Source organism: Hippocampus bargibanti, linkage group LG01 (genome assembly GCF_051943395.1).
Source record: "Hippocampus bargibanti isolate YZ-2025 linkage group LG01, ASM5194339v1, whole genome shotgun sequence".
In the NCBI taxonomy this organism is placed as follows: domain Eukaryota; kingdom Metazoa; phylum Chordata; class Actinopteri; order Syngnathiformes; family Syngnathidae; genus Hippocampus; species Hippocampus bargibanti.
In genome coordinates this window covers 618,588-690,676 of record NC_142734.1, presented here as the reverse complement: position 1 = coordinate 690,676, position 72,089 = coordinate 618,588, and the positions used below count along the sequence as shown (strand labels likewise).

Below are 72,089 nucleotides of genomic sequence, written 5' to 3'. Positions count from 1 at the left end.
TGTCCTTTTTTTATTTTGTTTGCAAACGGTACATATATGTCCAGTCAGTTATTCAAGCGGCCCAAAAACATTTTCGACAATCCTTCCCATGTGCTACACTCCCAATTCAATCTCCTAAAATCAGGACGGAGGTATCGGACTCTTCTCCGTAAATTAAACCGAGATAAAAACTCATTCAAACCGCAGTCAATCGGCTTAATTAACAAACGATTCTTGGGTTGGAAACAGATAAGCAAGAGGATAAGGACAGTGTGGAGTGTACATATGCCTGGAATGTACAGACGCTCCCCTATTTACGAACATTCGAGTTACGAACAATGGTACAGATGAACATTTTTGTAGTTAATATCTGTAGTATTCTGTCCAGTTGTACTTGCACATATCTTTATAGAGCATATATTTTATTAAATGCTTATATTTCAGTACAAACCACTTAGACAAGCCTTAAACATAAACCTTAAACTGACTTATTTACTTACTATAAGCCTTCAACATACGAAATGTAATGGTTAAATGCTTAAATACAAAAACACACACCTGGAAGCAGCACAACAGAGGAAAAGCAATAAAAGGAAGCTGAAAGACGATTTGGAATTATTTAATAAGAATATATGGACAGAATATAATTAATAAGTCTGTGATTCCGATATTTTTAGGCCTGCAGGGAAGGCTTTCCATGCCCTTACGGCGTGCACTGGTTCACAGTTAGATTGGGTATAGCATATAAATACAGTAAAGTCTCGTTATATCGATATCGGATATATCGATAGTCCCGGTTATATCGACACTATTTCTATGCACGCACGGAGAAAATTACATGCAAACAGGGTCGGATATATCGATAGTCCCGGTTATATCGATATTTTTTCGGACTCCCTTGAATATCGATATAACGAGACTTTACTGTATATGTAAATATATATAAATATTATAAATATATTGAAACGTTCACTTTCATGTTTATTTCATTGTTCGATCAGCAGGCTACGTGTCTGCTATCAAGTTAAAGTCCACATTACTCTTTTTGAAGAGAAATGACACATTGATCAAGGGTCAATGTTTATTGGGAGACCAGTGAGAATCAACAAATCTGATAATCGTCAAGGCGACCGTAAGAATAATCAAATTAACTGATGTTGTTTTATGATTGTACGCCTCTGTTAATGATAATCCAATGTGAACTGATTTTTGTCTAAATAAAAGGCCACCATACGGGGATGACAGCTGGCAATCAACTCGCAACACCACAATGTTGTGTTTTGCATTGCAGCTGATGACCCCGTACGTACGTAAAACTGGTGGACGCATGAACTGTCATTTACTGGCGCAAGTGAATCAATCCGTGTTGAGATCACAATCTCTTCCTCCTCACGCTGTCTTTAAGAGATTGCATACTGTTTTGTGTTCAAATTCATTGACCCATATCAGAGGTTGCATCATTATGACATCAATATACTGTTCGGTCCTTATCTCAGAATGTCTAAATGTGTCCGTCTGTAAGACCCTGAGCCCAATTGATGCCATTGATATTCATGGTGATGTTGAGCCCGGAAAAGGCAATTTATGCAGGAAACGCAGAGGGAGACAAATTTGTCAGACGAGAAAGCCTCTGAAACCAGAGGACGCCCTTGCCCTGTCCATTTTAGTGGACTTGTGCACGTTGCCAAGAGCGTGCACAGGCTCACTTCGAGGGGGCAATTTGTCATAGTCTCAATCCGTCTCTATGCTGATGAAGCCCCCGAAAGACCAAAAATATCAGTGGCTGCTCATGACTTTGTTACTGTGAATTGGAGAGACACATACAGGATCATTTTCTTTTCCAACCATGGACAGTACATTTGAGAAAAAAAAATCTGATTTGAGACACAAGGGACATGTCAAATACCGATATTGTCAATCATCTGTTTTTTTTTTTACTCCCAGTCAACGTTTGAAGCAGGTCAGATGTGACTTGCCATGTCGCATTTGCATTTGGTTCTTTGACACATGTACTTCACTCTGCAGCAAATGGAACCAATCCCATTCTTCTTAAAGCACAACCGACACCATTTTTTTGTTTCCTAACTGACATCAGAAAAACGTTTTATAGCATTTAAAATAACCAAAACACGCAGGCTGATTTTTTTAGTCAAATGCAGAACACCAATAAAAATGACTTAAATTATCACAAAACTGCCACAAAATGAGCTCGGAACTAGGGGTTATCCAAAAGTCCCGCCCCGTTGTTAGTGACATCATGCCAGGATACTCCTTCACAAACTGCCTTGCTCCAGAATCAAAACAATGGCTTCAGAGAGTCCAGATTCTGCACACGATGGCGCACAAGGTCCATTGGAAATGGGCTGATTTGTCCGCTGGGAATTTGTCAACTTACACCTTCTTTATGCGTATTACCGCAATTGGCTGTGACACACAACGATTCACCATCACGTTATTTATGTAATTTTCCGTCTAATTTCGGCATCAACACGGTGTTTTCAGACGGAACAAAAGTACCCAAAATGCATTGTGTGTCGCTTTCTCGGTCAGGGGGCGTTCCCTCCTTGACGTCACTTAGGGCAACGTCATCACCTCAAAAACAAGACTTCCTGAATATTCAGCGCAAGTCTTAAAAGGTAAAATATAGCTATATGGGGTGGAATTTTTGTCAAATACGCTCCGTAGAAGTCATTTTAAAAATTATGGACACAACTTGTCCGTAGGTGTCGGATGTCCTTTAAAGGAGACTGTGTATCTGGGTCACACAAAGCAGCCTACTGGTGGGCCATCATTACCTGACTTGTATCACACAGCGCTCTCACTTCTCACCTTTCTCTGTGCAAATTGTTTTTACAAGGCTTTGATTTGGAAGGATGAGGTGCAAAGAGCAAAGCAGTGAAGCAAGAGGCAAGCTCTGACTTCATCCGGGGATCGTTTTTGTCCACATCTATCACATTGTTTGATGTGAAGTGCTTTGAAAGAACTCTGAACAGAGGTCGTGGGGGTAGACGGCAGACTATGTCTGTTATCCGAGAGATCGCGGTATGAATGGCAGCACAGTTTGCACAGGAAATACCACACTGGGGCAGATGGAGAGCTGTGACTGATCACTTATGTATCGCTTGGCACGTCGCAGATCTCGGCAATGGTCATGAAGCGAGTGACTGGCAAGGGGAAGCCCCGCGTTGCAGAATGAATAAGTGACGACAACAAAAATCTAATGTTCGACTCATACATTCGCTTGACAATGTATTTGGTGCGGCCGAATCGAATGAAAGATGTCATAAGGAACACAACGGTAGCATATTTTCCGGGTTATAAGGCGCACTCCCAATGAATGGTGTATTTTCAAACTTTTTCCAAATATAAGGCGCACCGGAGTAAGGCGTAATGAATGAAAAAAAAGTTTCCAAATATAATGTATTATTATTATTAATATTATTATTATTATTATTAGAGAGACCGAGAGATAGGGGGGGGGGGGGAGTGGGGGCGAGAAGGACTTAGGGTTTGAGGGACTGAGGGACTGAGAGACAGACAGACCAAGAGACCGAGATACTGAGAGGGAGGGGGGGAGTTCGGAGAGAGAGGGAGAGAGAGGGACTGAGGGATTGAGAAACAGAGAGACCGAGATACCGAGAGGGGGGGAAAGAGACGGACTGAGAGTCTGAGGGACTGAGAAACAGAGGGACAGAGAGACAGAGAGATCGAGATATCTAGATATCTAGAGACCGAGACAGACCGGAAGAGAGACAGAGAGACCGCGAGACAGAGACCGAGAGGGATGAGAGGGAGAGAGACAGAGTGAGAGAGAGGGGAGGCAGGGAGGACAGAGAAGGTGTAATATTGCATTGAATAACATTTTATTCATGGCCATGAAGCCATATGAATCTGTGCAGTAGATTAATATGCCAAAGTAGACCATCATGATACTTAACACTAACGTCTTCCCAATGCCAGAATTATGATCAGCACGAGAAGAGCCCAGACTGTTCCCAAGGCCTGCCTGAACGCTTGGAAAACTGCCTTTGCGCTCACGTTTGTTTGTGCATCTGTTTATTTGCTGCCAAGCAGGTTCATGAGTATGACAAATAGACACGAGTGTCATGTTGATTGTGGGCCTTAAACACTTCCATTTAGACTCTCATTGAAAAAAAACAAACCACGTGAACATCTCTTTCCACGATTCTTTTAATGTACGTTGACCTTTTCTAGCGTCATACATTTTGTTAGCTTCTTTTGAATCTTTCTTCTGGGGCTTAGACGCTCGGGAAAGTCCGGAAGCACGAATGCAGGCTTCTGATTGGCTGCCGAGTATGCAAATTGCCAAACCAACCGAAGATTTCAAAATCGGAATAAAGTAAACCATAAAAAAATATTTTATTTATTATTATGTTTTTTTTTTTTTTTTAAGTTGTCAGCCACCCGAGCAGAGACGTTTTGTAAGTCGCACGGCGACATCAAAGTTCCACTGTTATTTCAGACACTGACTATCTGGCTGGCTATATATTAGCTGTCTAGCTTTCTATGTATTTGAGTTAGTTCTGGGTTGAGTGAACGCTGGCGCGTGTGGCTGCCGCTGCTCACCCACAGAATACATTTCATTTCTAAGCGCCTTTCAAAACTCTCAAGGTCACTTTTCAGTCACAAGTTTTTTCTAGTTCTGCAGTAGTCATGGTTTAAACCCATCTCTAAATTAAAAAAATGACTTTATTTGGATTAGAAGCAAGAGGCCACGGCTCGTCATGGTTTTTGTCGTGCGTTAAAACGACAGTTGTTTACACTTTTGCTGCACCGCCATCTCTCCACGAGGCAGTCGGATCTGTTTCCAGTCAGACCTCTCACCCGTATTTCTCTTTGAATGTGTGACGGATGGTTGTTGGTTTATGATCCGACAGCTTGACTGAAAAAGTTCACCTCACACCTGCCACGTGGTGTCTTTTTACTGCATCGTGGGGGGAGAATAAAACCCAGGTGCAGCCTTGACGGAGGTTGTTTTGTCACATTCGCACGTTTAACCATTTCCCCTTTGTTAGGAAACAGATTAACAAATGACGGAACCGTTTTGTTCACCCTTAAAGGACAACCGACATCACTTTTTTGTTTCCTGACATCAGAAAAACGTTTTATAGCATCTAAAATACCCAAAACACGCAGTATGATATCTTTAGTCAAATGCAAAACACCAATAAAAATGACTGCAAGTGTCCAAAATCGGCCAAAAAATGAAACTGGAAGTGGCCAGTTTCAGAAGGTCCCGCCCCCTTGTTCGTGGTGTCACCCCAAGACGTCTTGCCTTGCTGGAGAATCAAAACAATGGCTTCAGATTCAGAGAATATGCCTTCTTGTTACTCATCCAGTTATGAATATGATTCAAATAGTTCTGAAGAGGAAAGCATACATGTTTGCAATCTATAAAAGAAGTCCTTCCGTGTCATTTTGAGGCATCTGGACTGCAATGTAGCGTCCCAGAAAAGAGGCAGAAAATGGCGACAAAGCTCCGTGTAAGGAATCAATCAGCCTGATTGATTCCTTACACGGAGCTTTGTCGCCATTTTCTGCCTCTTTTTGGTGCTACACGAAGTTATCCGACCAAACAATGTGCAGCAAAATGCATTGACGTGATGGAAGGACTGCTACAATGTGTCCTTTTTTCAGTCAGGGGTGTTCCTTCAGTGACGCAACGTGAGGACTCGTTACCAACACAAAAACAAGACTTCCGGAATATTCAGCGCAAGTCTTAAAAGGTAAAATCTAGCTATATGCGGTGGAATCTTTGTCAAATACGTTCAGTAGAAGTCATTTGAAGCCACTTTACAAATTATGGACACAACTTGTCCGGCGACGTCGGTTGTCCTTTAACAATCTTCCAATAAAAACACAAAGATGAGAATCCACCGTTCACTAATTTTATGGAAGTCTTTCTTTTAAAACTGCATTCAAACAGAAAAACAATACGAAAGTTGTACAGCATCCAAGTCTACATATAAAATGACATTAATGTAACATGGCTATTCTCTAGCAGCTCATTCAACAATTCGATGGTAAGCATTTGAAATGCTTAACTGATGAAATATTGATGTAGGCTTACAAATAACTTGCACAACAAACAGTAAAACGTATCATGGTGTAAAGGTACTTACAGATTGTGGCTGAACAAGTCAAAAGAAAGAGGATGGATGTGGATGTGATTTCACCTCTCCACTGTTAGATTTCAAAATGGCTACTCCACAACTTTTGGAGTGGTTTTAACTCTTTCCACCACTAGGGGCACTGTGCTGCATTGTAATGCTGCAATTGAAACCCACCTATTTAAAATGGCATCTTCTGTGTAGCTTTATCTCTTGTTTCCATTTATAATTGTAGTTTAATTATTATTGTATCTGTTTTTTTCTGTAGTGGAAAGCATCCTTGAGAGCTTTGAAAGGGACTTGAAAATAAAATGTATTATTATTATTATTAGCTATCTTTTCTCTCTATTTGAGTTATTCCGGGTTGTTGGCTTGCTATTAGCTATCTAAGAGCTGGCTAGCTAGCTTTCTGTCTATTGACTTCCGGGTTGAGTGAACGCTGGCGTGAGTGGCTGCCGCTGCTCACCCACAGAAAAACTTCACCCTGACTGTAAAGTGGCGCTTCAAGAATGAAATGCATTATTATTATTACTTTGAATTTTAACTTGTTTTATTCAGAAAGAACAAAAAAGTACCAGAAAATGCAAAATGACGTAAATAAAATGTTGGTGTGACTTCATCATATTTTGACACCAATGTAAATACTCACAAACACAAATAAAGATCTCGCTCAATATAACAGATTTAGAAGAGTGTTACTGAAAAAAAAACAGAAACATGAGCGTTTGTGGGAATAGTCAGTAAAGATTTCTTCGACGGAGTTCTTTCCAGGAATAACAAAAAGTGGGTCATGGGATTATTTGCAAGTATTTATCCAACCGTCGCATTCTTAATCTGGAAAACCTTGCAGGATTAGATAGAAAATAGACTCACACGCAAAAAAACATGGAAAGAAGTTTAAAAAAAAAAGCTACAATCAGCCGCAAAAGATGATGAGAAGCACATTTTTCTAAGCTGTTTAGGTTGCGCCTCTCTCTTTCGGCACCTTTCTCAACTCAAAGGGTCGTGAGCTCATATGTCACACTTGGACAGCGCCGCTCTCTTGTTTCAGCAACAAGATCCACTGACTGGGGTCCTCAATGGTCATCCCACAGATTCGCAGGGCAACCAGCCTCGAGACAAAAACAATCAACTTGTCATAAGAAAGAAAAGGACAACTCCATGAAAAACATTGAAGGAATGACTGCTACCTTATTGATACAGTACAATACACATTGATTTACATAGCGCTTTAAAGGACAACCGACACCATTTTTGTGTTTCCTAATTGACATCAGAAAAACGTTTTATAGCATCTAAAATACCCAAAACACGCAGGCTGTTATTTTTAGTCAAATGTAAAACACCAATAAAAAGGACTTCAAGTGTCCCAAAACTGCCACAAAATGAGCTTGGAACTGGCGAGATTCAGAAAGTCCCGCCCCCCTTTTCGTGACGTCAATATTGGTCACACGCTGCCTTGCTCAAGAATCAAAACAATGGCTTCAGAGAGTTAAGATTCGGAAAAAGATCCTTTCTTGTGACTCATCCAGTTATGAATATGATTCAAATAGTTCTGAAGAGGAAAGCACAAATGTTTGCAATCGATGAAAGAAGTCCTTCCGTATCAATTCGAGCCATCTGGACTCCAGTGTAGAGTCCCAGAAAATGCACAAGATGGCGCCAGAGCTCCGTTGGAAATGGGCTCATTTGTCTGCTGGGAATTTGTGTCAACTAGTATCAAATAGTAGTCTTGGTGCAACACACAACGATTCACCATGGCGTTATTGATGTGTTTTCCTTCTAATTTCACCATCAACACAATGTTTTCAGATGAAAAAAGTACCCAAAATGCTTTGTGTGTCGCTTTCTCCATCAGGAGCGATCCTGACGTGACGTCAGGAATCGTCACCAACTCAAAAACAAGACTTCCTGAATATTCAACGTGAGTCTTAAAACGTAAAGTGTAGCTATATGCGGTAGAATCTTTGTCAAATACACTCAGTAGAAGTGATTTGAAGTGATTTTACAAATTATGGACGCAACTTGTCCGGAGGCGTCGGTTGTCCTTTAAGAAGGGATATCATTGACGCAGAGACCACACACCCCTCATGCGCATCGGTGTTTATCCTCTGGACACAAACAGTTACCTCAGTCTGACGTTTATTCTCTTTGCGGCTGTTCAATTGTGACAGGTCTACCTGGGCTATCCGGGCCATGGAAAAACCTTGGTGAGGCACTGTTTACTCCGCTGGCTCCTCGAATCATCACAATGAGAAGTGGTTGAGCCTTGCACCTTTTTGCTCGGAGCCGATTATGCATGTGGAGTCACACTTGGTTTCATCTCTGATGTTGTTTGTCGGATCGCTGTGTGAGAACACACAGAATGACGAGAAGCATTCGGGACAGGTTTATCTGGTAAACCTGTTTCCTGAGGCTCAGTCTGTGTTTGGATGAAACACAGTCCATGTGGTTTGATTTTCATTCTGGACAAACACGCATATGAACGCGCGATGAAGGGTCTCGAAGAACCCATCAACAAGAGACAACTTTCGATATGCTGTGAGTGGAACCCTACTATTATTTTAAATGTCCTTTGTTTATCCTTTGTTTACCTCCGGACAAGTTGTGTCCATAATTTGTAAAATGACTTCAAATGACTTCTACTGAGCGTATTTTACAAAGATTGCAACGCATATAGCTAGATTTTACCTTTTGAAGATTTGCGCTGAATATTCAGGAAGTCTTGTTTTCCAGTTGGTGACGATTCCTGACCGAGAAACTCCTTTGACTGAGAAAGCCACACACAATGCATTGTGGGTACTTTGTTTGGTTTGAAAACTTCGTGTTGATCCGTGTTGATGACGAAATTAGAAGGAAAAAACATAAATAACGCGATGGTGAATCATTGTGTGTTGCACCAAGACGACTATTTGATACTAGTTGACACAAATTCCCAGCGGGCAAATCAGCCCATTTCCAATGGAGCTTGTGCGCCATCTTGTGCATTTTCTGGGCGCTACATTGGAGTCCAGACGCCTCAAAATGATACGGAAGGACTTCTTTAATTGATTCCAAACAATCATGCTTTCCTCTTCAGAACTATTTGAATCCTATTCATAACTGGATGAGGAACAAGAAAGGATATTTTTTTCCGAATCTGAAGCCATTGTTTTGATTCTGGAGCAAGGCAGTTTGTGAAGGAGTATCCTGGCGTGACGTCTCCAACAAGGGGGCGGGACTTTCTCAATCTCGCCAGTTCCGAGCTCATTTGGTGGCAGTTTTGGGACACTTTCAGTCATTCTTTAAGTCATGACACATCTTGAGCACTTTGATTCAAATCAAGGGACGCTTGTGAAATCTGTCACAGTTAGCCCTGCAACTGAAGAAGAATAACAATGGCAGCTCACTACAGAATATGACACACAAGCAGCATTTTTAGATGGCTAAAAATAATACTGACGAGTGATATTCTATTTCTCAAAGGCACTCTGGGCCTGAAATAACTAAAGTTTGTATATACTTGCATCCTCAAGCTGGTCTGCAGGCATTGTCGCACATTGTCATGAGGGAATGCAAAGATAGTGTCGCAGGCTTCAAACGGCCCACTTGGTCGTGACAGGATGCTCAGCGTGAGCCTGAATTGGCAAAGAAAACGAGGTGGCAGTCAGCAACTAAAACTTTATTTATGTACATGCAGCCGGTCAAACGAAATGGAGAGATTTGCTTTAGTGGAAAGTTTTTTTTTCCTTATGGAACTCAGTCAAATAGCTGTTTGCGGTGCATCCAGTGGGATGACATGCGGTAACAGTTGACTTAAGTTCTGTAAACGCTGTTGATACATTTGTCTATAACTGCTATCCCATAGTTGACCAGCAAATGAACTTCCGCCTCCACCACAGCGTGTCAGAGATATTCGGTCGGACACCTTGAACAAAGGCTCGAACACAGGAAGAGTGTCTTACTGCCAGCAGGGGACGCAGCCATTCATGACCGACGCCAAACTTCTGCAGCCCTCTGCCAAGCTATTTATTGAGAGTATATGCTAATTTCAGTGATACTGTGGCGGGCACTCACCCAGCAGGTGAATCACGTCAGGGTCACCAGTGTAGCACACACAACTGGTTGAAGACACGTGTTTATTCCAAAAGCAGGAAAATATCCTTATCATAAACACGCCCCCTGCTGTACACCTGCTGGGTGAGATACATGGTGCTAGTGCCCGCCACAATACATTAGTAAAACATAGTCTTCTTGATTTGAATACCGCGTCCCTGGAGGTCCTGAGCACCAACAACGATAAACAACAGAACGTAGACATTTTAATTAGTTGTCTTTCCCTGAACCGATAGATTTGTAACCTGGCTAATGACCTCTCGATGTGAAGGAGTTGACCAAGTACTACATCAGTTCAAGGCCGGATCTCTGACATGAAGATGACAGGTTAACAGGCTGTGTCTGTTCACCTCAGATTGACCCCAGGTTTCTCTGTGCTTCCATTGTGGGCTTTGTGTTCGGCGGCTAACTAACCTTGAAACGTTTAAAGGATAACCGACACCCCGACAAGTTGCGTCACATGTGTGTGAGTGTGTGTGTTCTTATTTACCGAACAGAACAGCTAGATGAACTTGTGAGGTTTACATCTCCCGCACTGCAGGACCAACATCTGCTACACCGCATCGTGTACATCAACAAAATGGGAATAAACAATCTGTTCTTTCCCAGATGGTGGCCGCTAACACTTGCTTGCACTTCTTTCTCCTCCTTCTCTGCCTCTTTTTCCTCTCCTTTTTGCTTCGATTATTGTTGTGCTTCAAATTAACACATTCAAATGCAGTTAGGTGCAAATTAGAGTGTATCTACAGGTAACATCCGACTTACGACCGGTGCGACTTACGACCATCCGTACAGGCGTAGGCGCAACGAGAATGCCGCGTTGGACTCACGGCCGTCGCCACCGCCTCTTTGAGACAGTTCGTTCTTCTTCGGACCGAGGTGGCGGATCGGGCGCAACCGGTGGAACACTGCCGCCCCAGACCCACGCCCACCAAACTGCTCAATTTGCATCAACTCGATGAGAACGACCCCACGTCCCCAATAAGCTTTAACCCCCAGCTAGTGATCCACCAGTTATCTGCATCACATTCCAGCGCGTCATATCAATATGACACAAGGCATAAACATGTTTAAAGGGAGGGTACACACATTGTGAGAGGGTGTCCGGACAAGTGCTACTTAGCCATTGGCTCGCTAGTCCTTCCGGGTCAGCACCCAAAAAAATAAAACAAATGTCACAAACTTTCTGTCTACATCATGGAGTCAGTGAAAGACAGTGATGACCATTACTCGAACCATCTATGACAGCCACAAAATAGCACAAGGGCAATATCGCCAAAATGCAGCTGTAATTATTGCTTGCTGTACAGTGTAGTAGCAGTAATGAGTTGTTTTTCATGCGCATTTTTTTTCACATTATCTGCCTTGTCGTCCAGCCAGAAAATATTCCCTCATGAATGCTTAAAGGACAACCGACACCATTTTTTTGTTTGCCGAGACCAAAAAAACGTTTTATAGCATCTAAAATACCCCAAACACACAATTAAAAATGACTTCAAAATGACTATAAATGACTTAAAACTGCCACAAAATGAGGTTGGAACTGGGCAGATTCAGAAAGTCCCCCCCCTTGTTCGTGACGTCATGCCAGGATACTGCTTCACAAACTGCCTTGCTCCAGAATCAAAACGAGAGTTCAGATTGGGAGAAGATCCTTTCTTGTGACTCATCCAGTTATGAATATGATTCAAATAGTTCTGAAGAGGAAAGTATAAATGTTTGCAATTGATTAAAGGAGTCCTCCCATATCAATTTGAGCCATCTAGGACAGCATGTAGTGTCCCAGGAAATGCACAAGATGTCGCCCAAGCTCCATTGGAAATGGGTTGATTTGTCCGCTGGAAATTTGGTGCAACACACCTTTTCCTTCTAATTTCGCCATCAACACGGTGTTTTCAGATGAAAAAAGTACCCAAAATGCATTGTGGGTCGCTTTCTCGGTCAGGGGCGTTCCAGACGTGACGTCACGTCAGGCATCATCATCAACTGGAAAACAAGACTTCCTGAATATTCAGCGAGAGTCTTAAAACGTAAACTATAGCTTTATGCGGTGGAATCTTTGTAAAATACGCTCAGTAGAAGTCATTTTACAAATTCTGGACACAACTTGTCCGAGGGCGTCGGTTGTCCTTTAAAGGCTTTCTGACTCTGATTCACATTGGTCATACAAAAATGAATTCATGAAATGATCCGGAATCTTTTGGGAACATGATTAAGATTTGGTGGTCTGACACAGCTAGGGGGGGGGGGGGTATGTTTATACTCTACTATACTGTTTATACTTTCTTGCTGTTTGATTACCTTCGTCTGTAATACAATAGCTTTATTATGTATGGTATAAAAAGGCAGAATGAACTCCGGTTGCTCACATTGCTCTCATGACCACCTTAGGGGGCATCGACTCGTGGTCTCGGTGCTGTGAAAAAAGCATTCAGAAAATAAAGCTCTCATGTTGCGCAATGTGAGCCATCCCGGCAGGACGTTTTGAGGATGAGGTCTGCACCAGAAGATCCATCGTTTCACAGAGATTTGATCTGTCAAGATTTTAGTCACGTCTTTGAAAATTCTCAGGGTGATGCATGACTCATAATAGGTTCCCAATAAAGTTGGAGGAGTCTCAGGCTCATTTCGCAAAGTCATGGCTAAAACTAGCTTGGAGTTGGGCGGGGGGGAATGGAAGATGCTCCCGCTAAAAGTGCCTCGCATGCCACGTGGTCCAAAGTGCGGAGGCTTCCAGTTATCGATCCATTGACTGTAAACATACAGTGTGATTATCACCTCGCCCTGACAGCAAAGCATCTGCTCAGATGAGGCGCAGGTGATTCACCGCAATTGTGTGCAAATGGGGGCACGTGGGAAGATTTCAGCAGCATCAAATGAGTCGAGTATTGCCTTGAGATGTGGTGGGTGTTCTTGAAACATCCCATGCTGGCCTTTGTGAGGGAGTGGCATGCACTAACGCAGAGATCAGAAACTGATAAGAGTACAGAAGTCTTCAGGGTGTTACTTGTCTGCCATCATTCCTAAACAGGCCACGGCTTGCTTGCTAGCTTGCATGTGTGCTGTAAATCGTGCATGGAGTTTCAAGCCAACAAAAAACATTTTTTCCCCATAAAGGTGCCATCCTCCACCAGCCAATGAATCCCCTTTGGAGGGGCGAAAATGAGTAGGAAGTAAACAGAGTGTGTGTGCGCTTGTGCGACAAACCATCCGAAAGCAAACAAACGTGTGCTTGTACTTAATGCGCTGCTTGAGCTCACCAGCTGACATGCGTTTGATGGTGTTTTTCTTCACAGACCAAATGACTGTGTGAATAAGAAACAAATAAATACTTTCAAAAATGTCCGGCGCCACCAGGTCTGGACATTAGGGATATATAAATGGGGCCGATACGACCAGTCAGACTTTAGTTCGCTGACGAAGCCTCTTGGATAGGAGGCGAAACGTCCGAAACCTTCACTTTTGTACAGATGACGGCTGAAGAAACCTTCTCATCGATGGACCACTCCTGTACGACTGAGAGCTTACACAGACGTACTTTCATAAATACATAAATAAATAAATATACAAATAAATAAATAAGTAAATACATATACATGAAAAATAAAAATAAATCATTAAATAAATACATACATAAATAAATAAATATCAATAAAGATAAATACATACATATAAATACAAATAAAAAATAAACACATAACAAGAAATCATTAAATAAATAAATACCTACATGAAGAAAAAATACATATATACAGACTTACATAAATACAGTACGAAAACAAATACATAAATACATACACACATAAACAAATAAATAAATACAATGCAGAAATAAATACATAAATACAAATGCATAAATACATACATACAGACAGACAGACATACATACAGAATTTTGAAAGGCGCTTAGAAATGAAATGTATTATTATTATTATTATTATTAATGAATCCAGACCGCCCTTTATTTTTCATTGATTCCCTAACCCCCCCCCCCCTCTACATTTAAATCTGTTTTTCCTTTTTCAACGGAGAGCAATCCGCTTGAGCATAATCCTTTAGATTAAGCACTGGCTATAATTCCATTTAAGCGACTTCAGAATTAAGTGAATCCGCCAAGGGAGCCCCCTAAATCCCAAAACCCACGCTGTGAGTGGGTCTCTAAGACTGACAGTGCTTCAGATATGTGGGACGTGACCTGTGAGTGGCATCGGTTCAGTCACATTCAAACCTGGATTGAATTGTGGAAACATCATTTGGCCGTTTGCCGCAAGGAAATGCTCACGATATCAGAATCCGTTAAAGGACAGCCGACACCTCCGGGAAAGTTGCGTCCAAATCACTAAAATCACTTCAAATGACTTCTACTGAGCCTGTTTTACAAAGATTAGCTATTTACATATAGCTAGGTAGCTAGCTATATAGCTAATAGATAGCAAGCTAGATAGCTAATAGATAGCAAGCTAGATAGATAGCTGGCTAATAGATAGCTAATCTTTGTAAATAGATTACAAAAACCTTTTAAGACTCGCTCTGAATATTCATGAAGTCTTGTTTTGGAGTCGATGACGATGCCCTAAGTGACATCACGGAGGGAACGCTGCTGACCAAGAAAGCGACACATAATGCATTTTGGTTACTTTTTTTCACGCCTGAAAACACCGTGTTGATGGCGAAATTAGAAGGAAAACTACATCAGTAACGCAATGGTAGTAACAGACATAAAGAAGGTGTAAATTGACACACATTCCCAGAGGACAAATCAGCCCATTTTTAGCTCGCTATCTATTAGCTATCCAGCTATCTATCTATCTATTAACTAGCTATTAGCTAGCTAGCTCGCTTTCTATCTATTTGAGTTATCCCGGGTTGAGTGAACGCTGGCGCGTGTGGCTACCGCTGCTCACCCGCAGAAAAACGTATGTTTTGAAAGGTGCTTATAAATGAAATGGATTATTATGATTTCCTGTCTCTGATCTCAACTTTGAAGCAAATATCTTGGAATAATTGCGCTGCCCCCCCCCCCAAAAAAAAAATATACATCGGAAAGGGTTTCTATAAATATTACAAGACCGTTTTAGTTAGCCGCCATTGGACCATCTTGAATGGGCTTTGATGGTTTTTGAAATGACACAAATCAGCGTTGTGAGTCACTAACTCATTGCGAGGCGGAAATATTGTTACCATTCCAAAAATGTTTCATCCTGTGCCAACATGAGTTCCACAGCTGGGCTGCTTCTCTGCTTCTGTGTCAGTTTCATGCGAACACACAAAGCTAGCCTGTTTCCGTTCATACGTCTTCTCCCAAACTCTAAGTTTGTCTTCTACTTTGCGCAGTCAAGCCAAAAATCGAATCGAGTGCTCGTAGATTTTGTCGTAAACGAAAGATGTCCCACACTTTTAAACTGTAAAGCCTTACCTCACTACATTTTTTTGTATTGTCTGTCAGATGTCATTCTATTGCAAAGAAAGCAATAGAATGAAAAATAACAAACCAAGGAGAAAGTGAATTGCAATAGTCAATCCGGGAGGTGACAAGACTATGAACGAGGATAGCAGTGGTGTGAGGAGTGAGAGACGCAGATCGGGTTAAGTTATTTCTATTGGAGTGGAAAGATAGTGTGCTGTCAACGATGACATCTAAGCTTTTGACCTGATGGGAGGGAGAAACGGTCCAATTGTCAATAGTGAGGGAGTAACTAGCAGTTAGCTTAGCTCAAGGTGAATTTGGTGCCAACCAGGAGAGTTTCAGAAGTTTGAAGAAGTTATGGCTAAACCAGGATTAAATTTCAGAGAGGCAGAGTGAAAGGGAAGAAGGTGGAAGAGAGGCGTCGGGTTTGCTGGAGAGACATTGTAGAGCAAATTTACAGAGAATATGGCCAAGGGGAAGAAGGTAGGTTGATAAAGAGGAGAGGTCCTAAGACAGTGCCTTGGGGCACACCAGAAGATACAGGAGAGGACTGTGAAGCTAACCCCAAACCCTAATCCACTGACCTAAACCCTACGCCCTATCCTAATTTGTTAAATCACTTCAAATGACTTCTACTGAGCGTATTTTACAAAGATTCCAGCGCATATAGCTAGATTTTACCCTTTAAGACTCACTCTGAATATTCAGGAAGTCTTGTTTTTGAGTTGGTGATGAGTCCGTACGTGACGTCACTGAAGGAACGCCTCTGACCGAGAAAGCGATACACAATGCATTTTGCGGTACTCTGTTTGCTCTGAAAACTTTGTGTTGATGGTAAAATTAGAAGAAAACACATACATGACACAATGGTGAATGGTTGTGTGTTGCACCAAGACTACGATTTGAGTCTAGTTGACACAAATTCCCAGCAGACAAATCAGCCCATTTCCAATGGAGCTTGGGCGCCATCTTGTGCATTTTCTGGGACACTACATTTAAGTCGAGATGCCATTGATGGCTCGAATTGATCTGGGAGGACTCCTTTAATCGATTGCAAACATTGATGCTTTCCTCTTCAGAACTATTTGAATCATATTCATAACTGCATGAATAACAAGAAAGCATCTTCTCCGAATCTGAAGCCATTGTTTTGATTCTCGAGCAAGGCAAGACGTCTTGGCGTGACGTCACGAATAAGGGGGCAGGGCCTTCAGAAACTGGCCATTTCCGGTTTCATTTTCAAGTCGTTTTTGGACACTTTAAGTCATGATTTTTGGTGTTTTGCATTTGACGAAAAAAATCAGCCTGCGTGTTTTGGCTATTTTAGATGCTATCAAACGTTTTTCTGATGTCACTTAGGAAACAAAAAAATGCTGTTGGTAGGTAGTATGCGCGACTCTCTCAAAGAGCTTTTTGCAGCATCAATTGTTGCAGAAAATGTGTTGGCTCGCGACTACCCCCCCCCCCCCCACAGCCATTGTTGTGTGATTAAGGACTAGATTTGAGCCATTGGCGCAGAAAGCTGGGCCACAACAGCAGGGATATAACCAAATTATTGTTTGTGCACCAGTATCAGCCTGGATTGTAGGAAGCTGACTGGGGGTGGGGGGTAGGGAGGAAGAAGGATCAGGAAGGAAAAGACAGAAATGTCCATTACCGACGCTTCAACTAGCATGAAAACATCCCTTTTTTAATCAATGAAAAGGTTTCTTCAGCCGTCATCGGTACTTCTTTGAAGGTATCAGACGTTTCGCTTCTTATCCAAGATGCGCGAACTAAAGTCTTACTGGTAGTTTCGGCCCCTATATATTTATCCCTACTGTCCAGATATATAAGGCCGAAACTACCAGTAAGACTTTAGTTTCTTCTTCTTTAGTTTCCTCTTGGATAAGAAGCGAAACGTCCGACACCTTCAAAGAAGTACAGATGATAGCCGAAGAAACCTTTTCATCGATGGACCACTCCTGTACGACTGAGAGCTTACACAGATGTATCGCCTTTTTTATGTTGTATTCTTTATTTTCTCTTTTCATGAATTACAACTTCATTTTATGGTCTGTACAGCACTGAAGGCACATAAAACCAAAAAATATAGAATGCGACATGACTATTTACAAGACGTACAGAATAAATAATTCAATCAAGTAAGTGCTTACATGGGAACCTAAATCATATCCAGGTTTGAAAATCATTTCAGAAAGTCTTGAAAAATAGTCCCAAAATGGAAATGCATCCTATCGAAACCTGTCAAACTGTCCAGTTTGCTGAACGTATGTTCCGATCGGACAAATTGAGACTGAAGGAAAAGCAATTGAGCAGGAGTCCATTGATTGTCATGCACTTTCTTGTGGCATCTGATTTGTGCAATGCGTTTGGCCAGTCAATAGCACTGTTATAGCGGATTCTACCGCTAAGCGCTCTATTTGTTCATTTTAGACAAATAAAGCCTCGTCTATGTGACCTATCGCACATCGGTATAAAAATAAATAATTGTTCTGTGAGACGTGGTCAGTGTATGGGACAGGAAAGGTGAAGAGCAACAAACAAAACCTCATAAGCAGGCTTCAGTGTTTTAGATGTACAGTTGGTTCAATCGCCGACCCAAACGTCCAATCGACCCCCCCCCCATCCCCCACCCCGGCCTGCAGCACAATGAACATGCCGGTTCAAGCAATCCAGCTGGCTTATGTTGACAGAGGGTGGAATCAGGTCAGACCCGAAGTGAGGATAGACTGATTAAACAGCAATTCTGGGTCAAGTGGTGATTCAAATTTGCTGTTTTCTAACATCTGCTTTCTCCTGACCGAATAGTTGTGTGTGTGTGTGTGTGTGGAGGAGGGGGAGGGGGTTTGGGACATGGAGGGGGTTGAGTGCGGACTCCTTTCTGATCAATTCATCTGTAAATGGATCGACAAAATGAGCACCCATTGGCGAGAGAAAGAAATGTATGAACAAAATCCACTGGTCTCCTGGACAGGCTACATCACACGGCTGTCAATTCGCAAAATATATGCGCAGTTACATTCTGTGCTACAGTTTGACATAAAGTGACGTGCCCGTTACAGATATTTCACACCGTGCTAAGTGGACGAGGGCAAAGAGGGAAAGGCACTTGCTTGAAAACGTCACACTGGGTTTGAACCGGCGGTTCTTAATCTTGTTGGAGGCACCAAACCCAACCAGTTTCATATACAGTGATACCTCGGTTTATGAACCCCTTGGACTTATGAACTTTTCGGTTTACGAACGTTAAATTTATGAAAATGTTACCTTAGCATACGAGCTATTTGTCGAGATACACACGGAGAGCCACAATGTGTCATGTGTTGTTCTCCTAACAAGAAAATGGCAGCCGACTCATTTTTGTCCTATATTTCCCGCCTCCAGTCTTCGGTTAAAGCCACGTGATTGGTCAGGAAGGCAGCAGTGGGGCATTAAACATTAAAGAGACAGGCAGACGACAGAGAGAGTGAGAAAATGGAGAGAAAACAGTGAAATTTTGACTCGTTTCAACATCAAAGGCAGTGTAGACTGCAAGGTTTAAATATCCCATCAATCAGGCTCCACAAATAACCCGCACAAGCCATCTGTACACTTGATGCAAAAAGCTATCAACCCAGCTAAACAGAACACAATTGATGAGGAACAAGGTAAAATTATGGCAGAGAAAGCACCTCTAAGGGATCATTCCTCAAGATGGTGAAACAAGGTTACGTTCCTTATCAAGTGTTTAATGCTGATGAAAGCGGCCGGCCATTCCATTCCATCAAGCCATCAACGACCATCACAAAGGTAAATAAAATGACTTTATTATACAGTACAGTTTATTTATTTAATTATAATACCATAGCACATTTATTATGCATGAAATAAGTTATATTCTGTGTCGTTTTAAGTCTTGGAAAATTAGAAAGTAGAAAATTATGTTTTATGGGGACCGGAGAACGGATTATTTTCATTTTAATGGTTTCCTATGGGAAATTAATTTTTGGGATACACACTTTTCGCCTTACACACTCTGTCTGGGAACCAATTAAGTTTGTAAGCCAAGGTATCACTGTACTCATTCACCGAAGCCGTCTTTCAACGACTGTAACCACTAACTGCAGACTAGACTGAGGGGTGGACCTCTGCGGCGGAGGATCCACCGAACTCACCGAACCCCTTGGGTTCGATCGAACGAGGTTTAAGAACCACTGGTTTGAGGTGTATTTGTGACGCAGCTCAGTTATATGCCGGTGGATGCTCGACGATCTCCAAGTAGTCTGGCTCCGTATGTAAATTGGCCTTGAGTTCAAAGTACTCGTTCTTAGTTTGCTCCAGCATGACCTTGCGTGGTCGCGAGTACATAATTGTCTCCATTAGCTTTAACTCCTCCTGGTGCCCTGGACTCTGCATTTCGACAGCAGGCTGAAGATGAGCCATGTTTTTTCGGAGGTACTCCGTTATTCCGAGCTGCTGCAACTCTTTCTCCCGTTCCAGGATATTCCGATACAAAGAGTTAGGGTCTCCGAGCGAAACAAACTCAGGCGGACATTCCCCTGCCTTTGGCTTGAACTTGGAACTTGGGTTTCCTGTAAGTGGGGAGGTGTTCTCTTTCTCCATGATGCTCCGGCAGCTGTGATCCTTGGAGCTGGATTGGCCGAGGCCATAATCCAGATCGGCATCGTGATCTTTGTGCTGAGAGCAGTAGGTGGGGTTGCGACATATCTGCACGATGGGACTGTGCGACCTCTCTTCGTACAGCGTGGACGACCCGGGCCTTTGCGTCAGTGTGTGGTGCGTTGTTTTCTGGCCGTACATGCTATAATGTAAATGAATGGGGCTGCTGCTGCTGTTCTCTCTCGGGTGATCTCCTGCTGCTTTTCTTTTCGCTCTGCGACGTCGCCGGTGCACCACGAACACCACCAACCCGGCTGAGCAGAATATAATCATGAGGACTAAAACAAGAAGGCTAAGAATCAGCACAGAGAGTGGGACGGTGTCCGTGAGGGAGTTGAGCAAGCCTCGACCGGAGCCGCCGGGGTCCAGCGTGGCGGTGACGCTTTCCTCGCCCTCTGAAACCAAAGAGTGGGTGCCCAAACCGGTGCACAGCACTTCGCGGCGGAGGCTTCGAAGATCGGCCTGCATCACTTTAGCAGGGGTGTGGCATAAAATGGAGCCCACGACTGTGTCCTTTCGCAGTTTTTCTACCCACTGTTTCAGGGCAAACAAGTCACAGCTGCAGTCCCAAGGGTTGTCCTCGAAATAAATTTGCTCTAATGAGTCGAGTTGATCAAGTACGTTGCTCACCGGCAGGTGCAGAAACAGATTTTTCCTCAGATTCAATTTGGTGAGGGGTGCGTTGCGAAATATCTGCGCAGGAAGGGAACTGAGCAGGTTGTTGTTTAATGACAAAAGATTAAGGTTTGGCAGGGGGTTAAAGGTCCCTGGAGCAATGTCCTTGATGAGGTTATATTCCAGGTACAAATATTCAAGGTTGTGGAGACCCACAAACATGGCGGAGTGCAGTTTTTCGATCCGGTTGCCATTTAGATGCAGTTTCTTCAAACTGCTTAAACTAAGGAAAGTCTCATTGTCGATATAATCGATCCTATTGTTTGCCAAATTGAGCAACTCCAGGCCATCGTGTGTTACAAAATCATACCTGTAGAGTTTTTGAATCATATTTCCCGTCATGACCAACTTAGTCGGGCTTTGAGGAGGTACTCCGATATCGGACACCTTTTGAATTCCTCTGTCTTGACAGTGCATCAAAAACCCCGCCACTGGATAACTGTGACAGGAACAGTGTTCTACGCAAGGACTACTCGGAAGGTGAGATGGCGTTGGTTGTTTGGCGTCGCTCAATTTGGGTATCTGTGACCCTTTGGAAGATGGCGTCACGACCATATCCAGTGACTTGGAGGGTTCTTCTAAATTGATATCTGCGTGGGATGGACAGAGTACATCTCGCTTGACTTTAGCCAAGATGGTCCCCTTGAAGTTGTGCGGTGCACTGCAGACCACCTCCCCGATGGCAGACTGACCCCTCATATTCTCCATCCAGATTTTTAAATGCAAAATGTCACAGTCACACACCCAGTCATTGTCCTCCAAGAGTAGTTCCATAATCCGGCCGATGTGTTCTAAGAAGCCAACGTAAGGCAGTGTGTGCAGTTTATTGCCTCGTAGGTCCAAGTGGGTCAGAGGCACGAAACGGAAAATGTTGTTAGGTAAAAACTCGATGGAATTGTCATTGAGGATGAGGACCTTGAGACGTATCAGTTTGTTGAAGGCTCCCGGTTCGATGACCCGAATGAAATTGGTGTCCGCTTGGAGAAATTCCAAATTGACCAGGCCTTGAAAAGTGTCCTCTTTGAGTGTGACAAGGAAATTCCGATTGATGTGGAGTTTTTTCAAGGAACCGAGGGCATTGAAGACTCCTGCTTCCAACTCTTGGATGCTGTTACCACCGACGTGCAGAGAAAGGGCATTCTTAAGCACTTCCATTTCTTCAGCACGGAGCTCAACCAAGTCGTTTTTGTCAAGGTTGAGATGAAACGGTACGTTGGATACAATTTTGATTTGGGAGATGGTACTGATGTTTCTCTCCTCGCAGTTAATGTAGAAGATGCCATCCTTTGCTTCGCAAGAGCACAAGGAGTCACAGGACTCGCCGATGAAGGTTGAAGGCTTTAAGGGATGGGACTCTTGAGAGCGGGCCGTCCAGAAAAACAAACTGATGAAAATGACGCAGGGCAACATGGTCAAGTCTGGGATATCTGGAAAAAAACAAGAGTGGATGGGGAGCAGGGAAGAGAAAACAACATTTAATTCAATTGGATTCACGTTTGAGAGTCTAAAAAGGCAATCCGTGACAAGGCTAGATACCTATCAATTAACTCGCTAGCTATCTATAAGATATCTGGCTATCTATTAGCTATATGGCTATCTAACTGTGAGCTATCTCGCTGACGATTAGCTAGATACCATTCAATTAATTCGCTAGCTATCTATTAGCTATATGGCTATCTAACTGGCTATCTATTAGCTATTTAACTGGGTATTAGCTATCAGTTATTAGGCAACCATTCTCGCAGCCGCCATCTCAAAGTCAAAACAACAACAAACTACCTCACAAATAATGTGACTCAGACAGTCATTTGCTATCTATTAGCTATCTGGTAAGCTAGCTAGCTACGTAGCTGGCTATTTATTAGCTATATGACTACCTAGCTAGTTAGCTAACTGTCTAGCTGGCTGTCTATTGGCTAGCTAGCTAGCTTTTTATCTATTTGAGTTACTTCGAGGTCGAGTGAACGCTGGCGCATGTGGCTGCCGCTGCTCACCCGCAGAAAAACTAATCCTGTGACTGTAAAGTGACCTTGAGCGTTTTGAAAGGTGCTTATAAATGACATGTATTATTATTATAAATGCCAACAAAAGAGTACCGCAAGAATGTTTTGCAGCTAAAGGGAACACACATAATAGACTTCAAGAACAATTTAGAGATAATGCATATTTTGTATTTGAAGGCTAAGGGGCTACCCAAAGGCAACATTCTTTTTCTTGTGACTCACAGTGCGATAAAGGTGCGTTTGAAAACACGTCTCTCTTTTGACTCAATATCTGGCCTTGCCTATGCCATGCATCTATATGACTCACATAAAATGAGTCCATTCAAATGTCAACTCATGTGTAGCTCAAGCGCACATTTATAAGAATTTCCGTAAAAACGTAACCATTAATCTGATTCAAGTGACAACAGATCAAAGGCGGAATCCTTCTCACCAACTGTCTGTGTGCAATCTTGCATTATGAATACTGTACAAGAAAAAAAAATGCATTCTTTTTAAACTCGGCATCAGGAATGCTTCGCCATGCAAGCGTGTATCCTATGGAGAATCAAAACCTAGCACTCCATTCATGCGTACAGTATTGTTAGGCGCTACTTGCTTATTCTCTGAAATGGCTCAAACATGCGAGACTGGGATAATGTCTGAATGTGTGTAGGGTGTGTTTGTTGCCAATGTTTCAAATCAAAGATAAGATTAAAGGACAAGCGACACCTCCCCGGACATGTTAAAATGCCCATCAATCAGGCTCCACAAATAAGCCGCACAAGCCATCTGCACGCTTCATATTAAAAGCTATCAACCCAGCTAAACAGAACACAATTGATGAGGAACAAGGTAAAATTATGGCGGAGAAAGCACCTCCATGGGATCATTCCTCAAGAAGGCTATGTTCCTCATCAAGTGTTTAATACTGAGGAAAGCGGCCACTCCATTCCATCAAGCCATCACAAAGGTCAATAAAACGATTTTATTATACAGTACAGTTTATTTCATTCAATATAATACCATAGCACATTTATTATACATTAAAAAAAGTATATTTTGTGTAGTTTCAAGTCTTAGAGAATTAGAAAGTAGAAAAATGATGTTTTCTTGGGGACCTGGGAACGGATTATTCTCATTGTAATAGTTGCCTATGGGAAATTAATGTTTAGGATACACACTTTTTGCCTTACACACTCTGTCTGGGAACCAATTAAGTTCCTAAGCTGAGGTATCACTGTATTCCACATTCTACCAGGCTTAACTCTCCATTCTAGCACAGTCCAGTACTCCAATCCCGATCCTGTCTGCAGTGTGGAGACAAGATGGGACAATCGGCGTCACAGATGGGCTTAAGAGATGCTGAGTCAGTGCGGTAAATAACGGTACTTTAATGCATTGCTGGGAACCAATTAAATTCGTAAGCCAAGGTATCACTGTACTACACTGTTTTATTTTTTTATTGATGTCGCTGCATGTCAGTATGTAGTACCCCGGTATGACATACTGTACAGTAGTACCGGATAGTCCCTTCTTGACCCTTGTTGGCTTTGGCAAACGACTCAAATGAACTGAACCGGTCTGAATTAGTCCCGACAGATGACTGACGGATTGATTTAAAATGTCTTCCCTCTTAAAACTGCATAACGTGGAAATTTGTTGTGATAGTTTGGACTCAGCCGTTTATGCAGACGGATCAGGATTGTGACATGTGCCAGTGATGTGTTATGTCATCTGTCGTAGATGTTGGATGAAATTATGACATTGACCACTGCTATTAGAATTGAACAGGCAACTGAAAGGACACCATTTTTTTCTTTCCTAACTGACATCAGAAAAACGTTTTATAGTATCTAATACACACTCCGTCTGGGAACCAATTAAGTTCTTTAGCCAAGGTATCACTGTATTTTTATCCTTGGTCCTCGTCCCCAAGAAGCCCACCCAAGCACGAAATAAAATCCAGACTCGGAGCCAAGGTTATCCTATCGCTAAATTATATCACAGCAAAAAGCCTGATAGCAGTGGTGTCAAACTTAGTTTAAGTGGCGGAGCTAATTTGGAGTTATGTCTTCCCTCAGAGAGCGGTGATCACAGTCAAACCACAAAATTATTGCATGTGCAAATTACATTAATAGATGATCGTTTTTTCAAATCAGTCAGGTCAATTATCATTTCATAATTATAATAATAATAATAATAATAATAATAATAATACATTTCATTTATAAGCGCCTTTCAAAACTTGCAAGGTGACTTTACAGTCACGGGATATTTTTTTCTGCGGGTGAGCAGCGGCAGCCACACGCGCCAGCGTTCACTCAACCCGGAAATAAGTCAAATAGATAGATGAAAAGGTAAAACAGCAAAATCCTTCACTAAATCACCATGGTGGGGTGAGGTTCAGTTTGAATCATTCGTACAACAGACTTCTCGAGTAACGTAGGCGTAGTTATGCTGATGAGGTGATACCAGGGCAAATTGGGCAATTAGGCCAGTCGTCAGTCAGGACACTAGAAACTCTCAGTGGAGCCGCAGGGATTAGTCCTCTGCTCTCCCCAACCTAAGAGCAGGGACCAATCGTAGCAGAGTTTGGCACCGCCACGTCTGAACAGTAGGGATATAGATAGGGCCAAAACTACCAGCAAAATACTTTAGTTTGCTGACGAAGCCTCTTGGATAAGAAGCGAAACGTCCGACAAAGAAGTACAAATGACGGCTGAAGAAACCTTGCTGTCCAGTGTTCAATCTTTTCTGAAGACCGCAGCAAACTACCAACATTAATGCAAGTCTGACACAAACAAAGCATACGAATGCTCATTCTTACATGGGAAATGAGCCCATCGCAAAACATGCGATCATTTGTGACGGCACAACAACCATGCTTTCCCTTTAATCTGTACGCCCTGCGCACAAAATGTTTCAGTGTTATTTTTATCAGCAGTGTCACTCTTGGCAGGGAATTAATTCAAGATCAAAATCTCAATCAGGACAGTGCAGACTTGTGACAATATCATTAGTGTGTTTCAGGAATGAATAAAAAAATAAAATAATAATAATAATAATAATAATAATAATAATAATAATAAATTATTGAGGTACAGTGATACGAACCCCTTGGCTTACGAACTTTTCGGTTTACGAATGTTACATTTATGATTTTTTTTTTACCTTGGCATACAAACTATTTTTCGGGATACACACGGAGCGCCACAATGAGTGATGTGCAAGGAACCGTTCTTTTCCGTTCTAACAAGGAAATGGCAGCCGACTTGTTTTTTTGTCCTCTATTCCCCCGCCCCCAGTCTTCAGATAAAGCCACTTGATTGGTCAAGAACGCATCAATGAGGGGAGGTATTTAAACATTAAAGAGACAAGCAAACAACAAAGAGAGAGTGAGAAAATGGAGAGAAAACAGTGAAATTTGAACTCGTTTCAACTTTGATAGTTCAAAGACTGCAAGGTTAAAATTCCAATCAATCAGGCTCCACAAAGGCACAAGGGGGCAGGACTTTCTGAATCCGCCCAGTTCCGAGCTCATTTTGTGGCAGTTTTGAGACATTTTAAGTCCTTTTTATTGGTGTTTTGCGTTTGACAAAAAATATCAGCTTGTGTGTTTTGGGTATTTTAGATGCTATAAAACGTTTTTCTGACGTCAGTTAGCAAACAAAAAAAATGGTGTCGGTTGTCCTTTCAATGTGGCAATGATTCCCTTCTGGGAAATGTTTGGTCACTCCCTTTCCGTGTGCTTTAAAATTACCGAGACTTTTAGTTTCCAAGTGAAAACATGCATGATTAGCATCATGAAATAGTTTAGAAAAAGGCATAAAGTTCCACCTCCCGGTACAATATTGTGCATGACGGACCGGTCCTCGAATACCTTCAGGCTGGAGCTGTTTTTCAACACTTGAATTGCTCGATTCAACACGGCAACCACAATCGGCGAGAAAGGCCACAGGCGACTGCCAATGAGAGTCTTATGATTCCCTTCTGTAAATAGGTGTTGCGACTTACTGTTTGATACACAACTCTTATAGCAAAGCATGCCATGTTTTAACACAGTACTACACATTCTAAATGATATCACTGACACAAATATTGAAAATTCAGATTCATTATTTATTTTATTTTTTTTTGGGGGGGGGGGGGTATTCGACTGGCTAGCTATTAGCCGTCTAGAAGGCTGGCTGTTGGCTGCCTAGCTTTTGGCTATCTATTAGCTATTTATTAGCCATCCATTAGCTTGATAGCTAGCTGTTGGCTATCTGGTTATCTATTAGTTATTTATTATCTGTTAGCTAGCGGGCTAGCTTTCTATATATTTGATTTACTTCGGGGTTGAGTAAACGCGGGCCCATGTGGCTGCCGCTGCTCACCCACAGAAAAACTTCATCCAGTGACTGCAAAATGACGTTGAGAGTTTTGAAAGGCGCTTAGAAATTAAATGTATTATTATTATTAATATTTATTGGTGTGCAATGACTAGCATGTGCATCACATGTTTTGCTGTTTTTCCAGGAACAATAAAAGTAGTTTTTCCAGGAAAATATCTCAACAAAACGGCACAAAAGCTGTTTTGCTGTTAGGACATTTAGGCACAGCAAAAAAATAAAATAAAATGATAACATATCTCCACGTAAACGCTGGATGATGAAAATATATCTATTTTTTGGCGAGTTGGGTCCTGAGCACTACCATCCCCACTACCGCCCTATTTGCCTTTGATGACAAGCCTTCTGTTTTATTTGGATCCGGTAGAGGACTTATTTCCTGCCTCAGGCTCTCCAGCAGCTTGTTGACAAAACATTTCCATAATTTTCTGCAGTTAATGATACCAAGCCAGGTATTAGACAACACAAAAAGTAAAACAAATACTACATATTTATTAAAAAAAAACACATAATCGAGTGAGAATTTAACTAATAGCCCATCATATACAGAACAATGATGCGGTGTGTAATACATGGTCCCCCCAAAAAAAAACACAATTGATGAGGAACTAGGTAAAATGATCGCAGAGAAAGCACCTACAAGGGATCATTCCTCAAGACGGTGAAAAAAGAAGGCTACGTTCCTCATCAAGTGTTTCATGCTGATGACTCCATTCCATCAAGCCATCAACGACCATCACAAAGGTCAATAAAAAGACTTTATTATACAGTACAGTTTATTTCTTTAATTATAACACCATAGCACATTTATTATACATAAAATAAGGGATATTTGGTGTAGTTTTAAGGCTTATTTAGTTGAAAATTATGTTTTCTGGGGACCTGGGAACGGATTATTCTCATTTTAATGGTTTCCTATGGGAAATTAATTTTTGGGATACAAACTTGTCACTTTACACGCTGTGTCTGGGAACCAATGAATTTCCTAAGCCAAGGTATCACTGTATAATTAAATCAGCCTTGCGTTGAAGTGAATAGCTCTTGTTCTCGCACGTTTCCAGGGCATGGTCCGCGGTGTTGAACCCTGTAGGGTGAGCCACATCACTTCCATTATTACGGATGAAAGAGAGACCCTTGCTCCCTCAGTAATTGCCCCCCCGCGGGATCACTGCACGACGCTCCCGCATGCGACAACGGGAGTGTGCACGAGTGCTTAAAATAAAAGAAGAAAAAAAATGACCGAAAATACACTCACATTTCTGTGTGTGTGTGACTAAAACGAAAGCGCGACTGGCTGCATGCAACAAGTAACGCTGTCTTTGACTCCCTTCTCGTTTACGCCCGCGAGCAAAAGCAGTCCGGTTTTATGTAATCGCGGCCACACGTGACCGTTGGCCTTTGACCTCTGAGGGGTTCGGTTTCGAAAAGATGACCGACTGCTTTTAAGGCAGCTCATGTTTTGCAGTGATATGTACATGCAGACTTTGTGAACGGAGATAAATAGCACAGATTGGAAAATACAGAAGCTGCTTGCAGAGGATTCACCGACACCATTTTTTGGTTTCCTAACTGACATCAGAAAAACTTTTATAACATTTAAAAGCCCCAAAACACGCTGGTTGATATTTTTAGTCAAATGCAAAACACCAATAGAAATGACTTAAAGTGTCCCAAAAACTGCCACAAAATGGGCTCGGAACTGGCGAGATTCAGAAAGTCCCGCCCCCTTGTTTGTGACGTCACCCCAGGATACTCCTTCACTAACTGCCTTGCTCCAGAATCAAAACAATGACTTCAGAGAGTTCAGATTGGGGGAAGATGCTTTCTTGTTACTCATCCAGTTATGAATATGATTCAAATAGTTCTGAAGAGGAAAGCATACATGTTTGGAAGCGATTAAAGAAGTCCTTGCATATCAATTGGAGCCGTCTGGACTCCAATGTAACGCCCATAAAATGCACAAGATGGCGGCCAAGCTCTGTTGGAAATGGGCTGATTCGGCTCTTCGGATGAGGAAGGAAACGTCCGACACCTTCAAAACAATACGGGTGAGCAGTGGCAGCCACATGCGCCAGCGTTCACTCAACCCAGAAGTAACTAAGAATAGATAGAAAGCTATCTAGCTAGCTAATATACAGCCAGCTACACAGGTAGCTAGCTAACCAGATTGCTAATAGATAGTAAATGACTGTCTGAGTCACATTATTTGTTTTTTAGTTTCTTTGGCGTTGTTTTGACTTCAAGATGGCGGCCGCAAGAATGGTTGCCTTTACAGCAGCTCCAGTATTTTGTTTTTCTACTTCTTTATTTCCTGTCATCACTTCGCTGCTGTGGAATGTCAATTTTCACCACGGCGAGACTAATAAAAGCTCATCCAATGCAAGGGTTGTTCCTCCAAACAAAAGGATAGGAGTGCACCACTACACAAACAAAATACAACAAATCCAAATTGCGCGTGAATGGTACTAATAAAATGCTGAATGACTGTAATATTTGCTGTAAGTATCAATACATTGTTCTTTTGTCAATTCGCTCACAAGTACATTTGGAATAAAATTCATGATATCGTGGTTATAAAATTAAATAACATGGAATAGGTAAGCTACAGTTCGCTATATTTCACCTCGATTCACTCTGTACTCGCAGTCGTATATCATTGCACTTTGGTGACATACGTCATGGTTTTTGGTGGGATTTTGCAAGCTATGCAGTTTATGATGACGTAGTACATGATGGTGGTTCTAGAAATTTCCCAATACGACGAGAAACGGGGGAAAAAATTGGATTGAAGTTGACCCTCTTTTTGCTAACACTACAGTTCATAAAGGTGAGTAAGTTGTATTTTCATAACTCATAGAAGTGGTAGAATATACATTTTTCTCCAAAACGGTCAGGTTTCAAGCAAAAAGAAGCATTAGCATATATATTTGTAGAGGTCGCAAATTTCTTTCCGAGTACTCAGTGACGGCCATTTTGCATTTCTGACCAAAATATGCCTGCATTCCATCGTTGATATTTGCTCATTTATCATTTTGAATATTTTGTTGTGTTTAGAATTTCAAAAGCTTTCCAATGGTACCTGTCAAAAATTAAGAAAGTTATGATCGTTTAAACTCTAATAAAGAATTTAGTCACATATCATCATTGCTTTAATTGTGTCATTACAGGCAGAAAATCCCCTCATATTTCCAAAATTAAAACTTCCATTATTTCCTTATTATTTGTCATAGAACAATGATCTATACATCACGCGGAAGCTATTTAGATGCACTTTAATATGGTATTGGAAAATATGTGATGAATTATTATTGAAAAATGTTGTCACGTCCATATTAAATGTAGAGTTAGAAATTGGGAAGACGTGGTGTCCTTTTGTGATCTAAAATGCTCTGCATTCGAAGGTATGCCAATTTGAAATTATTATTGCTGATCGATACAGTATGTGCATCACGAAACAGTCTCATCTTCGCTGAATTCGCACACAACGACATCTGCAGTAACATTTATTATATAGTACGTAGTAATAAAATGAAACGAAATGGAAGTCTTACCGATAGAAATCGATGGCAAAGAAGTTATTCCGAATAACAGGCCGCAGTGTCCATGAGTGCGAGAAAGCGAGTCTCTCTCCGCCGTGAGCTTGAACTTCTTCCTCGAGTCAGGTCTCCACTTGCCCCGGTCACTGACACGCTGTCACACGCGTGGAGAAAAAAACATGGGGAAAAAATGTCCTTCTCTCCAATGATGCCGGGACGACGAGCGACATTAGTCCTTCGCCAGCATCTTCACATAAACGGGTTGAAGTTCACAATCACAATGAATTACAAAAACATCAACAACGATTAAAAAAAAAGTATGGCGTCGTGGAATAAAATGGATGTTATTTTTTTCTACATAAGTGCACAGCATTTAAAGCAAAGGTGTGTTCCGCAACGTGCGCGATGCGTTGTAAAGCGTTAAGGACTCTGCAACGCCTTGGCTCCGCTTCCTAATTTGCATGCCGTATAGGTGCAGCGAAAGGGGAGTTAGATCAAGTGGGATACAAATAGGGAGCTCCACATCCGGAAAAGCTTAGCAAAATAAGACCATTAGCTGTTTTCACCCTTATTATAGTGGTGGGCATTTTGACAACAATAATGCAACTAACAGTTGTATTCCACGTCTTTTTTCGAGTTACTTAATACCATATAGTAGTATAACAGTCTGGAAAGTAAAATTAATATATTTACACAAAAGTAATTAAACAAGAACCCCCTCAAAAGATGCTCTTCCGGTATTCATCACCTCAAACGTGTGGTCGACAATGGATACAACACGGAGATGTTAGACTACTAAACTGTAGTGATGGGAATTCCGGCTCCTCTCAGAGAGGCGGTTCTTTTGGATTAGCGCACTAAAATGAACAGGCTCTTTGTGCTCCCAAAAGATCGCCTCGTTGGCGAACGACACATGACTACTAAACCCCCTCCTCTTGAGGTATTTTACAGAGGGGAGGAAAATGAATTGATGAGCTTTAAATAGCTCGACTGCAGCGTCATTCAAATTGTTAGCGTTATATAATAGACAGGTAGCAAGAATACTGGAAACATATTCCATGTGGTCCTAGTGGAATATATTCAAAAATGAGAGAAGGATAAAAGGATGCTTATTTGCATGATCAAAGGGAGCAACAACACTGATTCATAACATAAAATAACCCGCAAGCCCACACACACAAACACACATTTTTTAATTTATTTTTTTACCGTTCGTCGTAGCTGTAATATTCTTCATCTGTGTTATATTCGCGCACTATGCAAGCTGAGATGCTGTATTAACTCATTCACTGCTAGACGTGTGCAAAAATGTGTCCACGCCAGTTTTTGTCATTGTCACATGAATTCCAGGACTTACAGAATATTGATTTTTAGGACTCCATAAACATTCAAAATCCACACTAAGGTTTAAAACGCACAAACTCCACACATGAACACCGCTACACTGAGACGTGGACATGCTAACCACTAGCGCCTATTAGCATTCTTAATAATTTAAAAGCAGCTCTTTGCGTGATGAGCCGTGAGGCAAACAAAAATGCGAGGACTCAGGAAGCCGAGATAAGCACCAAAACTAAACATGTTTAGCAATAGAAAATTAATATACTCCAAAAACAAAACTGTCATAAAGTCAAGAAAACAAAGTTGCAAATAAAATAGACCCTTCTTTAGGGACATACTCGTGACAAGAAGATAAATGAGATCAATGCGCTGCCCTTGAGGCTGGACTGTGTGGCGGGAGGAAAAGCAGTGTGAGCGTTAAACATCTGCAGCTATCTGGCTGGCTAGCTTTTAGCTATCTGACTAGCTACCTATTAACTATCTATTATTGATACCTGACGTTGATTATATTGTGGGTTATTTTTACCTGTATGTAAAAATCCACACAAAACAGTCAAATAATAGGTAACATCAACCGCTATTTAGCTGGCTAGCTTTTAGCTATCTGGCTAGCGAGGTAGCAATTAGCTACCTATTATTGATAGCTGACATTGATTATGTTGTGGGTGATTTTTACCTGTAGGTAAAAATCCACACAAAACAGTCAAATAATAGGTAACATCAGCAGCTATCTAGCTGGCTAGCTTTTAGCTATCTAGCTAGCTATATATTAGCTCACAACCACGTGCGCCAGCATTCACTCAACTTTTAAGAACTCAAATAGCTAGAAAGTTAGCTAGCTAGGTAGATAGCAATACGAGCCAGCGTTCACTCCACCCGGAAGTAACTCAAATAGATAGAAAACTAGCTTGCTAGTTAACAGATAATAATAATCCATCTCATTTTTAAGCACCTTTCAAAACTCTCAAGGTCACTTAACAGTCACTGTTTGATGGTTTTCTGCGGGTGAGCAGCGGCAGCCACACGCGCCAGCGCTCACTCAACCCGGAATAACTCAAATAGATAGAAAGTTAGCTAGCTAGCTAATAGATAATTAATAGATAGATAGCTAGATAGCCAGCCAGATAGCTAATATACAGCAAATAGATAGCTCGATAATGACGTAGCTATGTAGCTAGCCGGCTAGATAGCTAATAGACAGCCAATAGATAGTAGCGAGCTAGTTAGATAGCTTTTACGTCAGATGCCCTTCCTGACCTGCCCTTCTGTATTTGGTCACCTTTTTATCATAATGCCTATGAAATATTGCAAAAGCAAAGCCTTCTGTTCTTCCTCTTTTTTAAGTTCATCCTTTAGTTTTAGCAAAAACTCGTGCTCCGCATGCAATCTTGCCTTTGTTTGGACCCCAAGGCCTTGTCATCGTCTTCATTTTCTCCTCGGTGGCCACTTTCACTACTTTCCCTACCTCGGATGTCACAAGAAGTCATCGTCATGAGAGCAGCTTAGTACCTAAGGAGCCAAGAGAGTAATACACAAACTGCATGATGGGATGTACAAGATAAGACAAAAAAAAAGCATAATTTCCTTTTTGCATCACCGTCTTTTTTTTCTGGCTTTCAGAGTGCGTGCGTCAAGTGTTGAGGTGATTTCAGGTCATGCAAATATTGATAAAAAGGTTTCTTCTGCCGTCATCTGTTTGATGAAAATAACTTCTTTTATGAAAAAAAGAAGCTACAGTAAAGTCTCGTTATATCGATATTCAAGGGAGTCCGAAAAAATATCGATATAACCGGGACTATCGATATATCCGACCCTGTTTGCATGTAATTTTCTCCGTGCGTGCATAGAAATAGTATCGATATAACCGGGACTATCGATATATCCGATATCGATATAACGAGACTTTACTGTATTTTCATAAAACATCAAAACCCTTCACTAAATCGCCATGGTGGGGCGAGGTTCAATTTGGATGCGTTCGTACAACAGACTTTTAGGCATCATAGGCTTATTTATGATGATGAGGTGATACCAGAGCAAATGGGGCAATCAGGCCAGTCGTAGATCTCATACACATACTCGGGCAGGACAATAGAAGTAATCAGTGCAGCCACAAGGAGTAGCCCTCTGCTCCCCCCAACCTGAGAGCAGGGACCATTCATAGCAGTGTCTGGCACCGCCAAGTCTGGACAGTAGGGATAATAATAATAATAATAATAAATAATAATACATTTTATTTTTCTGTGTGTGAGCAACGGCAGCCACACGCGCCAGCACTCACTCAACCCGGAAGTAACTCAAACAGATAGAAAGCTAACCAGCTAATAGATAGCATATAGATAGCTAAAAGATAGACAGCTAGCTAGGTAGCCGTCTAACTAATAGATAGCCAGCCAGATAGCTAGCGAGCTAGCCAGATAACTAATAGATAGCCGGTTAGGTAGCCAGCTAGATAGCCAGCCGGGTAGTCATCATAATAACCATAATAATAATAACACTACTACTACTACTACTACTACTACTACTACTACTAATAATAATAATAATAATAATAATAATAATAATAATAATAATAATAATAATAATAATACATTATATTTTAAGCGCCTTTCAAAGCTCTCAAGGACACTTTACAGTCTCAGACAAGCATAGGAACTATAATAAATAAAATCCAATCGCAAAATAGAATACAATAAATAAAATATAATTATAATAGTTGAGAGTTACATTAATAATGACTGAAAAATGTATGAGGTACAATAGATTTAGCAAGAAAATCATGAGATCTACAGATCATTTCTGTATATCCGTGCTTGATTTCATTGGTCTATATACAGTCTTAAAATGAAATGAAAGCTTGGAAGAGATGCATCTCTTTGAAGATGCTGGGAATTGCAATGAGTTAGTTTAGGCTGCCACCTGGTGGCGATGGAATGCAACATAGGCTCGGAAATATCCAGGTCAAAAGGAAGGAAGAGCCTCTAAAAATCGCCATTTGAACACAGATGATTCCCTCCTGCATATGGCAGGCAATGTTTAAAGGACGACCGACGTCACAGTTTTGTTTCCTAACTGACATCAGAAAAACGTTTTCTACCATCTAAAATAACCAAAACACGCAGTATGATATTTTTAGTCAAATGCCAAACACCAATCAAAATGACTTCAAGTGTCCAAAATCTGCAAAAAAAATGAGCTGCGAATTGGGCATTTTCAGAAAGCCCCGCCCCTTTGTTCGGGGCGTCACCCCAAGACGCCCCAAGACGTCTTGCCTTGCTGGAGAATCAAAACAATGGCTTCAGGTTGGGAGAAGATGCTTTCTTCTTACTCATCCAGTTATGAATATGATTCTAATAGTTCTGAAGAGGAAAGCATACATGTTTGCAATCGATTCAAGAATGTATTCCCTGTCATTTTGAGGTATCTGGGGGGGGGGGGGGGGTGTAGCACCAAAAAGAGGCAGAAGATGGCGACAAAGTCCGTGCAAAAGGGCTCATTAATTCCTTTTTGACCATTTTTTTTGTCAGTGCTCGGGGCAACACACAACGATTCACCATGGCGTTAGTTATGTGTTTTCCTTCTAATTTCGCCATCAATACAAGGCAAAATGCATTGAGGTGATGCAAGGTATGTCCTTTCTCAGTCAGGGGCGTTCCTTCAGTGACGTAGGGTGAAGACTTCCGGAATATCTAGCGCGAGTCTTAAAGGGTAAAATCTAGCTCTATGCGCTGGAATCTTCTTCAGATCCGCTCAGTAGAAGTCATTTGAAGCCATTTTACAAATTATGGACACAATTTGTCCGGAGACGTCGGTTGTCCTTTAAAGTCAGAATTCTGGGAATAAAGTCAGAATCTTGCCATCCATATGTATGTGTTCTTCAATGGCCCTAATCCTCTTCCGTACCTGGTTAATGTTCATTTCAAATGAAGTACTATGACCTAAAATGAAAAGTATTTTGTTGGTGTGCGCTTGCACGCTGGCTGCATCTGTCAGCTTGCATGTTTCGCTCAACGTGTGAGCACATTCCACCCGGGCCGGCCCAAATCACCTTCATTAGAAAATGTGTCTCATTACGTTAATGAGACGACTTCATTATCACTTAAACGACCTTGTCCCACGTGCTAAACAAGATCGGCTGTTTGCAACGCAACGGGCCTCTTGCGTAGGATCGTGACGGATTGGGCGGCAGTCGTGCTTGTCCACAGCTGTTTTGTAAGCCAAGCGATTTATTGAGAGTATATGTAAGTGATGCATGAGTAAAACATACTCTTCTTGGTTTGAATACCACGGCACCAACAACTATAAAACAACAGAACGTAGATATTTTAATTGGTTGTCCTTTCTATCAACTGATAGATTTGTAATCTGGCTAATGTGCTCTTCCTGTGAAGGAATTTACCAAGTCCTAAATTAGTCCAAGGCCAGATGTCCTACATGAAGATGACAGTTTAACAGGCTGTGTGTGTCTGTTCATCTCAGATTGACCCCAGATTTTCTGTGCTTCCATTGCGGTCCTTGTGTTCGGCGGCATGAAACTTTTAAAGATGCTAACTTCTTTTCTGTCTATTCTCTATCACCCATCGTGCCTGCATGCGTCACCATGTTATTCAGCTAGCTCTCTTCTACCTGCTTGTTAAGCAAGGTGCTTTGGTATCCCTCGTCAGCACTCATTGCGTTTGGGGAGTCAGCTATTCCCTTCGAAGCAAGCATTAATCTTCTAAAATAAACCCCGTCGCCCTCATCGCCACGCCGCCTCACACACCGTTTGCTTTCTCTGTAATCGTCTTCAAGTCGCCAAGCACGTTGTTAATGTCCCCATCGCTCTCCTACCGGAGCGGATGAGTGGCTTCTCATTTCCCTGTGAGTCGATGCATCATTGCCTACTCAGCGGTGCTACAAACCTGGGCCAACATTATCTTTTCATTGTGCACACGGTGTTACGCGTCTCACTGGCGTGTCTTCTATGTGTTTGACCAGCACGGACGGGCACGGACTGGTGAACGCACAACCACCGGGGCACATTTAGGAGGATTGCTGCCATACAGAAAAGGGATTAGGAGCTCAAACCAAAGCTGCGCTGGCCGAAGCCCCAAATTAGCATTCAGCAGACTTGAGGTGTGCAAGCGTGTGTGCCAAAACCCTGAGGGTGTGGGGGGAGGGGGGTTCCTGGTCACAGTCGGTGGATACAAGTAATTGCCAGTGGAGGGCAACCTGCAGCTGAGACTCAGAGATTGGGGGAATGCGTGACATCCGGGGCAGCTGATTGTTCCCACTTGGCCTCTGCGTCAAAAGGACTGCACCTCCGAGCTTTGACTAACATGAAGCCAATAGCTGCCGCGTGATTGATTGACGCTCCAATATACGCACTCACAGTCCACAGACATACATTTGAGCAAAGCCACTGGAGCGCCCTCCTTCACACCAAAAAGGGGGAATGTGTGTGTGTGTGTGTGTGTGTCAAGGAACTTGAACACAAAACAGTCTGCAATCATATGAAGACAGTGTGTGGAGGAAGAGATCGCAATTTCAACGCGAATTGATTAAACTGCGCCAGTAAATGGCTCGGGTCCGCGCGTCCAACCGTTTTACGCACGTACGGGGTCATCAGCTACAAGGCAAAATGCAACAGAGTGGCGTTGCGAGTTGATTCCCAGCTATCTCTCCCTGTATGGTGAGCTTTTCTTAAAAAATACAAACATCAGTTCACATTGGTTTATCATTAACAAAGGCGTACAAGCATAAAACAACAACAGTTAATTTGATTCTTCATACGGTCGCATTGACGATGATCAGATTTATTGATTCTAACTGCTCTGACAATAAACCTTGACCCTTGATCATGGGGTCATTTCTTCCTGCAGAGCAATGTGGACTTTAACTTGATAGCAGACAAGTAGCCCGCTGATCAAACAATGACATAAGCATGAAAGTGAACATTTCAATATTTTTTTTTTCCTTACAGCGTGCAGACTGTCCAACGGACTATTCTTCAATGGTGCCTCCTAAAGGTGGCTTTTTTCCCAACAATGTTGTCAGTTGTTCATTCCCGTCTACATGTCAGAATGTATTATTTAAAATAAGTTTGTGATAATAGTCACCATTAATATAAATTATTTTAGGGTTTCATTTAGACCGTGCTTACAACAGACTTAGGTCGTTACTACAGAGGCTTGCTCATGCTAATGAAGTGATACCAGAGCAAATGGGGAAATCAGAGCCATTCATAGAACATAATCAGGGTTTTTGTACAACAGCAAAACCCTTCATATTATTTGCTATTTAGTTTTTTTACACCTCCAAGAGTTGTATGAGAAGCGGGGCACCTCCATTACTCACGGACAGTCATAAAGGCTGCCGAAGGGACATCTGTCTCAAACAGTGTGGTAAATAGAACAGTCCTGGAGGAGACATTTGTCTCACCAGCTAGGGAGGAGTTGTCCATCTTGTTGCAAAGCATGACTTCACAGAGAATGTCTTGTACCTGTCAACTAGCAGAGACACACCATGGCGTAAAGTACGTCAGTGCGAACTCCTGAATTATATTTGGAATTTTACATGCCGGCAAATGGACAATTTGTGAGTCCACACGATCATTAACTGTGAAATGTAAATTTCTCCACTGCGAGACGAATAAAGGCTAATACAATCTAACCTCCAAAGTAAAAAAAAAAATAAAACACAGCAAAAGGTCTTCATTTACAAAGACATTTTGATCCACCAGCGCCATCCATGTTTGATCCTGCCGTTTACTTCTTTGTCACCATTGCTTCACTGTGAAACTTGATTGAGTGCAAATTGTCACGCGTGCCCCTCGCACGCCCTTTGAAATCAAGGTGATGGGGCGGAGATGAAGAGGAGAAGGTGAGCCAGGGTTGACTGATCGATCTTGGCATTGTGTTAATAGCTTCAACGGATGAAGGCGTGACTTCCTGTTTGCCTGACTGCGCGTGGGGCTATGTCTCCTCCTGAAGCTTTATTGATCAAGTGCCAGGGACGGGGGACAGGGGGGGGTTAATGCACAGCATTTTCAAGTGCTGAGGGCACATGGCAGCCAAAGTCATCTCAGAAAAAAAGGGCCGCTGGCGAAGGATCTGCGAATCCAATCCTTTAAATCAAGAGGAAGAGGTAAAATGTTGCTTGTCACCTTCATCTAAAGTGACTCTCTGTGACCCCCCCAGCACGCATCTCTGGGTCAGCTGGTGTGTGCTACATTACTTGCAGTGTACGGAATGACGTGACATGTTACCTTAAAGGACAACCGACACCATTTTTTTCGTTTCCAAACTGACATTAGAAAAAAAAAACGTTTGATAGCCTCTAAAATAACCAAAACACAGAGCCTGATATTTTCAGTCAAATGCAAAACACCAATAAAAGTGACTTCAAGTGTCCCAAAACTGCCACAAAATGAGCTCGGAGATGTTTCAGAAGGTCCCGCCCCCTTGTTCGTGATGTCACGCCAGGATACTCCTTCACAAACTGCCTTGCTCCAGAATCAAAACAATGGCTTCAGAGAGTTCAGATTGGGAGAAGATGCTTTCTCGTTACTCATCCAGTTATCAATATGATTCAAAGAGTTCTGAAGAGGAAAGCATAATGTTTGCAATCGATTCAAGAAGTCCTTCCGTATCAATTGGAGCCGTCTGGACTCCAATGTAGCGCCCAGAAGATGCACAAGATGGCGCACAAGCTCCATTGGAAATGGGCTGATTTGTCTACTGGGAATTTGTGTCAACTTACAACTTATATCGCAGAGAAAGCACCTACAAGGGATCATTAGCCCAAATGGAACTGTATAGTGCCTCTTGGCAATTTTTTGATGATGATACTAGTGCAGCGTGTTCGACCGGAAACAAATTTCTTGTGTGTAATTGGCAATAAAGATGATTCTGATACCTCAAGATGGTGAAAGAAGAAGGCTACGTTCCTCATCAAGTGTTTAATGCTGATGAAAGCGGCCACTCCATTCCATCAAGCCATCAACGACCATCACAAAGGTCAATAAAACCACTTTATAATACAGTAGAGTTTATTTCTTCAATTATAATAACATATAGATACATATATATATGTATATATATATAAAATAAGGTATATTTTGTGTAGTTTTAAGGAAAGAAAATTATGTTTTATGGGAACCTGTGAACTGATTATTCTCATTTTAATTGTTTCATATGGGAAATTAATTTTTTGGGATACACACTTTGTCTGGGAAGCAATTAAGTTTGTAAGCCAAGGTATCACTGTAGTCAGATGACCCAATAAATCCAGTGATCATCATAATTAACCCCCGTTTTGGACCAAAAAAAGAGACACAGGAGCAATTTTTTTAGTCTCTGTGTTTGTGGTGTGGAACATCATTATTTGATGTGTGAAGAAGATCTAGTTAATAGATAGTTGCCTGGAAGCCGCCCGTCAACTTTCCTACTACTTTCCAAGGCAATCGCTGGTACTTTTTTTTTATATTTATTTATTATATATTTTTTGCTTGTGGTGTGGAAGCATGACTATAAATCTGGGTCACATTAAAAAAAACAACAACTCAGCAATAAATTCACATTGTAGTTGGACATATTTTAATACAAAAGAAAACATCTATGAGACAGTTAATGTTATGTATTTATATATTTATTTATGTATTTTATTATGTATTTATATATGTATTCATGTATTTATTTGTGTAAGTATGTATGTATTTATTGATGGTGGAAACACAAATACAGCCTTTGAGGACCGCCATCTCGTTCATATTTGACATTGCAGTCTAAAATATGACCACAGGGGGGCGATGTAAGCTAAAGACACACTCCGACAAGGTGTCTCCCTCTCGAAGGGATGAATGCTGATTGTTGTCATTGTCCGCGTTGGGCGACAAGAAGCTTCATGCTGAACAGTATTTTAGAGACAAACAACAGCTCGATTTATTGTTATTTTTTTGAGGCAACGTTCCATTTGCTAGTCCTGCGGCCCCTCCTACACAACAAGCATCGCAATCAGCGCTTAAAGACCAACATGCGGTCAAATTAACTGAACAACTTGCACGTCAAGGGAAAATAATTGCAGTAAAGCGTTTTCTGACATTCAGTCCCTAATTACGACTCTATAAGAAATTTGGAGAGTGGAACTGCAATTGAATGGATGCGTGACCAACAGAGGTGAATTGAAGCTTTTTCTTGTCTTTTCACTGTTGGAATGAATAAAAGCAAGTGAAATCGATTTTTTTTTTGTTGTTGCTCACAGTTAGAAGTACAAAACGCTTGAATCTCACTCGATTGATTAAGGAGTGTAGCCACACATCAGTGGAAGAGAAAAGGCAGTTCATTCTCCTGATGAAGCCCCCCCGGGGTGAGGATTTAAACAGTACCACAGTAATCACCCTTTTTTCTTCTTCAAAAAGAACAAGGTTATTCATAAGACTTTTTGGTGTTGTTGCAGACTTAACACCCTCATCGTGTCTTTTAGAGGACCTGAATGCCATGAATGACCATCTTTTTTCATGTTATTATTATTATGATGATGATTATTATAATATCAATCTATAGATACTGACCTACCTATCTACCTATCCATCCATCTATCGATCGATCGATATCTACCTACATACCTACCTACTTGCCCATCCCTCCATCCATCCATCGATCTATCATTATACTGATTCATTACACTGATCTATCAATCTGTCAATACCTACCAACCTACTTATCGATCAATGGATTGATTGATCGATAGATAATGTAATCCAGTGCTTGCAAGAAGCCCCTTTCGGTTCCTGGAGATGGACTATCTATAGATTCAAGTAGACTTCATCGTCTTCTTAAGGCAAAATTAATTGATCGATAAACTAAAACTACTGAAAAGAATCCTAAAACAACGCAGCGAGATTGAGCACATCCCCTAAATGACCCTGATGTGTGTTTTAATGAAATAAAACGGCGCTCTGAGTTTCTCAGGGAGAAACAAACATCTCCAAACGCTTGCGCAATTTGACTGAAGGTCTCCTGATGATGAATGAACGTTCAAAGTCCCTCAAGGAGTTCCATCAATTTCTCCCACACGCCGATGCAAAGACACATTTATTTCGGGATTGGGAAGCAATCTATTATTTGATGACCGTCCTAAAGGCATCAATTACGCCGATGGAACGTCAGCATCCCTTTACAGCTGCATGAAAAAAAAAAAATGGATTACATTGCATACAACAATCGCTTCGAAGAGAAACAAGACCAGCTCTGATTTGGCATCAGGTTTTCCGTTTAAAATGTGCTGTTAACAAACACGCAGTGGTGGATCACCAAGGCCTGCAAAGCCTTCTCTGCTGGCCGAAAAAATATCTGAATCACGGACTATTGGTAATTATATTGTGTCCGGAAATTTTTGTTAAATACAGTAAAGTCTCGTTATATCGATATTCAAGGGAGTCCGAAAAAATATCGATATAACCGGGACTATCGATATATCCGATATCGACTGTAATTCCAAATTGTCTTTCAGCTTCATTTCATTACTTTTTTAGGTAGATAAGTAAGTAGTTTATAATAATAATAATAATGATTATTATTATTAGAAAAAAGATGGATGGATGGATGGATAAGTAGGTAGGTAGGAAGGTAGGTATCGATCGATCGATCGATATAATAATAATAATAACAATAACAATAATAATAGTAATAATACTAATAATAACAATAATAATAATACAGTGGGACCTTGGCTTACACACTTAATTGGTTCCCAGACAGAGTGTGTAAGGCAAAATGTGTGTATCCCAAAAATTAACTTCCCATAGGAAACCATTAAGATGAGAATAATCTGTTCCCAGGTCTCCATAAAATATAATTTTCTACTAAATAAACCTTAAAACTACAAACAACATACCTTATTCCATGTATAATAAATGTGCTATTGTATTTTAATGAAAGAAATACACCGCACTATATAATAAAGTCATTTTATTTACCTTTGTGATGGTCATTGACAGCTTGATGGAATGGGGTGGCAGGTCGGAGGGAGGAAATTGTTGTTTGGAAGGAGTCACATTCCATTAGGACTGTAATTAAAGAAATAAACTCTACTGTATAATACAGACATTTTATTTAGTTTTGTGATGGTCGTTGATGGCTTGATGGAACGGGGTTCAGACTTCCCTTATATTTTTCTGTGGGTGAGCAGCGGCAGCCACACTCGCCAGTGTTCACTCAACCCCGAAGTCACTTAAATAGATAGCGAGCTAGCGAGTATATAGCTAATAGCTAGCGAATAGATAGCTAATAGATATATAGATGATGATGAATGATAATTATGGGCGAGGGGCAGAGGAGAGGGATGCATAATGGACAGTACATTCTTGATATATCGGAGTAGGTTCTCGTGAGCAAGAGCAAGGCATGCAGGAGCTGTTTGACATGTCACTCCTTATCTTTTGTTCTTGTTGATTTTGGTGCAGATGACAGCTTCATCAATCGCAGCCTGATAGAGCAGATGGGGAATGAGCGACTGCTGCTCTCCACTCCCAATAAAGCCTGAGCTCTCAATAGACACCATATTTACCCTGTCAAGCAGGGTATACACGTGACAACTTGTATTCCGGTGTCGCATCGGGGCTGCCCCCGTTAAGCGTTGACACGTACAAAGTTATATCGGTGTCGCCCCTGAAAACAGCTTAAACCTAACCTGGTTTTACGGCTCAATTTTACCCGATATGATTCAAGCTCATCAAACCACTCCTGAGAATGATAAGAAGGAAACGGAATTTGTTGAACACAGCGCTCGCATTGGGTCAAGTTTCCGTCGCAGAATAATGACTGTGCAATTTCATTAGTTAAGAGCCACGTGCAGACGTGCCAGAGTGGAAAGGTCAGCCTGTTCCGCCATGCTCATTTTCAAGCGACTCATCATCGCACCCCGGGCTTGCAACCATCCTACTTTGGAAAAGGGTGAGGCATCGGATGTCATGGCGAGATGTCATCCAGTAGGCACTACTACACTACTACTAGCTGTCCATCATAGGTGATGTTGACGCTTGCTCCCAGGGAGGCGATGTTGGGGTGAGGGGGGACAGACCAAGCACATCGCTCACCGTAGAGCAGATGCTCACTTTTTTTTCAGCATTAGCATATCTATATTTCTAGAGCTCGCAATTTTCTTTCCTAGTATTCAGTGACAGCCATTTTGGATTTCTGACCAAAATCTGCCTGCATTCGATCGTTAATATTTGCTCATTTATATTTTGAATCTTTTCTTGTTTTCTGTTCTCGTTCAGAATGTCAAAAGCTTTCCAGTGGTACCTTACTCGTTAAGATCTGCCAAAAATTAAGAACGTTATGATCGTTTAAACTGTCATAAAGAACTCGGTCACATATTTTCATTGTTTAACTGGAAGGCAAAAAATCCTTGTGAATCCTTTCAAAAGTTAAACATGATATTGTTTCCTTATTATTTGTCATAGAACAATAATGTAGACATCATTAGAAGGCTATTTAAATGCACTTTAATATGGTATTAGAAAATGTGTGATGAATTATTATTGACAAATGTTGTCACGTCCCTACGTAATGATGTACATTTTTTTGCCATTACCTGAGTTCACTGTGATAAGTGGCAGATGTCATCGTGAAAACAAAGTCCTCCTTCCTTCCGGATGAAAGTGGCAGTTTTTTTTTTCTTCTTCTTTATTCCTGCTCCCCCACTCATTTGTATATCCTATGTTAAGGAGGAAAAAAAGAACTAGCGAAAAATTAGGACGTAACTAATGACGAAATTGTTAACTGCTTTGTTTGAGCACGCGAAGCTCACTGAATAATGAGAAGTCCCCTGATTGGTTGTCTTGTGTGTCAAGAGAGGGCTGATTGGTTGACGTCTTTTTCAAATTTATTTGAAAAGCGTAAAGATGGGCATTCCCGATTTTTTTAGTGAGACGATGTTTTAAGCTCGGCGCACAGAAAAGACTGGCCCTTTTGGCTCCGAAATGGCTCCTCGTTTTTTGTTGCTTAAATGAATTCACTACCAAAAATCACGTATAATAATGTGGAAAACGAATTACTCATGTAAAAGAAATACACTATATCAAATATTTTTATTCATTTATATGGCTTGATTTATATATGCACAGAGAGCCTCCACAAACTTTCAGTTTCCCTGTGGTTAATCTGTTTTTAATGATCAGCTGTCACTAATGTGCTTTTTATATTAATAATGCAATTATACCAACGAGTAAAAATAGAATAATTGAATAATAATGACAGCATAATGTGATAGTCGGCTCCCTTTTCCGGATCCTTGTTAATACCGGCTCTCTTCGTTCAATTCAATGATCCGGCTCTAAAGACTGGCTCGTTCGCGAACGACACATCACTAGTAGAGCAGCGGTTTCTGAATACGTCGCAACACCTTGTCAATCGATCAACCAATAATAGTACCTTAAACATGGACTCGTCGATCTTGATCGACGTATTGAATGCTCCTGCCGTAGAGTTTTAGGGTGATACTGGAGTTAAAGCTTTTGAAAACTGCTACCACCAGGTGCATCAAAGGGGTCCTCTGCAACCATTGGCAAATGTTTGCTACCGAGCAATGCTATCCAAGACCCAGTGACAAGAACTGATCACGACCTTGAAAATGTAAGTGAATCTTTGGAAAACAAGTTGTGTCCATAATTTGTAAAATGACTTCAAATGATTTCTACTGAGCGTATTTTACAAAGATTCCACCGCATATAGCTATATTTTACCTTTTAAGAGTCTCGCTCAATATTCAGAAAGCCTTGTTTTCAAGTTGATGACGATGCCTGACGTGACGTCACGGAGGCAACACCCCTGACCTAGAACGCGACACACAATGCATTGTGGGTACTTTGTTTGGTGTGAAAACTTTGTGTTGATCCGTGTTGATGGTGAAATTAGAAGGAAGATTAAATAAATAACGCGATGGTGAATCGTTGTGTGTTTCACCAAGACTACTATTTGATACTAGTTGAGACAAATTCCAAGCAGACAAATCAGCCCATTTCCAACGGAGCTTGGGCGCCATCTTGTGCATTTTCTGGGACGCTACATTGGAGTCCTGACAGCTCGAATTGACACGGAAGGACTTATTTAATCGATTGCAAACATGTATGCTTTCCTCTTCAGAACTATTTGAATCATATTCATCACTGGATGAGTAACAAGAAAGCATCTTCTCCCAATCTGAAGCCATTGTTTTGATTCTAGTGCAAGGCAAAGACGTCCTGGCGTGACGTCACGAACAAGGGGGCGGGACCTTCTGAAAGTCGCCATTTCCGTGTGTATTTTCGGGGAGCTACTTTGGAGTCCAGACGCCTCAAAATGATACGGAAGGACTTCTTTAATCGATTGCAAACATTGATGCTTTCCTCTTCAGAACTATTTGAATCATATTCATAACTGGATGAGTAACAATCTCTGAATCTGAAGCCATTGTTTTGATTCTAGACCAAGGCAAGACTTCCTGCCGTGATGTCATGAACAAGGGTGCGGGACCTTCTAAAACTTGTCATTTTGAAGTAGTTTTGGGACACTTATAAATCATTTTTATTGGTGTTTTGCATTTGAGTAAAAATATGAGCCTGCGTGTTTTGGGTATTTTAGATGCTATAAAACGTTTTTCTGATGTCAGTTAGGAAACACAAAAAATGGTGTTGGTTGTCCTTTAATCCTTGATATAAACATTGCCACTTGATGAATGTCACAAAAGAATACAGATATGAAACAACTATATTCAATCTCTTTGGTTGTAAATATTATGAGGGTCGACGTATCACGTATGCCAGATCATTATGACAGATTTCAAAAGCAAGACAAAGCGTGTTGCATTATATAACGTATGTTTTTGTTAAAAATGAGCAGGAGGAGGGTCGGGGGAAGAGTGGGCGCTGACTAGGTTTGCCTTGACGAGCGATGGCCTTGACCTCAGCAACTCAAAGTGTGCTCATTCGCAGCTTGTGCATTGATGACGCAAGGCAGATAACTGAGAGCGAAAAGAACTCGTTTCAATTGGTTGATATGGCCATCAACCCTAGTGGTTGTTGATGTCGAAATAGGTAAATGCCCCATTTTAAAGGACAACCGACATTGTTTTTTTGTTTCCAAACTGCCATATGAAAAACGTTTTATAGCTTCTAAAATACCCAAAACATGCATGATGATATTTTTAGTCAAATGCAAAACACCAATAAAAAGGACTTAAAGTGTCCCAAAACTACTTCAAAATGACCCCGGAAATTGCGAGTGTCAGTAGGTCCCGCCCCCTTGTTGGTGACGTCACGCCAGGACGTCTTTGCCTTGCTCTAGAATCAAAACAATGGCTTCAGATTGGAGAAGATGCTTTGTTGTTACTCATCCAGTTATGAATATGATTCAAATAGTCCTGAAGAGGAAAGCATAAATGTTTGCAATCGATTAAAGAAGTCCTTCCGTATCAATCTGAGCCGTCTGGACTCAGATGTATCGCCCAGAAAAGGCACAAGATGGCACACAAGATCCGTTGGAAATGGGCTGATTTGTCCGCTGGGAATTTGTGTCAACTTGCGCATTCTTTATGCGTGTTACCGCAATTGGTTGCGACATGCAATGATTCACCATTATGTATTATGTATGCGTTATGTAGTTTTCCTTCTAATTTCGCCATCAACACGATGTTTTCAGATGAAAAAAAGTACCCCAAATGCATCGTGTGTCGCTTTCTCGGTCAGGGGCGTTCCCTTCGTGACGTCACTTAGGGCATCGTCATCAACTCGAAAACAAGACTTCATGTTTATTCAGCACGAGTCTTAAAAGGTAAAAAATAGCTATATGCCGTGGAATCTTTCTTTTGTAAAAATACGCTCAGTAGAAGTCATTTGAAGTGATTTTACAAATTATGGACGTAACTTGTTTGGAGGTGTCGGTTGTCCTTTCATGCCTGTTGGCACGGCATGTCGAGGTAGGTTTCATTTCTGTGCAACCAACGGTATGAAGTACTTCAGGGGGATGGATCCAAACTACTCGCACAAATTGCATTTGTTCATGATTTTTAATAAGGCTTCCCTTGTTGTTGGCGTCCCTTGTCTTTGCAATTTGGTTGATCCAATATTTGCCAGAACCCCCTAGCAAATATGCTTTAAAACATGTTGTGGCCGTTATCTTCATGAGAAATGAATTGACATCTGATTCCACAAGCCTTTCTTTTCTCTGATTGCTTTTGTTCCCTGGGGTGCGGTTGCAAATCACATTCCGGCTACAAGATAGAGTGACAGACCGCTGTGTAATTGACCAAGATGTATTGCTGCTTTATTTTTACCCGTCGTATTTGCCATTTTTCAATGTGACAAACTAAAAACCGAGACTCTTCTTTCATGTGATTTTTTTTTTTTTTTTTGTTCATCACATGACAGTCCTTTGAGCATTTTTTTGGGGGATACCTGGACGTGGGGACATTGAAAATGGAACCCGCGCGGCAATAAAGGCTGACCTAGTTTGAGGCTATTCTTTACATCTTATACGTCAGCCTCCTCATCCATTCATATTTCTCTTCAGTGTCATGGGTGTGTTATTTTTAGTATTTTAGCACAGCATCCAACATGCAGGTGTTGAGGTGGCTCGCTGTACAGGGTCGAATGTCTTCTTTTATATTGTGATGTCACGAGAGGCCTGGAGGGGAAATATATTCCCCTACAATGGCTCCACCCAGAGAGAGTTCTGGCCCCATCTGGTAGAAGGCGGCAATCCAAACCCCACACCTGTGTACAGGGTCGAATGTGAAGGCTCTAATTCCCATGTTCACATGAGTGGCCTATTTCTTTCATTTACGGTGTGCTAGATATAGATACAATAGAGAGGCAAAAGATATATTACTGGTAAGCCCCCCCATGGAATCTGATAGAATCATTCTTATTTTGAAGGCTGCCATTGTATTCACAGTGTTTGAAATTGCGTCTGCCCGGAAGCCCGGGCCGTCTTAACTTTTCCGTCGGGCGATCAACTTACAAAACTTCTTGTTGATTTTTTTTCCAAATGAAACGTTTGCTTTATTTAATAAAGAAAACGTTTGAACGAAGAATTCAAAATCGGAATAAAATATTCCGATTTCGAAATCTTCATTCAATTTGGAAATGTCTGAATTTCGGTTCGTTTGGCAATTTGCGTACTCGGCACGGCAGCCAATCAGAAGCCTGCTTCACGCTTCCGTCTTTCCCGAGCCTTATAAGGTCGTGCATTTGCATATCATTTCCCAAAGTAAACGCACAGAACCTCAGCCCCAGAAAAGAGATACAAAAGGAGCCAACAAAATTTATGACGCTACAAAAGGTAAATGTACATTATCCCGTGACTGTAAAGTGTACATGAGAGTTTTGAAAGGCGCTTAGAAATTCAACGTACATTGAAAGCATCGCGGAAAGAGGACTTTGCGTGGGTTGTAGCAGACGACGCAACAACAGTGTATGGACAAACGACAACTGGAGTAAAATCATCAGCAAGAGATATTTACCATAAATTAAGCAAGGGAGCATTTGTGGTAAGTACATCCTTCATAAAAACAATCCTTAATACTTTGCAACAATGTGTTTTTGTTTTTGCGATTAGTCGTCTTATTGTGTTTCAAGTTGTTAAAAATGGGGCAGGCAACTTCATGGCCGAGCGGGCAACTTTTCAGAGTTGTCTGCCTTGGTGTCCTGCAACGTTTTGTCACGAGTTTCAGACACTGAAAATAGCTTCTTTTACTCCCCTTTCAAACCGTCTATTTTCTTTCGCTAAAATTTTAACCTCACCGTCGTCCAATGAGTGGTTGCTAGCTTTTAGGTGCATGTGTATTGCAGCTTGAGGCCCGCTAGTATTATCCCTGCCATGTTGATTGTTTTCTACTAGCATTGACCAATCTTCACACCATTGCGCGGCATCATTGCTACATACTCGATCCACCACGTGTAAGCATATTAGCTCCAAGACTGACATCTCTGACCTGCTCCTTCAAACACAGTGAGAGATTCATCACGTGTCCAATTTAGATCTTCATTCTGGAGTTTCCGGACCCACAGGGAAAGACATAATTGAATAGTCTATGTCAAAATCTCACCCACTCCACCAAACCCTCCCAGGGACAGGCTAACATTAATTATCTCCCATTGCAATATGGCCTAGTTTTATAATTACTGGTCCTTCCAAAAATATTACAACATACACACACACACACACACACACACACTCCTCCCAGACTGCTATTAATTCAGGGTGTGCCATCAATCGACGCGTTTTGCAGACCTAGTGTACAAGACAAGGCTTGATAACTTTTTTTTTTTATACCAAGCTACGTCTGGTTTGTGAATCAACATTCAGGCAGTTTAATGAAAGCGGAAAGCGGGCAAGGTTTTCTACTCTGGTTCCATTCCAAACAGACGACTCCGGGTTCTTTATACTGATGGTCAATTATTGAACGTGAGTTTGATGGGTTTAAAAATGATCGTTCCCTCTGGTTCATGGCACTCCACGGTGTTAGAAGATCAGAAGCAACCAAGGTGTTGATTTTTAATCTTGTAGACAGCAGGGACATTGTGAGGTCGGTTGAGGAGGGCCAGAGAGAGATAGAACCGCCCCTTTCACCTGGTTTTATCATACAGCAGTGATGACGTCATATCGACCGGGCCTATCGGCGACGAGGAGGATGTAACAGGATATCAGACTGAAAATAAAGATGTTTAACAACGGTACACCCTACAGATACGCAGTTATCTAATCAACTACATACATCCATATATAGACTTAAATAGAAATGAAATAACATAGGATGTTTACGGATGTGTATAGAAATGTTCTATCAGATTTCACTTGCATGATGAATCACCACCGTAGAACTACAAACAAGTATAAATATATAGTTATTATTTACACATAAACATTTGGACTTTACATCAATGAAATAAAACATGCAATAAAATCGTACAAACAACTATTCCCGCTTTCCGCTACGAAATGGAAGTTTTGATCTTCGTCCTTTTGATCTTTTTCTTGCTAAACAGTACAGCGATAAAGCATGTCCATTCATTACAAATGAAACTTAAAGAAGCTGGGAAAGGAAAACTTGTACCGGAAGTGACAACAACCCAATGTAACGTCAAGAAAATAAAGCACAGCCGTCTGCTGGTCAACTATGGGATAGCAGTGACAGACAAATGTATCAATAGCATTTACAGGCGCATAAATGGTAAAATGTGTAGTTTATGTGCATTGTCTTGAGTAAGGAGAGATGTTTTTTTTAATACTTAATTTGGCTTGAGGTGGAAGCTTTTTAAGAAGGAAGGAGCACATAGATTTTGGAGAGTGCAGTTTTGCACGTGGATTGGCTCTCACAAAATGTTGTTCAGATGATGTCGTATGAAAGCTATTAAGATGCAAAAGTGGGATACAATAATCTCATCTCATTTTGGGAAGCAGAGATGGTGTCACGGTGACCTAAAATGTTCCTTTCAATCTTTTTTTTTGTCATGTTCGTCCAGAAAAACTGGATTTACAAAAAAAAACTGTTTGCATAACTTTTGAAATCCTGACAAAATTAGGATCGAGTATGGTCACATGTACCTTATAGGTGATTTTATTATTCGTGTCTATTGTCCTGAAAAAAAAAAACACTGACAAGTGACTTTTTAAGCCAAAGGTGTCAAAGTCAAGGCCCGGGGGCCAGATCTGGTCCACCGTATGAATAACTTAACCCGATCTGTGTACTTCCACCTACGCAATATCAATGGTCTTGGCCCGTCTCTCACTCCTCACACCACTGCTATCCTCGATCATAGTTTTGTCGCCTCCCGGATTGACTATTGCAATTCGCTTCTCAATGGTGTCCCTCAGACACGTCTCCACAAACTTCAACTCGTCCAGAATTCTTCATCACCAGAACCTCATCCTTTCACCAAATCACCCTCGTCCTCCAAGAGCTCCACTGGCTCCCGCTCAAATATAGAATCAACTTGAAAATTATTCTTTCTACATTTAAAGCTATCCATAACCTTACCCCCCCCCCCCCCATACCTACCTGACCTTCTTCAAATTTCTATTCCCTCTCGTTCCCTCAGATCCTCTTCCTCCCTCCACCTCTGTGTCTCTCCCCCCTGCCCATCTCAGCAGCTGAAAGCTCTGTCCCCAAACTCTGGAACTCACTTCCTCCCAACATTCGTAACATGCATTCTCTTCGCATCTTCAAATGCCATCTCAAAAGCCACCTATTTAAAATTGCATTCATCTCGTGTCTCTATTTGTGATTGTATTTTATTGATTATAGTACCTATGCTTGTCTGTGACTGTTAAGTGTCCTTGAGAGCTGTGAAAGGTGCTTCAAATGAAATGTATTATTCTTATTATTATTATTACTTGTAGTAAATCATACCATTCTTTTTACAGTCGCAGCTATGGATTGATTCGGATGTAGCACTACTGAAGGCCTGGGTTGACATGCACGGTTCGCCACTGCGCTTTAGTAATCGCAGTTCGGCTTTCACAAGGTTGCTTTGTGATTCGCAAAATGTATTTGCTTACTAACGGAATGATGGGATACACTGTATACTGAGCTGGCTCCAATCCTCAAACTGTTGCCTTCCACTTTCTATCCACATGCTGTGCATTTACGGCTGGCAAGTAGAACCTTTTATAGCTCCAATTACTGAATGCCGTTCTAAAATTAAAGCTAGCGATTAAAAGACACACCACTTACCCAAATTATATAATTGACTGAAAGGTTAACAGCTAGCGCAAGCAAATAAAGTTCACTGGCAAGCAAGTTACCCCCTGTGGGCCACATTTCCCCTAATGCACTTGGCTTCCACCGTGGGGGCGCCATCTATACAGTTAACCCTCTGTCAAGGTTGTATTGCATTGATCCTCCAAGCCAAGATCTATATCAAAAAGAGCTTCTTCACCCCATTGACATTTATAAACCTGTGAAATGAAAGTAAAGAGTGTGATGTGATGTCTTGAATGTATTGCACATTAATATTTGAAACTGATGGCACCATATACTCAACACAGTTTAGTTTTAGGACCAAAACAATGTACGACAGTGTACTACAGTGATAAATGTAAATGTGAAAAATGTACTACAGTGATGCCTTGGCTTGGAACAACGTAAGGCGAAAAGTGTGTATCCCAAAAATTAATTTCCCATAGGAAACCATTAAAATGAGAATAATCCGATCCCAGGTCCCCATAAAACATCATTTTCTACTTTCTACTGCCTTAAAACTACACAAAATATACCTTATTTTATGTATAATAAATGTGCAACGGTATTGTAATTAAAGAAATAAACTGTATGGTATAATAAAGTCGTTTTATTGACCTTTGTGCCGGTCGTTGATGGCTTGATGGAATGGAGTGGCCGCTTTCATCAGCATGAAACACTTGATGAGGAACGTAGCCTTCTTCTTTCACCATCTTGAGGAATCATCCCTTGTCGGTGCTTTCTCTGCCATAAATTTCCCTTGTTCTTCATCAATTGTGTTCTGTTGAGCTGGGTTGATAGCTTTTTGCATCAAGTGTACAGATGGCTTGTGCAGGTTATTTGTGGAGCCTGATTGATGGGATATTTTAACCTTGCAGTGTACAGCCTTTGAACTATCAAAGTTGAAACTAGTCCAAATTTCACTGTTTTCTATTTATTTCTCACTTACTCTCTGTCTTCTGCCTGTCTCTTTAATATTTAAACCACCTCCCCTCACTGCTGCGTTCTTGACCAATCACGTGGCTCTAACCGAAGACTGGGGGCGTGGAATAGAGGACAAAAATGAGGCGGCTGCCATTTTCTTGTTAGGAGAACGGGCTCGTTCACGAACGACACATCATTGATTGTGGCAGCTCCGTGTGTATCCCGAAAAATAGTTTGTATGCCAAGGTTACATTTTCATAAATGTGACATTCGTAAACTGAAACATTCGTGATCCAGGGGGATCATAAACTGAGGTATCACTGTACTAGAATGAAGACCTTTGCCTCAGACCCATCGCCGGAGCAGAGCCTTTATGGGGGTTCATGGGAGAGCCTAATTTTTCTGAACCTTTTCATACAACCAAGAAGCCGATTATGTCATACACCATACATTGGAGCTCCCGCTCTTTGTGAAAGGCTTAAAAAAACAAAAAACGCTCACACGAAATAATGATGCGTTTGCAAAGCATTCCAGATTTCAACTGGGAAAATCGTCTCCCTTGCATGTCACCACCAGCGAGGCTAAGGACCATTTATTACATTTGACGAAGGCGTGCTAATCTACTAGAGAACCATCTTCACCTTTTCACTAATGACTCGTGAGATGCGGCCAAGAAGCCTTGACTAATTTGCATGAGTTAATAGATTTTGCGCTCTTACTTTGCTCATATTCAATGACAGAGAAACAGAGGACGCACTCCTGTTGCATCATTTTGGTAACTGTCTGCATTTAATTTGAACATCTGGTGGAGAAATGCCTCACTTCACAAACACCCCTTTTTGTGTTCGAATCTCTGTCATGTCATCTTTCGTTTCTGATTCGTCTTGCAACAAAACATGAGCACTAATGACTATAAAATGTGTGACTTGCATGAAGGTTATATCACCCTCTACCTTTATCGCTCTCTTCATTTTCTTACCATGACAAATTGCATGACAAATTACATTTCCTTAATGAACACGTTACACGCTCTGCTAGCAGCATAAGCAATCAAGGCTAATTTAGCTCTTCGAAGGTACAAAGAAATCCCCTACCCTTTTCCCTCCTCTTACAATTCTCTTACTTGACTGTGTTCCCATTAATTTTCTCAAAGAGGCGTGCCAGAAGGGAAAGCACGTGACCCATTCAATATGGCGTCATGCCCAGTGTTGCCGCACATTGTTGACCGGAAAAGGTCAAACAACAACATTTGGTGTTCTGCACCCTCAAGTCTGCCTATTCAGCATTTTAATTAACAAGTCCTCATGGATGAGAAACGAGCCCGGAGTCATTAAAAAGGGGTTGCTTGAGGAGTTCAATGTGCAGACATAACGATAATGTAGTGAGTTCAATGAAATAGCACGCTGCTAATGATGGGAGCAGAGTGGCTAAATGGCAAAGCAAACAATCTGTGACAAGCTTGATGAATGTCACACCACCGTCACATCAAATGAATGTTGTCCATGTTATTCCACACCACCGTGTCATTGTTATTTTTTTAACAGCAATACAATTAAAGGACAACCGACGCCACTTTTTTTGTTTCCTAACTGATATCAGAAAAACGTTTGATAGCAACTAAAATAGCCAGGCTGATATTTGTAGTCGAATGCAAAACACCAATCAAAATGACTTCAAGTGTCCCAAAACTGCCACAAAATTCACTCGGAACTGGGCAGATTCAGAAAATCCCGCCCCTTTGTTCGTGATGTCGCGGCAGGAAACTCCTTCACAAACTGCCTTGCTCCAGAATCAAAACAATGGCTTCATAGAGTTCAGATGCGGAGAAGATGCTTTCTTGTTACTTGCTGGAATCAGCCTCACCTTTTGCTCATGGGGTCCCCCGACTTCATCTTGTTCCCTCTGGGAGGCCATTTGTTTTGTTTCATACAGCATTTTTTTTCCTTCTCCTTTTTATTTAGGACACTACGCACTCTGCCTAAACCCAAAGTCTGTGGGTGGTGGCAGCTTGAGGTGGTGGTTTACTAAAATAATGATGCACCCTGCTTTTATTTTTTATTTCCTTTTGAGATTCTGAAGCATTCCCACGTATAATTGCAAGCTTGGCTGTACGGAACACTGATTTATGCTTGTTGTGCGCTGCGATGAAGACGTATATGGAACGTATTTGATGCTGTAGGGCTCAGCTAGTTGTTGCAGACACAGCAAACGACATGATGTTACATAACTTTAAAGGGCCAGTTGCCGATTATACAGTCCATAGAGACGTACACAGCCTGCAGTGATTGTTTGGCTTCTCAACAAAGCAATGAAGAGCTAGGCCAGTTGCTTTGAAAATTGTCTTGACTCTGGTGATTGTTTACGGTGATACCTTGGCTTACGAACTTAATTGCTTCCCAGACAGAGTCTGTAAAGTTAAAAGTGTGTATCCCCAAAATTAATTTGCCATAGGAAACCATTAAAATGAGAATAATCCGTTCCTAGGTCCCCATAAAACATCATTTTCTTCTAAATAAGCCTTAAAACTACACTAAATATACCACAAAAGTGTCTCAAGAAGCTCTGGGTTGTACATCTTGGAAGTTTTTATATTGCAACAATTTCTTCTGGGAAAATAATGTTTGGAATACACACTTTTCGCCTCACACACACTTTCTGGGAAGCAATTATGTTCATAAGCCGAGGAATCACTGTATTTATTTAGTATCCCCAATGTATTGCTCTTTACAATCTTCCCATGCTTTCATTTCGCAATTTATCTGTTCTCAAATGAAGGCATGCGATGAAACAATGTGATTAATCTCTGCAGCTAAAGAATTCCAATGTGTTCTTTTTAGAAAGTCTGTCTTTTATTTGAATGACTCAGCGGTTGGTCGTGTGAAGCACTGGTCATGGCCAGCTGGTAGATTTCACATGATTTAGGGAATTAGCTGTTCCTCCAAATTGCAATGAACTGGATTAGTATTTACACGTTTTAATCCTGACTTTGCGCTCACGCTTCCATTTTACACAAACACATTTTTGAAAAGAAAGAGTTAACATGGGGAAGTTTTAATAAACCTCGATAATCCTGTACAGTCATACCTCGGTTTACGAATCTCTTGGTTTCCGAACTTTTCGGTTTACGAACGTTACATTTGTGAGGCCGTTCTCCAAAAAAGAAAATGGCAGCCGCCTTTTTTTGTCCTCTATTCCCAACCCCCAGTCTTCGGTAAAAGGCACGTGATTGGCCAAGAACGCAGCAGTGAGGGGAGGTGGTTACAACATTAAAGAGACAGGCAGACAACAGAGAGTGTGAGAAAATGGAGAGAAAATAGTAAAATTTCAACTTTGATAGTTCAAAGGCAGAGTGTAGACTGAAAGTTTAAAATTCCCATCAATCAGGCACAAGGGATCATTCCTCAAGATGGTAAAAGAAGAAGGCTCCGCTCCTCATCAAGTGTTTAATGCTGATGAAACCGGCCACTCCGTTCCATCAAGCCATCAACTATTATACAGTACAGTTTATTTCTTTAATTATAATACCATAGTGCATTTAATACACATAAAATAAGGTATATTTTGTCGAGTTTTAAGGCAGTAGAAAGTAGGAAATGATGTTTTATGGGGACCTGGGAACGGATTATTCTCATTTGAATGGTTTCCTATGGGAAATTCATTTTTGGGATACACACTTTTCGCCTTACACACTATGTCTGGGAACCAATGAAGTTCATAAGCCAAGGTATCACTGTTTATCTGTGAATCAAAAAAAAAGAGAATCAGATTGTGACTGGAAGCACATGCACGTTTTGACATGTTGCGTTCCCATGGCTCCATCTTGCTTGAAGTTGGTAGCACACACATCAATTCTTGATGGCACATGTCCATCTTTCTATTGCTGTAATCACACATTATTATCAAAGTTGTTGTGTTGGAGATTTTTCTCTTCGCTTCTGAATCAATCTGACAGGATTACAGTTTCCTTCCTTCTCCCTTTTCTTGATGCTTTTTTAGCATCGCTCTGAGGCACTTTCTTTTGTTTTTTTTTTAAGTGGCACAATGCGATAAAATGAGGAATAAGGGATCACAAACTATGAGATTGAATTTGAAATGAAATTTCACACAGGTATCAGTTGACATCAGCTCGCCATCATTTGGACGATCACTTGTGAAGACAATTAAAGGACAACTGTTGCGTCCATAATTGGTAAAATCACTTCAAATGACTTCTACTGAGCGCATTTTACAAAGATTCCGCAGCATATAGCTGCGGAATTTTACCTTTTAAGACTCGTGCTGAATATTCAGGAAGTCTTGTTTTCGAGACCGACAAAGCGACACACAATGCATTTCGGGTCCTTTTTTTTGTCTGGTGATGGCAAAATTAGAAGAAAAACTACATCAATAACGCGATGGTGAATCATTGTGTCGCCGCCAATTGCGGTAACACGCATAAAGAAAGTGGAAGTTGACACACATTCCAAACAGACAAATCAGCCCATTTCCAACGGAGCTTGTGCGCCATCTTGTGCATTTTCTTGGCGCTACATTGGAGTCCAGACGGCTCGCATTGATACGGAAGGACTTCTTGAAGCGATTGCAAACATTGATGCTTTCCTCTTCGGAACAATTTGAATCATATTCATAACTGGATGAGTAAGAAGAAAGCATCTTCTCCCAATCTGAACTCTCTGAAGCCATTGTTTTGATTCTGCTCATTGGAAGTGATTTTACAAATGATGGACGCAAGCTGTCCGGAGGTCTCGGTTGTCCTTTAAGTTGTGTACCTTGCAAATGTACTCTGGGGTCGTTGTTAAAACAGCCCAAGTTATTTTCCGTCAACTACTTCTTGGTTCACTCTGGCCTCCGTCCAGATACTCTCCAGCCAATGTTAATCCCAATGTTCTTCCATCTCTCCAGAGATGGAAGCGATCTTGGTTTTAGTGCCTTGCAAAGTGCCACCAAGTCCTCAATCCATTTGCCTCCCAGAAGACCGACAATTAACTTTGTTCCGACAGTGAAGGAAGTGCTACTGCGAACACTGTGAATCTAAATGTGGTTTTCGTCCTCCCTGGAGATATTCTTTGACATTAGTGTTGTTGGAAATTCTTTTTTGGATGAACACTTAATGAATATAACTGACCTCATATCAGCAAATGGGACCATTTTGCATTTGGGATTAGGAATTACTTCTTGATTCCACCAACTGAAGCTGTGAGATGTGTGGAATCAGAGAAATAATTAGAGAGAGAGAATTTTAGGATACCACTCCAACAAAAGACTTCATGTAGTTGAGAGAGAGAGAAAGAGAGAGATCTTGATGGATGGAAAGATGGATGGATAGATAAAGAGAGAGAGCTCGATTGATCGATGCCTAGCTGGATGGATGTATAGATGATAGATCATAGTTAGGATAGATGATAGATGGATAGATGAGAGAGACAGAGAGATGAAGGAAAAATCTTCTTCAGAGAGGGAGTGAGAGAGAGAGAGATTGAGATTGTTTTCGAGAGAGTATTATAAAATGTTGTGTAGATTTAAGGCTTATTTAGTCAAACACCTATGTTGTAATGGGACCTGGGAATGAATTATTCTCATTTTAATGGTTTCTTATCGGAAATACGTGTTTGGAAGACACATTTTTCATCTGACACACACTTTCTGGGAACCAATTAAGTTCATAAACTGAGGTATCACTGTACATGTTCCACTGTAATGCTGAGTAGTAGATACAGTACCGTATCTCACAGAAAGATGCTCTTTCCTGTATATCAAACACAGATAGAGGTCACCATAACATTTTTTTCATCTTGTCGCTGTCCATCCACCAGTTCCAATATTTTGCAAAGAAATCCAATTTCGGACTGTGCCGTTTTCTTGCGTCATCATTCAATACACTCGTATTGAATAGCTGTCCAGAGTCGTGCTGAAACTGATTTGTCTGAACGCTGACAGAAAGTCAGGTGTTATGCAGATAAGGTCGTAGCATTGACATCACAACATGCATCTGCCTTTAGCTACATTGACTTCAGGGAGAAGCACACGCTTCTCTTCACTCTTGGGACGAATGTAAATGCATTCATTAATTTCATTATTTGCATTATTCTTGAGTATTTTTTTCGAGTAAGATCAACAGAAATCATATTTTTAAGATTAAATTGTTTTTACCACAAAATAGCCGTGGTGCCTTGGTAGCGGCATTACATCACGTCAGCCAAAGTTGTTCTTTGCTTAGAATTTCATCGAGTAACGATGCACTCTAAGAATTGTTTCATATCATACACAATATTTAGATGCAGTGATATCTCGGTTTATGAACCTCTTGGCTTACGAACCTTTCGGTTTACGAATGTTAAATTTAAAGAGAAATTTTTACCTGGGCATATGAACTATTTTTCGGGATACACACGGAGCTGTTCGCGAACGAGCCCGTTCTTCTAACAAGAAAGTGGCGGTCGACTCATTTTTGTCCTCTATTCCCCACCCCCAGTCTTCGGTTAAAGCCACATGATTGGTCAAGAACGCGGCAGTGACGGGAGGTGGTTTAAACATTAAAAAGACGGGCAGACGACACAGAGAGAGTGAGAAAATGGAGAGACAACAGTGAAATTATGACTCATTTCAAGTTTATTGATAGTTCAAAGGCAGAGTGTAAACTGCAAGGTTAAAATGCGTAATTTTCTTTTGTGTCCTCTTCAGCTTAACATCCTCCCCATCTAGCTCTTTAAATTACATCGTCATTCTTTTTGCAAGGTTGCCCCGGCAACGGCTCTCTAAGGTCATTTGCTCTGTGTTTTCAGCAGAAGCTTTTATCTTGAGGAGATAATATAAAAAATGACTCCATTTATTGCAAAATTGTTGAAGTCTTCTCAACATTTTATGTTTTTTTTATGGACAAGAAGTGGCCAACATGGTGGCCGCGGACAGCAATTAGTCCCTGAGGACCAGATGAGTAGCCGGTAAATATGGAAAGTAGACCAGCACACTTGACTCTTAACTTCAAAGATATTTGACTCTTTTTGCAAAAAACACCCGAATCCTTTTTACTCTTCGTTAGGAATTATAGTTTCTGATTCTTTGAAAGAATGAAACAACGTTTCTCAAAAAAAAAAAATGTATATAACAATTGCGCATTCCACTGTGCATCCAGCCACAATTTCTCATTTTAGAAGATCAATTCAAGACTTTAATCTTACCATGATTTCAGCCAACAGACAGAAGATCAATTTGGAGGATAATTGATTGTCCTCTTACCTTGTCAAATCTGTTGGTCGCCCGATGTTCTGTCTGTTGACAAAAACCTCAGTCCGATATAACGTTTGGGGTCAGTCACCATTTGTTGGAGGAGAGTGGCCTTCTTTCCTCCGCATGTTCGTTAATATCGGATCACGATGAAAATGTTTCCTAAGGCGTCATCTGGACTTCTTTGAAGGTGTCGGAGCTTCTTATCCAAGAGGCTTCGTCAGCAAACTGCAGTTCCTCATCAAGTGTTTAATGCTGATGAAAACGGCCACTCCATTCCAGCGGCCACTCCAAAACGACTTTATTATACAGCAGTTTATTTCTTTCATTATAATACCATAGCACATTATTAAACATTATTATACATGCAATAAGGTATATTTTGTGTAGTTTTAAAGCTTAGAAAATTTGAAAGTAGAAAAATTATGTTTTCTGGGGACCTGGGAACGGATTATTCTCATTGTAATAGTTGCCTATGGGAAATTAATGTTTAGGATACACACTTTTCGCCTTACACTCTATGTGTCTGGGAACCAATTAAGTTCATAAGCCAGGGTATCGCTGTATTTCAATTAGTATTACATCTTTTATTTTTTTTCCTAGTTGAAATACTGAACTCATTCACTGCCAGACATTGTCAGTTGATAATCGGAAGATTGTGGCATAGTTGGTACCCAATGGCAAGAGCTATCACAGAGATAAAACGACTTTAGTATACAGTACAGTTTATTTCTTTCATTATAATACCATATCACATAATTATACATAAAAGAATGTATATTTTGTGTAGTTTTAATGCGTATAAAAGTACAAAGTAGAACGTAGAAAATTATGTTTTATCGGGACCTGGGAACGAATTATTCTCATTTTAATGGTTTCCTATGGGAAATTAATTTTTGGGATACACACCTTTTCACCTTACACACTGGCTGGGAACCAATTAAGTTCATAAACAAGCTATGACTGTAGTTCACAGCTGCATCAAGCTCAGTTTTTTTTTTTTATTGAATGATCTTTTCTCCCCTGATAAATGCTTCTAAATATCCTCCTTTTTTGCGCCGACTGTCCTTTTTCTCGTCGGATTTGCATAAACGTGCTCCACCGTGCGCACGCTCAGCAGGTGCTTATCACAAAGTCAAGCAAAGGAGAGCGTCATTGGAATGTTTGCATGGAATTAGTCAGGTGTCAGCTCGGCAGGGGGGTCGCCTCTCCCCTCTCCGACACTTTCCTCGCTACCGCGAGTGATGCCAAGTAAACAACTTCTAAAGAGCTATCATGCTACCCAGATGATATTTGCTAAATGCTTCATGATTATACTTGTCAAAATCTAAATATAGCTTCCCCCATTCAAAAATGTAATCATGCATAGAAACAACAGAGACAATAGGGCCAGTTTATACACATATTTGTACGTTGTCTGGCAGGGAATGAGGGAACTTGGCTTACGAACTTAATTGGTTCTCAGACAGAGTGTGTAAGGCGAAAAGTGTGTATCCCAAAAAATATTTTCCCATAGGAAACCGTTAAAATGAGAATAATCCGATCCCAGGTCACCACAAAACATAATTTTCGACTACATAAGCCCTAAAACTACACAAATATACCTTATTTTATGATTATAGAAATAAACTGTACTGTACAATAAAGTCATTTTATTTACCTTTGTAATGGTCGTTAATGGCTTGATGGAATGGAGTGTCCGGTTTCCTCAGCATTAAAGACTTGTTGAGGAGGAACATAGCCTTCTTCTTTCACCATCTTGAGGAATGATCCCTTGTAGTTGCTTTCTCTGTGATAATCGTATCTAGTTCTTCATCAATTGTGTTCTGTTTAGCTGGGTTGATAGCTTTTTGCATTAAGTATACATATGACTTGTGCAGGTTATTTGTGGAGCCTGATTGCTGGGATATTTTAACCTTCCAGGCCACTGTTTTCTTGTTATAACGGGCTCGTTCGCAAACGACACAGCACTCATTGTGGCGCTCCGTGTGTACCCCGAAAACTAGTTTGTATGCCAAGGTAAAATTTTCATAAATGTAACGTTCGTAAACCGAAATGTTCGTAAACCAAGGTTTCACTGTATTATTTATGAAATCAGCATTTAGTGTTAATATTTCTTGATGTATTTATCGAGCCATCCAGCTATCCTGCTAACTATCTCGCTAGCTAGCTATTTTCTATCTACCTCTCTGGCCGGCTAGCTAGCTATTAGCGATAGAGCCATCGAGCTGGCTGGTTATCTATCTAGCTGGCTAGCAATTAGCTATCTATTGGCTCGCTGTCTCGCTTTTTATCTATTTGAGTTACTTCCGGTTGGTGCGTGTGGCTGCCGCTGCTCACCCACAGAAAAACTGATCTTGTGACTGTAAAGTGACCTTGAGAGTTTTGAAAGGCGACAGAACTGCCTGCAGCATCATTTTAGGTTTGTCCCCATTTTTCCTCCGTAATTAACTGTGAAGTCGATAGAGACGCCTGCAGGATACCTTTGCGGTGTGTCTGAAAGTGCTGGACCATTCCCAGGTGAGGTGGAATGATTGTTTTTCATGTGAAAATTGGTGCCGGTTTCAGCATCCTCTAGGGGGGACTGAGCACGGTGTAAATAATCATCACATTGATTACCCAAGAGTAAAAAATGCTGTTCGTGAAGTTATTATGAAAGGTTCCTACCTGGACGCACTAGCGTGTGTGCACAGCAGAAAAGCTCCTGTTTAACTCTTCATTACATGGATCCGTAGATTGGGTCAAAGCACGTGAACTGGACCAGTGATGATCGGGGAGGAAATGGGATTACCACACTATATTTATGTTCAATCATATTGAACGTGATTTGACTATGTAGTTTTTTTTCTCTGTCCTCTGCTCCCACCAACCTGAGAGCAGGGACCAATCATAGCAGAGGCCGGCACCGCCACGTCTGGACAGTAGGGATATATATAGGGCCGAAACTACCAGTCAGACTTTACTTTGCTGGCGAAACGTCTGACACCTTGAAAGAAGTCCAGATGACGGCTGAAGAAACCCAAAACCACACGCTGTCATGGTGTGGTAACGGAAGAGGGAGTAAAAGCTCATCTCCTTATTTGACAGCAGTGCTACGTATGTAAACGTGGCATTTCACATACCATGGCACGCTTTGCCAAGTGGCTTTCGTCACCGCCTCGAGGTTCCTTCACTGACATGTTCCCTTGCTGCCCCTCCGCGCTCTGCAACAAACCCATCCCCCACCCGGGAAGCCATCTTGGCACTCTCTTTGGAAGACTGATGCAGAGGCTGATTGTGTGGGAAGTTCTTCTGTCACCATTAGCTGAGGTGGAGGCACCTGTCACAGTGCGCATTAGGAAGTTTTTTTTTCTTCTTTTTTTTCTTTCTGAACTCCACTTTGCCTTGCCAGTCATGAAGAAAAGGGCTGGGTAAGCTGGATACTCCTGTTTTTCAGCACTTGAGATCTGGATGATACTTAAAGGACAACTGACTTAAAGGACAACTGACAGCATTTTTTGTTTCCTAACTGACATCAGGAACACGTTTTATAGCATCTAAAATACCCAAAACACACAGACTGATATTTTAGTCAAATGCAAAACACCAATAAAAAATGACTTCAAGTGTCCCAAAACTGCCACAAAATGAGCTCGAAACTGGACAGATTCAGAAAGTCCTGCCCCCTTGTTTGTGACGTCGCATTTGACAAAGATTCCACAGCATATAGCTATATTTTACTTTGTAAGAATCGCGCTGCATATTCAGGGAGTCTTGTTTTCGAGTTGATGACGATGCCTTACGCGACGTCACGGAAGGAAACGCCCCTGACCGAGAAAGCGATACACAATGCATTTTGCTGTACTTTGTTTGTCCTGAAAACTTTGTGTTGATCCGTGTTGATGGCGAAATTAGAAGGAAAATTAAATAAATAATGCGATGGTGAATCGTTGTGTGTTTTGCACCAAGACTACTATTTGATACTAGTTGACAAAAATTCCCAGCAGACAAATCAGTCCATTTCCAACGGAGCTTGGGCGCCATCTTGTGCATTTTCTGGGTGCTACATTTCTGTCCAGACAGCTCGAATTGATACGGAAGGACTTCTTGAATCAATTGCAAACATTGATGCTTTCCTCTTCAGAACTATTTGAATCATATTCATAACTGGATGAGTAACAATCTCTGAATCTGAAGCCATTGTTTTGATTCTAGACCAAGGCAAGACTTCCTGGCGTGATGTCATGAACAAGGGTGCGGGACCTTCTGAAACTTGCCATTTCCGGGGTCATTTTGAAGTAGTTTTGGGACACTTTAACTTGTAACATTTTTATTGGTGTTTAGCATTTGACTAAAAATATCAACCTGCATGTTTTGGCTATTTTAGATGCTATAAAACGTTTTTTTCTGATGTCAGTTAGGAAACAAAAATATGGTGTCGGTTGTCCTTTAAAACTCAACAAATAGCAACGTTTGGCACCAAGTCAGCGTTCGCAGACTTGATGTCTCAATTTCTCGATCAAAGCATATGCGTCAGCATGTCGTGTTTAATCGATGGATGGCATCCCAGATTGTTTGGAAAGGAAGCTCAGCAGAAGATGCAAAAAAAATGTGATTCAGAGCAGTATCAAACATCAGAGTTGGAAAAGAGAGCCAAACTACTGTAGTTACACACAAAACCTGTTTTTTTGTGATTATTCATATGTTAATTGTATTAAGATAGGAGTACCAACAATTGTGTTGAGATGAATAAATATGCATCAGTTACCAGGTGTCCTGATTAATGAGAACACATGTTGTCATGCCGCCATAAGTGTTGGTTGCTATTTTGCAATGGAAATATGAAATACCTTCAACGTTTCTGAAACGTATGATTGGAATCTTAAAGGACAACCGACACCACTTGACAAGTTGCGTCCAAAATTTGTAAAATGACTTCAAATGATTTCTACTGAGCACATTTTACAAAGATTCCGCCGCATATAGCGATATTTGACCTTTTAAGACTCGCGCTGAATATTCAGGAAGTCTTGTTTTCCAGTTGACGATGCCTGACGTGACGTCACGTCTGGAACGCCCCTTACCGAGAAATCGACACACAATGCATTTTGGGTACTTTTTTCATCTGAAAATACCGTGTGGGTCGCGGAATTGGAAGGAAAACTACATAAATAACGCGATGGTGAATTGTTGTGTGTCGCAGCCAATTGCGTTAACACGCATAAAGAAAGTGTAAGTTGACACAAATTCCCAGCAGCCCATTTCCAACGGAGCTTGTGCGCCATCTTGTGCATTTTCTGGGCGCTACATTGGAGTCCAGACGGCTCCAATTGATACGGAAGGACTTCTTGAAGATTGCAAACATGTATGCTTTCCTCTTCAGAACGATTTGAATCATATTCATAACTGGATGAGTAACAAGAAAGCATCCTCTCCGAATCTGAACTCTCTGAAGCCATTGTTTTGATTCTGGAGCAAGGCAGTTTGTGAAGGAGTATCCTGGTGTGACGTCACGGACAAGGGGGCGGGACCTCCAGAATCTGTCCAGTTCCGAGCTCATTTTGTGGCAGTTTTGGGACACTTTAAGTCATAATTATTGTTGCTTTGCATTCATCTAAAAATATCATCCTGCGTGTTGTGGGTATTTTAGATGCCTTTAAAGAGAATATATTCCTCCCCAACCTGCTTTGTCAAACTTTCAACCAAATAAACTTGGGTCTGTTCTGTGCTCCAAGCTGAGAATGTTCGCACTCACGCTGAGGAATGACATGCTGCACAGAATCGCTTTGCCCATAGATAGCTCCACTCGGGAAATGCTTTCCTTTCATTCTCCTCTAGTTAGGACCACAAATCCCATCTTTCAATTAGGTTGGACAGACATTACTCACAGTGCAATGTCTCGAAATACACTCGCCTTTTCTGTCTTTATTGGAGACATCATTAGGACTTCCCCCTTGCTTTATTTTTTTTCTTCTCTGTCCTGATGGTTTTGTATGTTTTTTTTTTTTTTCTACCACCGCCCCCATACACGCTGACACGCACTGCAGAGGCAATGAAAACACAGACCCAATTGTCCATTACGGGCAAAAATGATGGGTTGCATCAACTTTATACTCTATTGATGAGGAACAAGGTAAAATTATCACAGTGAAAGCACCGACAAGGTATCATTCCTCAAGATGGTGAAAGAAGAAGGCTATGTTCTTCATCAACTGTTTAATACTGATGAAACCGGCGACTCCATTCCGTCAAGCCATCAACGACCATCACATAGGTAAATAAAACGACTTTATTATATAGTACAGTTTATTTCTTTAATTATAATACCATAGCACATTCATTATACATAAAATAAGGTTTATTAGGTGTAGTTTTAAGGCTTATTTAGTCGAAAATTATGTTTTATGGGGACCTGGGAACGGATTATTCTCATTTTAATGGTTTCCTATGAGAAATTAATTTTTGGGATACACACTTTTCACCTTACACACTCTTTCTGGGAACCAATTAAGTTCGTAAGCCAAGGTATCACTGTACATGCAGTCGCAACACACTTAGCATTGTAAGACACGTATGCTCTCACATAGGCGAACAAGAAACAAAAGAGGCTCTCATGGACAAACAGACTCAAACATGGAGTCACAACTGAAAGGGACATAGCATGCCCGATTCACTGATGCTAAGCAGGCATAATGTATGTTATCAACTAGTCACAGAGCAATTGCTAAAGCCACCTTTTAACACCGCCGCTACCTGCAATCTGCATTCATGAAGCGAAGCCATGAGCATTGTTGTTGTTATATAGCATCAAGTCAAAGACAGTGACTATTTCCAGAGGTAGCTATTGTTCACTTCTATTTAGAGGCTGGTTGAGGCAATGAAGGGGGGGGGGGGGGGGGGTAGAAAACTGCTAAGTGTGAAGGGGCTGGAGGGCTGTACTCAGAGTAAGAAGGTAGACGTTTGCCAGGAGGCGTTGTATTTTGTCTCCTGCTTGACAGAATACCTCAAGCACAACTCAGCTCCAAATCAGCTCACACGCTAATAGTTTAGATCCAAGCTAGGTGCATATTTCGGAACCTGAAAGGAGGTACAGACGCTAACCAACTTACGAACGAGATACGTTCCGAACAGTCGGTCCTAAGGTGAATACGTTCGTATGTTGATTCAGTGCTATATTTGGTATGGAATATATGTTTATGGCTTAGATGTATGTAAGTGGGTTTAAAGTTTATAGAAGTATGCTTAAGGCTGGTATAAATAACCTGTATTGGTTTGTACTGAAAAATATACATTTAATTCAATATATACTTGATAAAGATATGTACATGTACAACTGGAGAGAATACTACAAAAACGTTTTTATGTGCCGTTGTTGGTAACTCGAATGCTCACCGTCACTCCTTTAGCTTTAACACACAAACGGCATGAGTGAAACCATAACAATGTTTTCATATATTTTTCAAACCACTTTTAGAAAATTCACTGTGTACTCTCAAGAGTGTGTTTGTGTACTCTGGATGATGGGGTTTTAGTTTTAGCTTAGAGATAATCAAACGGTTGCAATCGTTTTTTGTTTTTTTTTTCACTCACAATACATGGACAGACTTGTATGTTTAAAAAATACATTTGTATAAAACATACATGACAGTAATACAATTTAAAAGGCTTATATGATGGTTGTCTTCCAAGCTAAAGCAACCATTGTAGAAAATTAGAAATACTGCTCTATTGAAATGCTGTATATTCACTCGATATTGTGCGGAGAGCTTAAATCGTAAGCGCAACATCATATCGGCGCGGCAGCATCCCCTGTGAGTGAACACCATGAAATGGTTTGTATGCATCTTAGCTTGTTGCGACAACCGTGACAGGTCGTGGCAAAATGGGACAAAACATACCAAATTTGGAAGAAGGAGACAAATGGTGAAAAGAAGTTGAGATGCAAGGAAAATACAAATGATTCTCGCCCATCCTTAGGACTACGTTTGTGTTGCTTTCCACCCTGTAAACTAGATTTACGTACATAAACAAGCTACAGTGAAACCTCTGGCAATAGACCTGTGGCTGAGATGGTTTACTCTTGGTAAAAAAACCTAGCAAACTGTTTTAAAAATACTTTAAAGGACAACCGACACCCCCGGACAAGTTGCGTCCATAAGTTGTAAAATGACTTCAAATGACTTCGACTGAGCGCATTTAACAAATATGACACGGCATGTAGGTATCGTTTACCTTTTAAGACTCGCACTGAATATTCTTGAAGTTTTGTTTTCGAGTTGATGACGATGCCCTAAGTGACGTCACGTCAGGAACATCCCTGACAGAGAAAGCGACACACAATGCATTGTGGGTATTTTTTTTCCTGAACGTTGCCGCTGCTCACCCACAGAAAAACTGATCCAGTGACTGTAAAGTGAGCTTGAGAGTTTTTAAAGGTGCTTACAAATGAAATGTATTATTATTATGATCAATTTTATATGTGACATTTTCCCCCTGTGGATGAGGAGATATTGCCCTTCTCCATTTGAGTGTAAGAATGGTTCCTGACCGTTGTTCGTGGCAGTGCATCAAACAGCAGCATTAGAAGTCAAAGGAGCATTGGAAAGTGTTCCCATTAGGGAATCCCTCATTCTATTTGCTCCGAAAACAGGTGGACCGTGATTGTTCCTGACTCGAGCCCCTGGTACGGTGATGTAATTTTCATTTGACAGCAAGTGGCCCCCTGAGATTGAGTGAAAACCGGTGGATGTTGATCTTTAATTCATATTCCACAAATGCATTTTTCATCAGAATGTTGTGAAGAAAATGGCCTTGACTCCTCCGCTAAGTAGATGTACATATACTAGATGTACATATACTTGAACAAAAAAAAAAAGACTGATGAAATAAATTCAACTATATTAGCATAGGAACCTTTTTAGGAGACGCCGACAACATGGGGAAAAAAACAAACAAACAAACAAAAAATAATTGGCTTCCATATCTCATTTCCACAATACAATTTTAATAAATTAGCGTAACAACAAAACCAAACAAAAAATGTCATCAGGCAAAATATTTTCCCTAGTTCAACCTGTCCCTGAAACACAAAGCTATTCCCCGAAATCATTAATGGAGCTGACACAATACTCATTCTCCGAAATAAGGCCATAGATGGGAAATGGGAACCGATTATTCTCATTTTAATGGTTTCCTATGGGAAATTAATTTTTGGGATACACACTTTTCGCCTAACACACGCTGTCTGGGAACCAATTAAGTTCGTAAGTCAAGGTATCACTGTACTGTACCTGCAAAAATGTTCGTATGTACCGTAACGTCGTAACTCGAATGTTGGTAAATTGGGAAACATTTGTATGGGTGAATCTTGTTCCAGCTATCGTATTCTTCATAATCACAGAATTGTGACAATTGTAAACAGACATGGCCAATGAGGGAATGCCCTTTGTGTGACCTCACACGTGTGATGACATCGCTGTCCGTCTGCTACATGAGGAGAAATGAAAGTGAAGAAATGACGGTTATAAAAGATGCTAATCCTAAAATAATGCTGAAATCCCCGAGCACAAGCTGACCAGCAAGTAAAAGATATTAGTTGGCAAGTCTCGAGCCCAAATCTGTCAAGAAAGATTTGAGAAGGGCCTTTTGGATTTAAATTGTCTTTCTCTTAGCTATTGTCTTTTAAAGGACAACCGACATCACTTTTTTGTTTCCTAACTGACATCAGAAAACGTTTTATGGCATCTAAAATACCCAAAAAGACGCAGGCTGATATTTTGAGTCAAATGCAAAACCAAACCAATAAAAATGACTTCAAGTCTCCCAAAAGTACTTCGAAATGACCTCGGGATGGCGAGTTTCAGAAGGTCTCGCCCCCTTGTTCGTGACATCACTCCAGGACGTCTTGCCTTGCTTTAGAATCAAAACAATGGCTTGAGATTCTATTTTTGCACGTGTCTGGCAGTGAATGAGTTAATGATAGAAAAGATAAATAAATGATAAATGCATTTTTTCAAAGTAGTATTCTTGTGAAAGGTTTATGTCTGTTTTCTTCTCCATCATCTCTCCCAGGCAATCATGTGTGGCCTCCTTCACTGATAAAAGAGTTCAGCATCAGTTCACCAAAAGATTACAGTGGCACCAAGGACACCCCCCCCCTCTCGGATTGCTTTTAGGCATTCTGAATTAGAACTATTTAAAGGGGAACCACAAGTCAAGTCACAAGAGTACCAGGCAAAAATGGTCATTGTGCAGTATCAGATGATATATTCCCATAAATTCGGTGGTACATCCTGCGTAAGCTCTCGGTCAAACAGGAGTGGTCCATCGATGAGAAGGTTTCTTCAGCCGTCATCTGCACTTCTTTCAAGGGTTCGGACGTTTCGCTTCTTATCCAAGAGGCTTCAGCTTTTCCCTTCAGGGGTCGCCACAGCGAATCAGTGTCCTCCATCTCACCCTTTTTTGTGCATCCTCTTCTCTCACACCAGCTTCCTTCATGTCCTCTTTGACAACATCCATAAACCTCCTCTTTCGATCTCCTAACTGGCAGTTCAAGGCTCAGAATCCTTCTACCGATGTAGTCACCCTCTCTCCTCTGGACATGGTCCAAACCATCTCAGTCTGACTTTGTCTCCTAATGTACTCCTTCCTGATCCTATCCAACCTGGTCACTCCCAAAGAAAACCTCAACATCTTCAGCTCTGCTACCTCCAGCTTTGCTTCTTGTCTTTTCTTTGGTGGCACTGTTTCCAGTCGACGCATCATGGCTGCTCTCACCACATTTGTGGAAATCTACAGTATGTATTATTAATTTAAACAGCAAGGGTTGAGTGCATGAGAGTGCATTCAATAATATGATGCGACATAGCCAGTCCCTACCCAATCAATGCGCAATTTGTGTCCAATATTGGCAATATTGTGCGCTGTGGGAAAAAAAAACACACCTCACAGCACAAGGTAATCTTTCAAGCCTTTCTTTGCATGTTGAAATCTTTGCTGGCTTTGGTCATCATGGCGCTATCAGCCTTAAAATCTGGTTGCTTATCTTTTTTGTGTGTTTT

At 41.1% G+C, this 72,089-nt stretch overlaps 1 protein-coding gene across 1 annotated transcript; it reads right to left on the bottom strand.

Annotated features, from left to right (window-relative positions):
- Positions 1-17,603: 17,603 nt before the first annotated feature.
- On the bottom strand, positions 17,604-31,584 carry slitrk6 (SLIT and NTRK-like family, member 6). The gene is made up of 2 exons (XM_089013539.1): positions 30,877-31,584; positions 17,604-22,376 (listed from the first exon to the last, which is right to left on the bottom strand). Exon 2 carries the CDS (start codon positions 22,357-22,359, stop codon positions 19,837-19,839), a length of 2,523 nt encoding a protein of 840 aa, XP_088869665.1. The 5' UTR covers positions 22,360-22,376; positions 30,877-31,584; the 3' UTR covers positions 17,604-19,836.
- Positions 31,585-72,089: the final 40,505 nt, after the last annotated feature.

Bases quoted from the DNA above. Each gene is read 5' to 3' on its own strand.
- slitrk6 (XM_089013539.1), bottom strand. From the start codon at position 22,359: ATGTTGCCCTGCGTCATTTTCATCAGTTTGTTTTTCTGGACGGCCCGC.